We start from the raw sequence: 71,136 nt of genomic DNA on the forward strand, positions 1-71,136 counted from the left end.
AGTACATTTCTTTTTATGCCCCCTTCGAAGAAGGGAGGGCATATTGCTTTGCTGCTGTCTGACGGTTGGTCGGTCTGTCGGTCCACTTAGTTTCCGTTCATTTTCTTCGCAACCGTTGCACATACTGAAATGAAATTTTGGTATACAGATAAACCACATAAATATCTAGGTCAAGTTCTGTTTTGGGTACGATCGCGCCATTTTTGACAGAGTTATGCCCCTTGGACTTAGAAAAATTCCATTTATTTGCAGTTTCCGTTCATTTTCTTCGCAACCGTTGCACATACTGAAATGAAATTTGGTATACCGATATATTACATAAATATCTAGGTCAAGTTTTGTTTTGGGTACAATCGCGCCATTTTTGACAGAGTTATGCAACGATCTTTTTCATTAATAAGAATCACATTTCAATAACTTTTTGATATATCTATAACCACTATTGAAATCACAGCAACTAAAATTGAATATGTCTTAAAAGTACTTCGTTTATTAGAATTCCATGAAAAAAAATCTTTCTTTATAGAATCACTCAAAGCGTAGATTACAAGAAAACACTATGAAATCAAATCGAAATGCACTAATATCTTATATTAAAAAGACCAAGAGTACTTAAAAGTACTTCAGTTAAGTATCTAGTGCCTGTCAACTTAATATCTTCTACTACGGACCTCGTGTTAAGGAAGTTTTTCACAACCACTTTCTTCAAAGCTTTCTGAAGAGTTTGTGTGGTAACCAATTTCGTTTTTTCGATACAACTAATTAAAATTGTTTTGATTTCTTTCACCAGTTAGGTTTGTCCTTTGAGTCACTTTGTTGATTAAGACTGCTTTATAGAAGATTTCTGTCGGCATCCATTTTAGTCTGAGTGTTTCTATAAACTGCACTTTTAGAATCGCCGTTTGTCACAGCATATGCATTGCAACTTAAAATTTTTAACATTGGCTAAAGGAAAAGTCATGTAAGCAACTCTTATGCTTTGATTAAAGTTACTTTAATCATGTGTTAATTGCAATTGAAATGGTAATTGGTCAAAGGCACGAGTATTAAAGAATCTTAATAAAGTCAACATTTAAGCTCAATCACCGTATCAAAATAGAAGGACAAAAGTTTTAAATCATATACAAAACGATTAAATCAAACTATATGAAACTTGTTGAATTTATAAGTCTAAAAATAAGTTGAATTTTTAAATTCTAAAAATAATCAGAAAAAAACCATAGATGCAACTTGACATGGACATTTCATTTCCTTATTTCTCTGCTTTATATGTATTATCACAAGTTTATAATTAGTTCTTATGTAGACCTCTATCACGCCTCTTAGTGTGACTTGCATTGGCTCATGTCTCTGCCAGCCAAATGAACGCAATGCCTCTCTCCTTACAAGCTAGAATATGGTTTGCAGATCGATACGCCTTAAAATATAACAGCATAGTCAAGGCATGGTCGACTTACAATGTTAATACATTGTAATTAATACATGCACGTCAATTTTATTTTAAGAAAAGTCGGAGTTTATTAAAGAAAAAAAATATGTGAGTGTTTTTTTTTTCATTATGATGATGTTGTATCTAAAGTAAAAGAAATATTCTAAATTGCATGCACTCTTGAATATTGAAAAAAAAGAGCAAGCATCAAATACAATAAATAAAGTTAATTTCTGTTTCTTCTGACTATGAGAATAATATTGGGGAATTCGTATAAAAGTAAAATGTTAGATTTGATCAGTTAAAGTCACTATTGTTGAATTTGACAATTTAAGTCTTTATTACGCATAATTTCGTCCGGTTAAAATCGATCTTTAGTGTTCATTTTTCTGCTTCTCTTGCTTTGATGAACAGGTGCTTGTAGAAGTGCAGATAAAACACTCATTTGAGGATAACGTACAGCTGTTCAGGTCGGAAATAAACGCGACCACAGACAGGACGTACTTCTGCATAAACTAAAATTACTGTTGTTTTCATACAAAAGTTTTCATTGTGATTACTTTTTCTTTTAAAACGAGAGATAAATCATATCTACTTCATATGTGCTCCTGTACCATTTTGTATAAGGCACTATTTTTTGGCTACTTCTTTCTATATGACTTTGAAGATTTGTGAAAACACTTTGACTTAATCATTTGCCAGTCCACATGTGTGATGAAAATTAAAGAATAAAATGTTGCACTGTAAAAAAAAAAAGGGGGGAATCAAAATCAGATAGCAATGAACAGCGGTAAAAAGAAGTAAGAAAGTCTGAGCACGATGAATACAGTTTGTGACATTGGCATCGAGCTTAAGCCAAACATGTAAGCCAATGATTCCTTCTAATAAGCTAAAAATACCTTATATGTCACAGCCGTGGTGTTACCGACTATCAAAATCTACGTGACTGTCCTTATCGGTTGAGTCTATATACCTGCATATGCTGTTAAAGTCTTCCACTTGAATCGATACGTAAGAGTAATCTCTACGTACGAACAATTTCAAGAACGAGGCAAGCTATTGACAAACGGGTTGATGACACAAAGGATTTCAACAGTCGTTTACTTAAGAAGGCTGGGGTCAACAAATGAATCACCAGATATAACTTATTTTTTAGATATGGTATCTTTTAAAGTTGTCAAGTATCATTTGGCAAAGAATTTTTTTTTAATTAGTTTTAAAATTCGATCATTTCTGTATATCTTCATATGGAGCTCGTCTTCTAAAGGAGATCAATATAGTCTAAAAATGGCCACAACCCCAGCCCCTATAAAGTCAACATTTGGAAAGTTCTATGAACGATACAACGACCCTGACAGTACATAAGTCTAATCATTGAGTCAAATGCTGACTGGTGTGTTTCATACTAATATAAGGTCATTATTTACATACTGAATTCTCTTTTTTCGCTTGCCCGACCATGACAAGGACAATCGGCGGGTGTGACCGAGAATGTTACTCCTCCATGGCACATGATTAAACCTCTGATGTTTTAAAAGCTCCGTGTTTGCTCTGCTCTTTATTTTAATAATTTTGCAGTTTGATTTTAATACTATATTGGTTTGAATATATTTTAATTTATTGAATGAAATATGGAGGCAAAACAGAGTAGTGTTGCTCAAAATACTGAAGTAATACGGCGGATGTGACCTTTGACAGGGGATGTTTACTTCCCCGTGGTGCCTGATCCCATCACTAATGTGTTTAGAGATCCATTTTTGTTTTGCTCCCGATTACAATTGTTTAGATGGACTTTTGTGCTTGATTACTGTACGTTGTCATTTCACTGACAAAATTAGAATTACCAGCTTACATTTGTAATTAAAATCAAAGTTTAAAATGTTACACATTTAACATAAAATATCAAATTTCTTAAACAGTTTCAAATGTACAGAGGTAAAAGGGAATACAAGAAGGTTTTAGCACGATTAGTGCAGTTTGTGACCTTGTCATGGGCACCGAGCTTTAATTTGAATGTGTAGACCCAAAGTATCTCTATTATGAGAACCATCGAGATTGGTCTTCGTAATCAATGTTTTCATGTGTATATTAAGGCCTCAAGTTATTGTTTCTGATTTTAACATTGGATTTGGAAGAATAGAGGAAATCATTTCCCAGATATTGTAAAAGTGAAACTTTGAACTTAATCCTTTTTCCCAATTTTGCAATTCAAACTTGTCACCTTTATTTTTCATTTGACTGTATCTTGTCATAATGCCATGTTCGGGTAACAGTTCATGGAGGGGTAATATGACTACGTTTAGCAAACAGCATCAAACTGGGTAATATACTGTTCAATCTGCAGGTTTGTTTGCCTGAAGAAGCACCTAACATGCTGACACACATGTTTTCTATAATCCGATAAGGCCAAAATAAAAAATACCTTTGTTTCTTATGTACGACTCAATTAAATCGCACCGACTGAAAAGATTTTTTAAATAAGAAGATTTAATTTTTTTTTTTGTTAACTAAGTTTCATAAAATACAATTTTCAAAATCAGTTTTTAGCAGAACGGCCGACATTGTTCTACTGTGATTTGTTGAAGAAAATGGCGCCAAGATGTGATTACTGAGAAAAAGTTATTAATAAAACAACGGCGACGTCTCAATCTTATGACTTTAGCTAACTAGAATTCTTCACTCTTGAAACAATTTGATAATAAAATTTACCACGACAAATTAAGAGTGTTTCGGAGGTGTCTTGGCCTCTCCATGTGAGTGAATAAATTTTCGAAAGGGTCGGTAAACAACAAACAAACCTTTCTGTTGAATCTAAAGTACGTAATACATGGTACATGTAAGTCCCGCCTAATGAACACATCATTCAATTTCACTGCTTTTTATTTAATTCACCAGATATAACTTATTTTTTAGATTTGAGTTTTGATCTAATAACCAGTTCAACTATGTTCCTATGTTTACTATATGCCATTACGGAACCATAGGAGTTGTTGTAAATATACATATTCATCCTGATAAATATAATTTAGATTTTCTCTCTTTAATGCCTTTATTTATGGGTTAAACTTCGTGACTATGACATTGTATATACATGTACCATTTTTATCATTTGTAGATTCGGTTTAAGTCAATTAAATATTGTTTAAATACTCTTTACAAATAGTTTTGAAATCATGATTCAGCTTCCTGAGACGCCCAGTGTATTTTTATTTACTTACGCCCTCAAAGATTGGTTGTTTCTTTGCTTTTAATCCCTTCGAGATTTGTTTGGACGACATTTGAACATTTCCCCATTGCTCCAAATTTAGACGTACTCAGCACTTTTATGCCATTAAGCATTTTTGAGCCAGCAACTTTTGCGAGACTGGACATAAGTTTTATGGTTCCTTTTGAAAGACTGTTTTCAACGTTCCTTATTGGTAATTGGACCTGCGACTTAAAATTAGACACTTACTTCTTAACTCTAAAGCAAAATGCTCTAGAAACACTGCAATTCTGATGGCCCTCAAAAAGTACATTGATTGTGTATAAGCACTGGGGGCTGATGGAAGGTTTGAAAAAATATACTCGGATGTCCGGTCTTTGCGTATTTGAGAATCTTGTCTGTATCTATTCAATCTATATAAATGTACTCTGGCGTGAGATATCTCACAAGTTCAAATATAAATAACAGTTGTAAATTAATTAATCATCAACTTTCCTTTAACATGTTTAAACAGCATATGTTTGATACCTAGCATTTTGTTCCCAAATCGCTTTCTTTTGTACTTTTCTTACTTAAAGTTTTTTCAATTAAATCTTAGAAGGTATTTTCAAAACTGCTGTCATAAAATAAAATTGTTTACCTACCTACCGACCCACGTTGAAAATTCAAGGTCAGGATAGGGGAAACAAAGATATTTTTAATTCCGGCCTCAGTATTTTTCTTATGTACACTCTAAATGAGATGAAAAATAATTTCCTACTTGTAAAATGAGTTTTGGCACGTCGTGGCATATGATCATATTTTGGCCGACAAGCTGACTTGTGACTATTTGGACTGTTAGGATAAAATAGACTAATTGACGACATTTATCATCTCAGGACTTTGTACAAGCAAGCTCTGGATGTTTTAAAACAGTTTCAAAACAATACATTATATGATTGACTACAAAAAATATATGTATATGAACAAACAGAAAAGACATATTTATACCAATGTTAGACAATAAACTAAATGTAATCTAGAAATACTTGATTTCAAGCAGCAGTAAATATATACTAGTATATTGTACGGTGTAAAAGGTTTGTTGTCAGAAATCTTTTAGAATGAAAATCAACTTCACAATCGATCCCACATTTGTTTTCTAGATTGATTGATTGTATGTTGTTTAACGTCCCTCCCGAAAATATTTCACCCATGTGGAGAGCTGCAAATTTTGTTCTATACTCGGCACTGAGGGCCAGTGAGCAGGGAGGGGTCTTTTTCGTGCCAGCATCTACTGCGACACGGGACCTCGGTTTATATGGTCTCATCCGAAGGACCGGTCTCCACGTCCCACAGTGAGATTCGAACCCGCGACGTAAGGATTTACTCCTTAATTCGCGATTCTAGAGCAGGCACTCTAATCAATGCGTCACGCGGGCTATCATTTATTCTCTTGAGGAGAACAACTATTTCATTTATAATGAGATCATTATATATATGGATATAAATATCTTAGATTGAAGTTATTTCATATTTTGTAATACTAGTAACTAAAATTGATGCTTGCTTTAAAACCTGCACTAATTCGGATTCAAAGCTTACATGGAAACCACTAGAGGGTGCAGAAGTAGGACATGTTCCCAAATTTCCATTCTGGTAGAATTTCATCATATTTGAGATACTTTTCTCTTCGGAAAACATATCTAGCACAAGCTTGCCTATCTGAGATTTTTACACATAACTGCATCTGATACTAGTTGATTAAATATATAAAATCGGTAGATAGGCATGCCTGTGCTCTATGTTTTTATGCCGTAAAGTCAATGAAAATTTGTATAAAAATGAGAAAATTTGAGAATTAACCTTTTTTCTCACCTCTATGTGACTTCTGCGTATTTCCAAACTTAAAACCAATGCTCATTTTGTGGGAATGACAACAGATTTCTATGGATAAACTGTTGCATCATTCTGTAGGACACCCAAAATCAGTGGCCAATAACGGGCCTTGCCCTATCTTGTCCTTTGTTATATACTCGGCACTATACTCGGCACTGAGGGCCATTGAGCAGGGAGGTGTCTTTTTCGTGCCAGTACCTACTGCGACACGGGACCTCGGTTTATAACCCGCGACGTAAGGATCAACTCCTTACTTCGCGACTCTAGAGCAGACACTCTAACCACTGCACCACGCGGGCGACTGTGCATCAAAGGAAGTAAGTAATAATCTTAAGATGTATTCATTTTATAGTTTGTTTTAATTTGGATCTCTCGATCAATATACATAACTCTATAATCATTACTAAAAGCAAATCAAATAATTTCATTTGTCTCTAAATCGTCAAAAATAAATTAAGTAAATGATTTCATTTGTCTCTCTAACATTAATCGATCGTGATTATTTTGGACTACCCTTACAAGTGTATGATTCTGTCGAGGACAACACGCGTACGTCATATATTGTCCCTTTCGTTTATATAGTATTCGCATTCTTTTTCATAAGATGTTTTGTAATTAGAAAAGTCTATCTGTTCTTCCTGCTGGGACTTTTCTATTTTTTTCAGTCGAACTCCAGAAAATGAAAAAGGAAATGTCTTATGTAGTACATAAATGTAAGTCTTCCATCATGCTGCTTCTCTCCACTTTCCGTCTTAGTCTATGTAGTACAAACGACTTCCGTCCTTTTGTCACGTGGTTAGGAAAGAAAGGCGGGATAAACCAAATGAACCCTATATATTTAAGTGAAATGGTTGACAACTCTTTAAAACACATCGAGTTTGACTACAAGTCTTAACCATGAATGCGCTTAGCAACAGCGCGGGAATATTTAATTATACGAACATGGACTCGGGATCGGAAGGCAATAGTTCTTTGCAGCCAAACTTTATCTCCAATGGAAGCTTTAGCAATACCGAAAGTGATCTTCTTCACATAGAAACACTGGAACAAGCCTCGGCCTATCTCTGGATATGTGTTTCTCCCATATTTCTTTTTGTAGGAATATTTGGAAACATTTTAAACTTGTTCGTTTTGCGGAGAATGCGATTTGAGAAAAATCCCACCTTAATTCTGCTTGTTCTCCTCAGTGTTACAGACATGACCGTTCTTTTAGTAGGTCTGCCCAGATATTGGGCCCGGGAGGCCTTTAACTTTGACCTGCGAACAGTTTCTCAATTTAGCTGCAAGTTCAGTTTGTTTCTTATATACACTTCTATGCAGTTGTCCTCATGGATTCTTGTGATGGTGTCAATTATTCGCATGATCAAAACCGTGTTACCCTTACATTTTCCCAAAAATAAAATGAGAGTGACTCGTAGAAACACGCTGGTGGCATTTGCTATAGTAGTTGTAGTACTTTGTATTGTCAACTTTCATCTCTTCATTACCAATGGCGTCTTGACAGAGGACGGGGACTCCTCGTGTACTTCTCTTACAGAGGACTACCTTTATTTCGACGAATATGTTTTCGTTTACATTGACTTTCTCGTTCTTTCAGTTTTTCCCGCAATAATTATCATCATCTGCAATATTTTTATTTATTTTGTTCTGAAAAATTTGAAACAAAGACGCTCATCGACATCTTCCATGGAGAAAACTACAACAGATTCCGTCTCGAGAGTTACACGTATGCTTTTTGTCACGAGTACATACTTTGTCATAGCTACTGCTCCAATATCTGTCCATTTCATTGTTGATTCTTATGTGCGACCCGAGGCGGATGAACTGACTGAAGCAAAACTGGACTTATCTTTCACAGTTCTTTATTTATTCGAATTTTCTCATTTCGTCATCAATTTCTACTGTTATACAGTCACCAACAAAAGATTTAGAAGAACCTTACACAACCTGAAGGATGATGTGAGAAATAGGTAGGCACAATGGCGATTAGAAGTGTATATAAATTATGTAATACAATGTATTTTATTTAAAAAATAAGTGACACTCTTAGTCTAGGAACACATTGACTTTTGAGATACTTTGGGTAAAATAGCGGTACTTTGTATCGTAACTCAATTATTCGGTGTCTGTTGCTATCAGGCATTTCATGTCATTTTTGAAGTACACTTATCTAATTCATATTTTTGCTCTGTTTTCTCACAGTTTTACTCTTAAAAGTACTTAAAAAGTGTCCTTTTTGTATTTTTTAAGTAGAAAAATTAATAGCTATAAAACAAACGTTATCAATGAATATGAGATATAATAGAAAATTATATTATGAAAATGCATTTATTATTACTCTGAAACCAAATTGAGTTTTACAATTTAGAGAGTTTGTTTCTTTTCTTTTAGAATTTTCCGACAGAGCCGAGTGCCGTCTGACTCGTATGATGTGAACAGCACCATGGATTCAAACAAAAAGTGCTCAGGCAGTGCGGTATCTAAGTCAACGTAGTCTACATTCCTAACTTTCCCGCCAATAAACGAAACGGGAAGTCCGTCTACTTTGAAACCGGAGAAACTCTTAGCTCGCGAAGAATTTGACATTGGACATTTTTATAGGTTTAGTTCAAAATGTTCCTTGAACTTCTGGAAAACGTGTTAATCGAAGACAAATTTACAGAGGCATTCTTTGTTACCATTTGTTGTATGTATTATAAAGTATGGATCTTGGACAAGTACACTAAATATCTTAAAATATCTTGTACGCTTTTTAATTTGAAGCCCTATAAATAAAAAGTTTTCTTGGAAAGGAAGGTGATAATTTGATTTAGATATTACGAATTACTTTCAATGTCATACAAATTCAAGTGCATACTTAATTTTTTCGAGGGGATGCAGAATTTGATTCATGCAATAATTTAGCTTATTTTTGGGGTTAATCGACATTTTTTTCAAAAGTCAAAAGATTCTTAGGTATTGTACTCCTTATTAACGCAGCTTTTAGGTGTTATCTTAAGATTGCACAAGTTCCTTGTTGTAATAATGCCCTTGTAAACCAGACATTTGGAACAAAGAAGGGTTAACAGGACACAAAGCCACAACCCGGAAACATCCGGGACCTGTTTCCTTCATTATTCATTATATAGAGAACAAACAAGGTCAAATCATTAGTAGTTAATGTACAATTGTACATGGCTAAGTCTTTATAACAGATTTTTACCGTATTTATGCATATTCAATGTCTCGAATCCATCCAAGTTAATTTGATCAAAACTGAAAGAACAAAGTGTTCTCCGACTTTCAATAATAATGTAAATCAAAAATTTGTGCATACCTGTAAATGGCTTTTATTTATGTGATGTTACAACGCATTGTTGTTTTTTTTTTCTTTTTTTATTTGAAATAATTTTGCCAATAAAATTATTGTGCTTTGCTTCTGACTTATTTGCTATGTTACGCCGTTGTCCCCGGCCGCAACGGAGGTAGGTGAATTAATAACGCAATCGTGTGTTTAAGTTAGTGCTGTGCTTAACGATAGTGACGTAGTTTGCATCAGGGGCCCGTTTTAAAAAAGAACTTACGACTAAGACCAAAAAATTTAGATGATTGTTAAGTTTTGCAAAATTGATAATTCTCTTTAAAATGATTTGTGTAAAAATATCTTACCACATTTCTTTTAGAAAGATTTAAAAAAAAATTGTAATGTTTTTCAAAAAGTTATATGAAGAATTCAATTTTGTCTTAAGTCGTAAGTCCCTTAGTAAAACGGGCCCCTGGATCGATGTCGAATGCTCTTTTGACTTTGCATGGGAAGCTCCGTTTTGCGGTGCCCTTCATGCGCGGATCTAGAGGAGGGGGTCGGGGGGTCAGGACCCCCCTGGAATTTACACAGTAAAAAATGTATATACTAAAGCAAGAAAAAAGTTACCATGGACCCCCCTTGGAAAACGCTGACCCCCCTGGTAAACGCGAATAGGTGTGAAATTGGTATGAAAAGTGAAAGATTTGAGGCAATAGAAGTCATAGCCTACCCCCCCCCCCTCCCACACACACACACACACACCCTCACACGCACACGACATAGTTTTTTTATGTCTGGGCGAGTTTATATTTTTTTTTTTTTTTTTTTTTTTTTGCTTGTCAAGAAATTTCTGGTTTGGATTTTTTTTTGACTAGGGTGGACACCCCCTGGAAAAAAATTTCTGGATACGTGCCTGCCCTTGTTGCAGCCTGGGGGACAGGGCTGCTCTATACATATAAGTTTTAAGTTTAGGTTGTATGGAATTGAGGTGGGAGAAGTTATTCAGAATTAAAGTTTCACTATACATTAAAAAGATTATACATCTCACAGAATGTTCTTATACGGAATCTTTCCCTTTATAAAATGTTTTTACTTCCATGAAGTACATCTTTAAAGATGTTTTTCAAATATAAAGTTACTTATCATTTAATATCAATAAAAACAAACAAGAAGTTTCTTTTTTAGAACATTAAATTTTACTTATCGCATTTTAAAAGACTTATGTTACACATATCTTTATCAATCAAATCGAAGCGGTTTCAAGTTCCATTGTTTACTCCATTTATTTCCCGGGCGGCAATTTAATTGTTACAATTTTTTTTCTAGTTTTAACAAGTTATGGGGTAAAGTTACAGCTACATTATTACTTCTTGTAATTTTTTCAATTTCAATGTCTAAAGATTTGTCTTTGAACACATTTCCTGGTTGGGGTAAATGACATATTCGGTGCCAAAAAAAAAATCTCATCAAAGACTACCTTACCGTTTTTATCAAACTGTTTATATTATTTTATGCAGATGATACTGTTATCATGTTGTAAATTTTGAATTTACTAGGGGGAGGTAAATGCAAAATTTACAACAAATTTTGCATTTACCTCCCCCTAGTAAATTCAAAATTTACAACATGATACTGTAACTGTATTTTGTCTGAAACTGCAAGTGATTTACAACATGCATTAATAAATTACTGTATTTACGTACTTGATTTAAAAAAGATATAATAGGTTTTTCTTGTACGTAAATCTGAAACTTTAAATATATATTTGAAGATGGGTAGTCATCTTACAAAATAGATCTGCACAGGAAAATTAATTTTCTAGCAATTGATAAACCATCATTCTTTATGGAATCATATCCCGGGCCAGTATAATGAATGCTATTTTTATAAAGAGCTTTTTCTCGGGCGATATAAACATTTGTTATACCTTTTAAGATCTGTTCCTATACAAATCTGTACAAAAAAAGTATAATATTTCTAATGTTTTGCTGAGCGGGCGTAAAAAAATCGATGTTGGACCGCTGAGTGTGAAATGAGATAAAGCTCCGCCCATTCTGTTATATAAGCGGTCCAATATCTCATCGACCGGTCCAACATCTCACTCAGTGGTCCAACATCGATTTTTTATACCCGCTCAGCAAACATTAGAAATGTTAGACTTTTTCGTATAGATTTGTATAGGCACAAATTTTCAAAGGTTTAACAAAATATGTTCTTGCCTCTGACTGTGTACTGAAAATATTTGTACATTTGTATTTTGTATCATATCTGGGTGTTTGGGCTTTAATCATGTGTTTAATAATTACCTGTAAATATATATCTCGATAGAAGTTCAAAAATAATATTTTTTCCTTTAAAAAGTCGTTTAAAAAGACATCCATAAGTAATCACAAGCTTAGTACAAAACAATTAAATAAGACGGTGACACAAGTAGCTACAAGAGGTCCAATCTCGATCTTGTGATCACGTTTCAACAAGTGCCACTTGTGTCACATTATTAACCCGCGTGTTCTGACCAGTTTTATAACATAAATAATGCGGAAATTTAACAGTGAAGATGGGTCTATTTGAACTTTTGTTTTCAAATAAAAAACTGAAACTACAAGATATTACTTCGTGGTACAATAAACGTACAAGAGCCGTCTTACTTTTTGACTTGCACTTTAATGTTTTCACAATGTACGTGCTGGTTCTGTGGTACACATTGGATCAATTCTGTCATTCAAATGAAATTCAATGCGAGTATATTTGGGATATGATGTAAATTAAAATTAGAAACTTGTATTTCGAATCCCCTCCCACTCCTCGAGACGCGGTAGCTGATTCAGAACATCTAATTTTGATTAATTAGATTAGATGTGAATAAAGTGTAGACACTAAAAAAATTCTAGAAAACTTTCACAAAATTTAAAATCACATATTGTTTTTTTTACAAAATAAATTTTAATTCAAAGCTTATACAACCGCAATGGAGAGAACGATCATAGACATTTGTACCTGCTGTTAAATCCATTTCATTAATTTTAATGAATATATTTTAAACCAACCGGAATGGTCAGGCTTCTTGGCATCATTGACCCTTATCACCTCCATGTGAAGTTGATTCGATACGCAAGAGCTTGCATTTTTTTAAAACAGGACAAGCTGTTGACTACCAGGTTGATGAAATAAGGTTATCAACAAAGTCAGGCATTTGCAAATTCTAAATTGGACATAATAACCTTGTCAGGAAATTCAATCTTATATTCAGTTGAATGCCGACTGATGCTTTTTATGGTAAGTTAGGCTATTGCGTACACACTAAATTATCTATAGACTTCTTCCATTTGCCTGCAGCTGAGCATGACAAGAAGTACTCGGCAGGTGACAGCCCGAAAAGGGATGCTTACTATTCCGTGGTATCTGATTCCACCGGTGATGTTTCTAAAGGTCTGTGCTTGGTCTTCTGAATAAACTTCGAATTCCAACAGTATCAGAAATCTTTTGTGGGCTTTTAAAATAATTCCGTTAACTATTGTATTTTTGTGTAGATGTCCTTGCATTTGAACAAACTTACAAAGGACACTTTGTGTCAAATTGGTTGAAATTGGTCTTGAACCCTATGGAAAAGATTAAAAAAAAACGTTTCAAGTACTAGTATACAAACAACATTACATGTAAATGAATGACGTTGAAAACTCGTACTGTACTGGTTTGCTAAGGTGTTGCCACAAGTAAATAAAAGTTTGCCATGTGCAGATTTACACTAGATCTATCTTCTGATCTAAAATCTAAATTTTAAATATACAGACGAATTTTTACACATGAGATCAAATGAGAATCCAGCTTTGTAAGAATTCGCAGATTTATAAAACATTAAAACATGCAGTACTTTATATGCAGTTATTTCCCTGGGAAATGGCTTGTCCAAATTCGTCTAAGTCAAGCACCAACTGGTACATCTTTCTATAAAAAGCTGTTTGTGCTTTGTAAAACCGCATACCACGTCTTTATTTCCTTCTTTGACAAAAATTTAAAAAAAATACTCCGTTGTCCTTTTGAAATGATGTTCCGGAAGCACTCGAACTGAGAGCAAATGAAGACCTCTTTGAAATTTAGCTCACGCGGCCCAGTCTTTCCTGATCGAAAGTTGTCCGACGCCCTTCTCCCCGATCTCTGTAATTTTTTTTTTTTTACATTTCCAGACAACACCAGTCCAATTCTAACCAAATTTGCCAAAAAGCATTTTTCGCTCCGTAGATTAAATTTTGTTCAACTAATGAGCTACGCTTTCTTAAGATGAGAAAAGAAACCCATATCCATGACCTTTGGGACTAAAATTGGACTTCATGCTCAGTAGGTTCAAGTAGGCATATCTATACAATTATTCATATTGACATCATAAGTAATTATGGTGGCATATTTCTGCCCCCTACATGCAAGATAAATTATGTTAACATGTAACATAATTATGTAGACATGCAACATAATTATGTCAACAAGCAAGTTAATTATGTTGACATGCAAGTTACCAATCTTATCAGAAAATATAATTTAAATATGGGCAAATTTACTTACTAACGCCTGTATCAAGTTATTTTTCTATCAAATATGTATTATATGGTGGCATATTTCTGCCCCCCCCCCCCTTACATGCAAGATAAATTATGTTAACATGCAACATAATTATGTAGACATTCAACATATTTATGTCAACATGCAAGTTAAGTATGTTGACATGCAAGTTTCCAATCTTTTAAACAAAATAAAATTTACTTACTAACGTCTGTTATTATGTAGACATGCAACTGATTTATGTCAACATGCAAGATAATTATGTTAACATGCAAGATATGTAAGTTGATTTGCAACTTATTATCTTGCATGTTGACATAAAATATCTTGTATGTAAAAACATAACTCGCATGTTAACATAACTAAGTCGCATGTTGACATAAATAAGTAGCATGTCAACATAATTATCTTGCATGTGAACATAAATATCTTGCATGTGAACATAAATATCTTGCATGTTAACATAATTTACTTGCATGTTGACATGGTTATCTTGCATGTTGACATAAATAAGTAGCATGTCAACATAATTATCTTGCATGTGAACATAAATATCTTGCATGTGAACATAAATATCTTGCATGTTAACATAATTTACTTGCATGTTGACATGGTTATCTTGCATGTTGACATAAATTAGTTGCATGTTGACATAAGTAGCTTGCATGTTGACATAAATAAGTCGCATGTCTACAAAACTATGTTGCATCGTGTATCTTAAATGTCAGATACAGGTGTTAGTAAGTAAATTTGCCCATATTTAAATTATATTTTCTGATAAGATTGGTAACTTGCATGTCAACATAATTAACTTGCTTGTTGACATAATTATGTTGCATGTCTACATAATTATGTTACATATTAACATAATTTATCTTGCATGTAGGGGGCAGAAATAGGCCACCATAATTTTAGATGCAATCTGCAAGATAATTATGTAGACATGCGACTTTTTTATGTCAACATGCAAGATAATTATGTCAACATATTTATGTCAACATGCAAGATAATTATGTCAACATGCGACTTATTTATGTTAACATGCAAGATAATTATGTCAACATGCAAGCTATGTAAGTTGATATGCAAGTTATTATCTTGAATGTTGACATAAATAAGTTGCATGTGAACACAAATATTCTGCATATCTACATAATGTCTCGCATTATGTATCTCGCATGTTAACATAAGTATCTTGCATGTTGACTTAAATAAGTTACATGTCAACATAATTATCTCGCATGTTGACATAAATATCTTGCATGTGTACATAATTACCTCGCATGTTGACATAAATATCTTGCATGTCAAAATAATTTTCTCGCATGTTGACATAAATGAGTCGCATGTTGACATAATTATCTTGCATGTAAACATAAATAAGTCGCATGTTGACATAATTATCTTACATGTTGACATAAATAAGTCGCATGTTGGTATCATTATCTTGCATGTTGCCATAAATAAGTTGCATGTTGACATAAATAATCGCATGTCTACATAATTATGTTGTATCTTGCATCTAAAATGTCAGGTACTGGCGTTAATTTGTAAATTTGCCCATATTTAATTTATATTTTCTTATAAAATTGGTAACTTGCATGTCAACATAACTATCTTGCATGTTGACATGATTATCTAGCATGTTGACATAATTATGTTGCATATTAACATAATTCATCTTGCATGTAGGGGGCAGAAATAGCAACCATAAGTAAGAAAATTTACCCAAATTTAAATGATATTTTCTTATCAGATTGGTAACTTGCATGTCAACATAATTAAGTTGCATGTTGACATGATTATCTAGCATGTTGACATAATTATGTTGCATATTAACATAATTTATCTTGCATGTACGGGGCAGAAATATGCCATTATAAGTTATAAATATAGTAAAAAATCATGTTTTTCAAGGACGGCGTGACTGTAAGTTGTCAATATCGGGCTGCAGGATCGGACGATTTCCTTGTAGTTGTGGTAGAATGTGCAAACGGGGAAATGAGATACTAGTATGCTGTTTTTTTTCATTGCTTCGATGGAATAATTCTTTATTGATAACAGGCGCATAGAAGTTATAATTAAAAGTTAAAAGTCGCTGATAGTTAATCTCAATGGTTGTAATTAGGTTTCAGTTTGTCTTAAAGTTTCATTTATCATTAGATACCGGTATTCATTAAATTATGATTTTATACGAAGTTGTTAAAACTGGTCCTCAAAAGGGTGTGCGTGAGCACAGGGGGTGGTAACATACTATACTTCAGTATTTGATTTTACGTAATCACCATATATAAAAAAAAGAAATATATATTTTGATTTTTTTTTTTTTTTTTGGATTTGTATTTTAGAAAGCAAATAATCATATGAAAATGTTTTTTATCGTGCGCAATTCTCTTTGTTATTTCCATAAATTTATTTATTTGAAAAACAATAGGTGTCGGGTGGGAAGGGTGGGGATGGGATGGGACACTTTAAGAAGGGCGGTAGGGGCTGTAGGGTGTGTTATGGAATAAAATTTCATTAATCCAAAAGAAATATTTTATTTCCAAGGTCGATTCTGTTTGTCGTTTGGCCAAGAGAAAGACCGGTGGATTTTATATACAAAAAATTGCTTATTCAACAAACAAAGGCCTTCAAGAAGCATTTGCATTGGCATCAGTGTGATCAATTTTCACATACGTTATAAAATATCAATCATTGTTACAATTTAGTTACATATAGAAAACGTACAATTCGACATTATGACATATACGTGTATATGAAATAGTCAAAGATAGCGAAGCCTAACAATTGGTATGAAAATCGTCAGTCAAGGATAAAAAAGGTTTGCCAACGAAGTATTTATAATTAACATATAATTTACACAGATTGTTGAAATTCCTGTAACATCAACTTTTTTGTCAGAAGCATGTTTCGGTCGTATTTGGAGATTGCTCGTGAGTATCAGATAAACACCATCAGCAGGTGACAGTATGTTTAGAATAAAAATAAGGAAACTTGACAATTGTCTGACAAAGGCTAAAGTCAATGAAAAAGATGTGACAGGCTCTGTGGTGTCTCTTATTGTGAGTTCGTTCATTTGAGATATGGCATATCGACATATAAATATATCTGAATGTCGAGTTTGAAGTTGATTTCTTCGTGAAATACATAGATAAACGGAAATAAATCAAGCTCAGAAGTCCGCTGGAACCACAGGCCTTCAGATCGCTTTCATAATTGACCGACATGTATAAAAAATATATATATTTAATGTTTTTTTATGTAAAGCGATCTGAAGACCTGTGATTGAAACAATAAGAAGTGGGATCTCAATATTCCTTCTTTTTTTAAAAAATAAATTCTGCTTCAAAGGAATATAAAACAGGCTGGCTTTTGGAGCACAATAGCTTTTTGAGAGGGGGAGGGCATTTGTTTTATTCTATTTTTATCAAGAGATTGAGATCAGTATGAACTGAAATCATAATCTTTTCTTGTTTGCGTGAGTCAGTCGTTTATGCGTAACAATGTCACTTTGAAACACTGAGGTCATTTGAGTACAGAAAAACAAAGATCCAAATGGTAATTTTATATCTATCTATTTTAAATTCTTATTTCATCCCGTACTGAGGTAATGACTATATGTAGAGGTAGTGAAAATTTTGAAAATGTAGCGATAATGATACGCACCCCTGGGGATATGAAGCGTATCTCTCTCTCCTTCTCTATATATATATCCACGAGAGTGGTTTTCTTATATGGCTTAATTTTGATAAAATTCACAAAAAGCATTCAATATAGATTAATGTGGTTTTTCAAAGCAAGCTCAGGGATCTAACCATTGTCAGCAACGCACATGGATTCTCTCCATCATCATTTGCTCAAAACGGTTTTTGCACTGGCGCATATCCAGGAATTGTTACTTACTGGGCGCAAAAAGTAGGCATGGGATTTTGGGGCCTCCTTCAGGCTCCCAGTGGGTCCAGGGCAAAGGCCTGGTGGGAGCCCAGGGGGCAAAGCCCTTGGAAGCTCCTGGATTCGAGATTATGGAGAGTAAAATGAGATCTAATGAGTAGACATATTTACATTTTCTCAATGAAACTATGTCTTATGCTTACTTTGACCATTTTAGGGGGAGGGGCGCAGGGTGCACCCCCCCCTTAAATCCGTCACTGCATCCTCTACAGTCTTGGTTTGCAATGATGCAAGTCATTGCAAGTACAATGAACAGATTTCTATTACTAAAATCTCAGTTAATTTGACACTTAAGATTACTCAAAAGCCAATGTGGTAATTAATCACCCTTAAAAAAAGGATGTGGACTACCGTATAAATCTCAAGGACATGTGTTTACTGTTTTATTAACACTAAGTATGTTTTATTTAAAACCATTTAGACATCTTGACAAAATACCCCCCCCCCTAAACTTAACAGGAAATTCATTTGAGAACTTTGGCAACTTATCAAAGTATCCAGAGAAACAATGTCATATTTAGGTGGTGTTCTCAAGTTCAAGTTTAAAAATAAAGCTCTTGTAAAATTGCACTAAAATGCTGGAAATGTTATTGTATATTCTGCATGATGCATCTAATCTGTAAATACTGATAATGACTACAGCTGGTATAACTGTATTAAATCAGACCAGCCCCCTCAAACAAATGATAAATAATATACAATTTCTGGATCATTTAGACAGAATAATGTTTGGAAAAATGGATTCACTGAAGGTGCAGTGTGCAGATTAATGGTGTCCAGATTAACATGACTCCACTGTAAATATGTAAAACACACTTTCTTACAGGAGCTCAAGTCTCTCACACATACACCGTAAAAATCAAACAAGAATTGACATCAAAGTATGACATTTATTATTGTAATTATAAAACAAATCACATTTTTTTTCAATAACAGTAACATAGATACTATGTTCAACAAAAGACCACATTTTTATATTTACATGTACTCGCATACAAAAGAAATTATACCTTTAATTCAATTCTTCAAAAACAATATTTTTTCTTACTTTTCTTTTTTTTTTTAGATACTTTGGTATGCAGGAAAAGCAACAACCTTATTTTACTTTTTTTATCAATGAAAAAAACTTTGTTCAAAATACAAGGCTGTTTTTGACACCGTTTAATAATTTTGATTGTGATGAAATTTACATGATCAATGAACCATGATTTTGATCACTTAAAAAAAGCTTTGTGGAATGGAAAAACAGAAAAGTTTGTAAAACACCGACAATTTATTTCTATAGCAATAACAAATATTTTGTATCCCATCTTATTTTATAGATCGCCCTCTTCCTTTAATGGTCAACCCATTGATAATTTCTTCAGTAATAATCAGTTTTTTAATCTAAATAACTGATTTAAAATGTTTCAAATAAAACAGTAAAAAATTAAGAGATTCAAAGAAAACATAAATGCAATGAAGTGATAAAAGCAATAAAATTTGACTGACCCTGTGTATTAATTAGGTAACTAAACTAGATGAAAGCATAAAGCTAACAAATAAGCGCAATTACACATAAGTTTAAAAAAATCATATTGCAGGTCTACAGTAATAAATGAACAGGGAAAATTAAAATAATATTGCAAGAAAAAGCATTAACAAAGGAGAAGCAAAGTTGCACTAAAGTTATGAGTTTGAAAAAAGATGGTGGGGAGATGTTTTTTTTTTTCTCTATACATACTTTGGAATTAAAATAAAAATTCAGAATTTTTATATACATGTACACTGTTAGAAATGAAAAAAATGAAGATTTATACAAATTTATAGTAACAAGGTAATGTTGAAAGAATGCTGAAGTTTTAAAAATGATGCCCCTAAAACATATCTGTGAGCAAAACATTAACACATATGAGCAATTTTTTTTAAAGCATTAATGATCTTTTACATTTTTAATGTAAGGCTAATGGACAAATAATTTTGATTTTCTGTTTATAGCATCTTTTTCCTATTTCAATTTAGTTGCTATAAATAAACCATTGAGTAAAACTTAAATAAAATCTGAGTCCATTAGTTAATAAATTTAGAGAATGATCACATTTATCTATAATGCAAACAAGTTACTACAGTAATCTTTCATGCTTCAAAAATAACAACTTTAAAACTGCCATTTTCATAAAATTCAAAATGTTATAGATTGATGTCTTGCATATAATTATCTCCTTTTTTGGCTCTGTAGGTCACCAATTTTTTGTGATAATAATACAGTTTCATAAGTGAGACAAATTTTTCACAAAATCTGTTTACTGCTAAGAAAAATATAGGTTGGAATGAAATTTTTGTGAGTAGACTATCTGGCATAGTTAAGTAAAAATAAGTTTCTCACAGATAAAATGTCATTTACAATATTAAAATCAAAAAAATCATCTGTGGTATATTTTTATACAAATATTCATTACTTTCATAAAAAATCTCTTCAAAACAACCTTTAAAAGTACCTTTCAACATTGTTTTATTCTAATATGACTTTGATCACTTCTAAATATTAGAAGAGAGAGAGAGAGAGAGAGTTTGAAGTTGTAAAAAAACAAGATACCCTGAAAAAATAAATCAATTTATTTCAATCCTTGCTTAGACATAAAGGGTCAGTTTGTACAAGGAGATTTATAGTACATTTCACTCTCAAAACATGTGAAAATGTCAAAAACATCTTGGGCATACATAGATATGATACATAGATCTGCTTTCATCACTCCTTTTTCTTAAAACCCCAAAGCAAGTGTATCTACTATTGATAAGGAAATACAAAAATGTTCATTTTTTTAAGTATTTTTATCAATGGATATCATGTATATCTACTCAAAATCTCTCCAATCATCGTTTGCGTGTGTATTGGGGGGGGATGCATATTTGCACATGCAATATGAAAAAAGAAAATGGAAATAAAATTGTGAAGTATCAATATGAACTTTTGATCATAATATTATTAATATATCTATCACTTAACATATACAGACACAACATAGGAAGATTCTTAACATAAAAACTGAGACAACAATGTTGTCATACACACAGGGAACAACTTGAAGCTAAAACAGCTAGGAGACAAAAACAAGAACTTATTAAATAACAAACAACTTCAATTTAAAAAAAACAGTATCTATAACAGCATATATAATCTCATCTATAACTGTACACAGTGTTAAAAACACAGAGAGAAAAAAAATATTGACTAAAATTCATGATCTGTACGTAAACAGAGCGAGGGCCTGCCCCTTTTTCTTTAACATGACAGATTTCATCTGCTATTGGTTATTTCTCTTCAAATTTATCTCCTTTTGGCACTTTTCTGGATTATTCCTTACACTAACCATTACAATTCAAACATTTCACAAACTCTGAACTTGGAGCACATAGCATCTATTTCACAAAGATGCTTTAATTCAGGAGTCTACAGTGTCTTTCCCAAACAATGCCATAAAATATCACCAAATTTGCCATTTAAAAAACGTTTTTGTTAAACAAAATTATGTACAAAACAAAATATTATCTAATATACGAATAATTTGCACTTTGATAATACAGAATAAGGAACAAAGATTTGATCAAAAACTATTTACACTATGAGTCTCTAACATTAAAATAGCACTTTTACTCCATATTACCCTCAGAGTGGGGAGGTACCGACATTGAATTCACTTCCCCTGAATCACGCATGTCTCCCCCACTAGATGGCTCTGGATTTGGAGTCGTTTCTGATGACCTCTGACCTGCGTCTCCACCAGCTCCAGCCTTTTCTGCTGCTGCTGACTGGGCCATCATTTTCTGACGAACTTCCCTAATCTTCAACTGCAAACAAACCTTGCTGGGGAAAACAGAGGCATGCTCTGCCTGAAAATTGGCTGTATCTTGGGCTAAAAGGGAAAAAAATATACTCATCTACAAGTTATACTAAATTTAACACATCAAAATTCATATAAGTATGTAATACTGCTCTATGTTGTGAAATAAATAAAATAAATTACCAGAGGGAAATAATCCAAATTGTTCAAAGAGCTGCATCACAAGTTGTCTTCTCTGATCAAGGATTCGTCGCAAAGAAGAAAACTGTCCTGCTGGGGAGTTAGGAGTCCTGGGGGAACAAGCAATACTACCCTCCCCAAAATCCTCTGTAATAGAAAAAAATATTTTTAAAAAGACTATTTTTCTCCTTTTATTTATTTTAGTATTATGACATTACATGTACATGTATATTTTATGTATAAGAAAGCCAATATGTTTAGTTGAAAGCAGAATCTCTTCTATTAGAAGCTCCTTATCCCCTTTCTATGAAAAATATACATATCTTCATTTATTATCAACATAATTTAAAAACATACTTGAATAACCATTGTCACACAGAATACAGAGTAGTTTCTATGTGTTAATTTTTTCTTATACCTGCACTTTTTGATAGTGCCATTTGTTCAATATCAAAGTTTTTTCCAAAGAACATGTTGTCTTCAAAACGAGCACTATGGGGGGTATGAGGGGTGTTGGCTTCCGATTCGCTGGACATTTTCTTGTAACTTGGGCTAGGAGAAATTCCCTCCATTTCTGTTTCCCTGGGAGTTAGCTCCCCTGTGGCTGTAATAAAAAGATGATGAAATTTTTATTTCACAGCACAGAATGATGACGTTAAACAGGTTATTGTAGAAGCAGTATTTGGGTACTGACCTAGAAACTGGATACATTTTATGCTCCATCGTAAAAATATTACCAGGTAATTTGGGTGTGTGCTTAAAGTTACATTTTCTTTAAGCATAAAGAATATATTTTCTAAAATTCTAAAATGACAGTGCTTGGAAGATTAAAAGTTGATTTTTGTATTTTGTATTAAATTAGAAATAAAGATACATTCTACACACACTCAGGCACTTCGCATATAAGCTTTATAAAAAAAATCTTTCTTTTATAATATGATGATTTAGGGTGATTTAAAACAAATAATACTTGCTAGGAAATCCATTAATGGCATCTCATGATTGAAAACTATTTGATGTTTGATGCATTACTTTATACTCACAAGCATTGATCTTATGGATTCTTAATTCACAAACTGACCTAAGGACATTATTATCCCTAACATTGAGGCTTTCATAATCAGAACACTAAGTTAATGTAGATATTTTTAAGAGCTCTGACCTAATGATGACATTTTCCTCTTGCGTTGTTTGTAGTTACTGATGATTCCTCGAGGGCTCTGGGGGAGAGGCGAAGACATATCTGTCTCCTCGGGGATAAACTGGGGCAACCGGTCAAACTTCTGCTCAAAGTCAACCACCTGTAGCACTCTGAAATCAACAAATCATAAAGTACAGAAGCGCAAACACCAAGAGCAAAATTTATCAATTATGGAAAATATTCAAATAATATTTTATAGAAGTAAAGATGTTACTACTGATGTGGCGTTTATTTGCTCATTTCTGAGAGCTTAGATTTTAACAATAAACAAGACCTAGCCCTTGTTCTTACTTTTCCATTCCATCCTCACATTTCTTCTTGAACGTGACCTTCTTTGGGCTCTGAGCTGGACTTTGGGAGGGAATAGAGGAACTCTGGGATAATGAAACAGGCAGGGGAGGGGGCTTATGTTTCTAAAATGGACATCATTAGAATAACTAATATTCTACAGAACAGGACATATATTTCTGCAAAATGATAAATGCAAGGAAACTTATTTACAAAGAAAGATAACTATTTTAAAACTCAGATCTTCTCATGATCATTGTTAAACTATCATCTAAATTGACACACCATAAAGATTGAGGGTAATTCTTTTTTAATACAGTGGTCACAGTCACTGAAGTACTCCTGTACTTACTGGTCGTGGGCTGAGGGGGGTCCCAACTGTTGTGGCAGGAGAGGGGGCGGGCATGCTCTGCTCTGGTAGTCCAGCATGTACTGGAGATTTCTGGGTAAAATGGGTGCCTGGTGACTTCTCCTCACTGGAATCAGGTCCAGAACTGCCCTTAGAGGTCTGGAAAGAACCACACAAATTTCAATGTTATACTGTGTAAATTGAAGAACATTTCCCTATAAATTTTATCATATTTCTAAACAAACTGAATTAAATCTAATAACAAGCTAGAAATATGTCCATAGGACATGAATGCCCCGCCGAGGATATATTAGTAAAGCAAATGAAAATTTGTATGTGTATGAAATTTGATCAGTTTGGTTCAGGTAGGGCTTATAGTTACTTGGGAATAAAAATGTAGGTCAGATCCAGCATCCGAAGCAAGTCTGGTAGTGTCCATCCCTAGCTGCATCATCCATGCAAGTTTGGTTCAGGTAGGGATATAGTTACTTGGGAATGAAAATATAGGTCAGATCCAGCATCTGAAGCAAGTCTGGTAGTGTCCATCCCTAGATGCATCATCCATGCAAGTTTGGTTCAGGTAGGGCTTATAGTTACTTGGGAATGAAAATATAGGTCAGATCCAGCATCCAAAGCAAGTCTGGTAGTGTCCATCCCTAGATGCATCATACATGCAAGTTTGGTTCAGGTAGGGCTTATAGTTACTTGGGAATGAAAATATAGGTCAGATCCAGCATCCGAAGCAAGTCTGGTAGTGTCCATCCCTAGATGCATCATCCATGCAAGTTTGGTTCAGGTAGGGCTTCTAGTTACTTGGGAATGAAAATATAGGTCAGATCCAGCATCCGAAGCAAGTCTGGTAGTGTCCATCCCTAGCTGCATCATCCATGCAAGTTTGGTTCAGGTAGGACTTATAGTTACTTGGGAATGAAAATATAGGTCAGATCCAGCATCCAAAGCAAGTCTGGTAGTGTCCATCCCTAGATGCATCATCCATGCAAGTTTGGTTCAGGTAGGGCTTATAGTTACTTGGGAATGAAAATATAGGTCAGATCCAGCATCCGAAGCAAGTCTGGTAGTGTACATCCATAGATGCATCATCCATGCAAGTTTGGTTCAGGCAGGGCTTATAGTTACTTGGGAATAAAAATGTAGGTCAGATCCAGCACCCGAAGCAAGTCTGGTAGTGTCCATCCCTAGATGCATCATCCATGCAAGTTTGGTTCAGGTAGAGCTTATAGTTACTTGGGAATGAAAATATAGGTCAGATCCAGCATCCAAAGCAAGTCTGGTAGTGTACATCCCTAGATGCATCATCCGTGCAAGTTTGGTTTGGGTAGGGCTTATAGTTCCTTGGAAATGGACCTGCTCCAAAAACTTTAACCTGGTCACTCATCTGGAAAATGTAGGTCAGATTCAGCATCCGAAGCAAGTCTGGTAGTGTCCATCCTTATATGCATCATCCATGCAAGTTTGGTCTAAGTAGGGCTTATAGTTCCTTAGGAATGGACCTGCTCCAAAAACTTTAACCTGGTCACTCATCTGGAAAATGTAGGTCAGATCCAGCATCCGAAGCAAGTCTGGTAGTGTTCATCCCTAGATGCATCATCCGTGCAAGTTTGTATCAACATGTGAAGTTTGATAACACCATCTTGAATGGTATGTTTAAAACTGAGCTAAACACTTATTTAAGAAAAGTGAGGTCAAGGTCAAAGGAAAGGTCAAGGTCAAAAAAATGTTGATGTAGTTGCATAGCTCTCATCAATATCTATCAGCATATGAAGTTTGATGAAAATATCTTGGATAGTTTCTTTGAAACTTAGCTTTGAACAGAGCTAAATGCAAAGTGTGACGGAAGGACAGAAGGACGGAAGGACGGAAGACGGACATGACAAACACTATATGCCCCGGCCATATTCATGGCGGGCATGAAAAATATTAAGTTTCTGATTATTCTTATCAGAATGTGGCAAACAGAACTTACTTTTCTTTCCCTGCGTGGAGTTACTGCCCCTGTCTCCACTAGTTCCTTGTATTTTCGCCCCTTGCAGGCCCTCTCCTGGCGAATGTCACCCTCTTCCTTTCTCTCCTCCTCTGCCTTTGAATCTGAAGCTTCGACCATCGCAGAATTATCCAGTACCAGTGGAGACGGCTTCTGGGGCTTGTGCTGCCCAATCATTGCGGGTGGGCTCCTGTATGCAGGCTGTGGGCTAGGGGCTTTTGGGGCAGCAGGGCTGTTAGCAGCAAGGCTTGAGGAATTTCTTATGCCTTATAAAAAATATAGAACTTTTTAATGAAGGATGTTTTTAATTATTTAGTTCTTTTAAGTTTTACTCTAGTGACAAACTTCCTATAATTATTAGAGATATCAAGTTTTTAATTTACATCACTTTTCATTTTACTTTTCAGCATGCAAATTGCAAGTACTCTGTAATCTACCTTGAGAGGTTGGAGTGGATGGAAAACTTTCAGTGGCCACAGGGATATTAGCTATAGTAGCTTTAACCTTCAGAGGCCTTGAGTTCTGATTATTTCCTGACACAAATCCGATGTCACTTTTCTCTGTGGTGGCTATACCTCCTGAAGCCTTAGGGGTAGGGCTTGGTGCTAAAATAGAAAAAATACACTCAGCATGTAATACCCTAAAATCTTGAAAATAAGACGGATTTAATAATAAGCCGGTTTTGAAAATAAGCCCCCCATTTCTTGCATTAAAAATTACTCGAAAATAAGCCAGTTTTGAAAATAAGCCGGTCATGACAATGCCACTTAGGAAAGATGTTAAACGTTTGACGATTTTCTCGTCTTAAAAATCTGGACAAGTGAAAACTTTGACGATATTTATTTATTGTGCAAAATAAAAAGTTATCTTTCTTTAATTCGTTTAACCTTTACCAATTTCTGCATATGACATAGTACGAACGAGTAACGATGTCACAGTAGAACTAAGTCTGTAGCTACTAATAAACTTAAGTAAAAATACAAAATAAAGGGTTGTTTATAAAGTTAATTTTTTTTACCAGTAATCATGTCACGCTGGTTAAAAAAATTACTTGCGGAACCAGCTTAAATGGTGAATTTTTTTCATGAAATTGCTCAGAACAATAAATGCAAAGTGTACAAGCTAATGATGTGTTTGGGGTGGTAATTAAATAAGTAAATGGATAAAAGGAAGTTTTGTTTGTAAAGCATTGAACTGCCAGGTAATACTGCCCTAAGCAAGAAACCTGCTGATCGGCAGGGCTTGGTAGTAATTAAATATTTCAATGTACCGTATAGTTGAGTTGTTTAGATATGTGTTAGTTTGATTAATATATCAAGTAATTCAATTGCAAGCGGATATCTTATATATTATTTTTACTTTTTTAAAACAAGTTTATATTTCATATAAATTCATATGCTGTATACAATGAAATTAACTTTTAAGTTTTACTCTAGTGACAAAATATAAAGTAGACAATCCAAAAGAAAGTACTTTTCAGGAAACGCCAATGAATACAAGAGTGCTCTCTTCTCTTACCAGTTTTTTGCATTGATAATAAGCCGCAATTTGAAAATAAGCCGGTCTGATTATTTTGACACAAATATGTCACTTTTCTCTGTTCTTACCAAAACTTAAAATAAGCCGCGGCTTATTTTCAAGATGTTAGGGTATCTCATCAGAAATCAAAGACACTGAGAATTAAATAAATAAATATACATGAACCAATTCTAGCACATTCAATATTTTGCATATTTTAATAGTTTACCAGAACAAGTAAGTCATGTGATACTTTGTGCACTTGTTCTACATGTACATGTATAAGTTTTTCTTTGCAACTTATTTATTTGTAATTATATTTAGGTAGTGTGTTCATGTAGTGGTTACCTAATAGTTGCAAAATATGATAAAATATGTGACATACTTATATAAGTTCATGATTAGAATTAATACATTGCAATTTATTTAGAATCTTTTATTTATCAAACTTCTACATTTAAAAGATACATGTAAGTAACAAACACAATTTCCTAATTTATTTTTTAGCTATGAGATAAGTGCATTTCTATTATAATTAGTTAATAAATTAATCTATTACCTGAATAGTATACAAATTTTCCTTGATTGGTTGCGATGGTTTGCTGCTGTGGGATGTTCTGTGTAAGACCTGGACTGGCAGCTGGGGACCGCATGGCCTGGGGCTGAATCAGCACCTGTTGTACCCCTCCCTGATTATCTACAACAATTATCATCATTGCAAAATCAAAGACTTCATCTTTCATTGTATTCAAAAAATAAATCATGTGACTTCTGAAATCTGCATATGCTCCAGTATTTTTGCTCTTGCAAAAAAACTATTACATGTGTACAGCTAATTAGAAACATTTCCAATGCCAAAAAACATTGATTTTTCCCAATTTTGAGGCTAAAAATCCTAATTCAATTGCCAAGGAATAGACTGCAATGACATTGCAAATTTTTGCATAAAGTAGACTTTCATCTTTCATTTCTTTCCAATTTAAGTGGAGATTTATGTTGTAATATGACAGGACATTTTTTTGAAACTAGTGTTTGTTGAACAAGCATATCAATTGTTGATATGATATAAAATTTCAAACTGTTCTATTTTGATGCTATTTTTCCCAAATGAATCATTACTCAAAGCAAAGTAATCTCTTACTTGGCTGAATAGATCCTACATAGGTCTGAATGTAAGCTGGGGAGACTGCTGGTGAAGGGGAGGCAACTGATGCTATAGTCACTGACTGAGGAACCATCACCCTGAAAAGTTACAATATACATGTATTTAAAACTGATTTTAAGATCATAGATCTTGGACAGGAAACTGATACTACACTTGCATGTATGTATGGTATGTATTTTATTATTTGTCTTTTGTATGTAACATGGTTGTATGCCAACATGTTTGGTGAATCAATAAAGAAATTGAATTGAAAATTGAAATTGAATTGATAATAATACTGAGATAAGAAGACTCACTTTTGCTGTGTGGGCAGGAACTGGAATCTCTGTTGCTGTTGTCCCATGGTTTGGTACTGAGCCCCAGGGGTCAACACCTGGCTGACAGGGTACTGTTTAGCTTGCTGCATCTGAGTGACTTGCTGTAGCTGGGTGATCTGCCCCTGGCCTGCTACCTGGGTGGGTGTGTGTGGGGTTGGTATGTGGGTGGGGGTCTGAGGGTGGACTTGTAGCTGTGTGATTGTGGCCCCGGGGGTTTGGCCCTGGAGTTGTGTGATGGTTTGTTGCTGTTGTTGGAAGGCTCCCAGCGACACTATAGGCTGAGCCAGGGACACTGTGGGTATCTGATGTGATGTTCCTACAGCTCCTGTAATTTTGAGATGAATGCAGAAATTAAATAAAACAACAAGAGATTCAAATCTCACAATCTAACCTCTTTTGAGAAGTGAATGACTTAACGTGTGAGTAAAACCTTTCTTTCTGGTATAGGCTTGCATGGAGAACATGTGATTCTATACTTTTTATTGTTTTGCTGTCATTACTGGAAAAAAGTTTATGTTTGACTTTAATGCCCCTCAACCACCCAATCACTTTCATGATCATTAATAGTGAATCTCCACTACACGAACATGATGATATGCTTTCTACATTGTTTTCCCCCTTAAAACTCCTGTAAATTTATTAGAAATCCATGTAATGCTGTATACTGGCATAAATATAATGATCAAGTTTTTATGACAACTAATAAAAGGACAATCTTATGTCTAGGTACTTTGACATTAAAAGTATCTAAACTTTGATGATCTTCATGCAAAAGACATGAAACTAAACTACACACAACTAAAACAGAAAAACTGTCAATTAAAATACAAATGATGAGGATTATGTCATGTGCTTTTTTAAGAATGCCACGATAGACAGCTGGTTTCTGTTTACGTACATGTATTACTAACCTGTGGGTAATGGGGAGGCCTGGTTAACTATCTGATACTGGGTCACAGTCACTATTACTTACCTGTGGATAATAGGGAGGCCTGGTTAACTATCTGATACTGGGTCACAGTCACTATTACTTACCTGTGGATAATAGGGAGGCCTGGTTAACTATCTGATACTGGGTCACAGTCACTATTACTTACCTGTGGGTAATAGGGAGGCCTGGTTAACTATCTGATACTGGGTCACAGTCACTATTACTTACCTGTGGGTAATGGGGAGGGCTGGTTGACTATTTGATACTGGGTCACAGTCACTATTACTTACCTGTGGGTAATGGGGAGGGCTGGTTTACTATCTGATAAGGGGTCACAGTCACTATTACTTACCTGTGGGTAATGGGGAGGGCTGGTTAACTATCTGATACTGGGTCACAGTCACGGGTAGGGCCTGCTGTTTGGTGGCATTCAGCACAATCTGTTGTTGCTGCTGCTGGGGTTGGAGAAGATTGGCTTGACCCTAAAGAAAACAAAAAGGGAATGACTTTATCCAAGATTTCCTGCGACTTACTTGTATTATCATAAATCAAGGAAATTTAATATACTTACTGATTAATTCTTAAGCTTAAATTTAACTCAATATTTTTAATATAAAAAAAGTTCCTCAATATTTCAGAATGGAAGTGGTAGGAAAAAATTAACTTGGAGACAGAAAGAATTAAATGGAGGAAAGAATAAAATGAAAGTGATTTTTAATGCATGATTATCGGTAACCATTATGGAAGATTAAGGGGCATTATTTTTTGGTCTGTTCATCTATTAATCTTTCGATCTGTTATTATATGTTTGTCTGCAAACTTTAAAAATGCTGGAAACTTTTGAATGGTTGATGATAGGGCTTTCAAATTTCACTTGCATATTACTTGTCAGAGGACTTTTTTTGGTACCAAGATATTTTACCTCTTGACCTTGAAGTTTGACCTTCTTTGCAAAAAATTACTACCCATAAATTCTGACTATAAATTTTGAATGGCTTTGGTACTGAAATTTTTAAAATCCTAACCTTGACCTTTGATTTGACCTACTTTTGAAACCTTGATCATGGCATTATAACTTTTGAACAATAGGTTTCAGGAGTTTCATACAACACAAGTGCATTTTTGTGACAAGACCTTTCTTTAAGTACAGGGGTGTGCAATTAGCATCGCCCGACGCCCGGGGCTACCACTTTTTGGGGTCGGACTAGTGATTTTCTGCATGGAGGTAGCCCATCGGGCTAGTAAAAATTATAACTACACACGCAATACATGAAAAGCACAACCTGAATTTTCACTTGTTTTTGCTATCAAATTCCCATGTGAAAATTTTTCTGATAACATGCTCCTACTCTCAATAAATCTCCATTATCTTATCTGTTTTGCAGCACTTTGACTTATTTATTTGAATTTCCTCTATTCTTTCGTTTATGGTAAATACATGCAGATATCTCATTGAATTATTTACGATCACTCAATCAACTGAAAGATAAGTGTTTTATGACTCACATAAAATATATTTATAGTGTATTTAATGATTTAAGATGAAAACAAAATGAATTAAATTTCATTCTAAATGAGCTAATGCAATGTTCAGAAAAAGGGAAGATAATTTATCTAAATTCATTTTAATCTTCTTTCATTATAATTTATACATGATTTAATTTCATAGTGAGAATTAAACTTTAATTTTAAAAAGAATGACCTCAGTACCCTGACTTTTTCAACAATTAATAATTTTTGCCCCTATATTTGGGCTAGTAACTTTTCACTTGGGGCTAGTAACTTTATAGCTGCCACTAACCCGTGGGCTAGTTACTAATTTTTCTAATTGCACATCCCTGAAGTATCCACACTTATGACCTTGACCTTTGATGTACATTTGAAAAACTTTACCTTGCCTTTTATATTTCACAGGTATATATCCTGACACATTCTTTTTTCGCGTATCAACATTTTGAACTCTTGACCTTGACATTTGATCTACATTTGAAAACTTTACCTCGGCCTTGAGCTATCATCTGGGGCATCATTGTTTCATTAACAGATCTTATTCATTTATAAACCCATGAAATAAAAATTAATAAGCTACATTATCTTGTGAACTTGGCAACTCTTATACTGATACTTTAGACAAATTTTAGATTGGATTATTTTCATTTAAATAAATACAGACAACCAATCTTAAACTTCTGAAAAAAGATTGACTGATTCTTTAAGAGACATCCAAACAGCCTCTGACAGGTGTAAGCCCTGGTTTGTACCTGGAATTTGACTGGGCTTATCTTGATTCCGGACCCAGCTGGAGCCAGCTGGATCTTTTGTCCAGTATGAACTGGCTGAGGAGAGGGCTGTAATGGATAATGTTGCTGGTGCATCTGAGGTGGTAGTGGAGAATGTAAGGGAGCCTGTGATTGGTTACCACCAAAGGACAACTAAAGGTCAAAATGAAAAGATGTAAGCTGATAGGATGAACATGATGAGGCATCACAGCGACTTGAAATTACACTGCAATGGTGCTAACTTTCACCTTGTAAAAGCCTGATGAAATTCAAATGAAATACTATTGAACATGTGCTTAAATCATTTATTTACATGGGGGAATTCTTTAATAAAATAGTTCAGATTTATGAGAGAAAATAATGTCATAAATAAACTTTGAATATTCTTAAATATTGTTCAATGGAACAAGTTGGTACAAAGTAGTTCACTTTTGGAGTTTCAGTGAATGATAAGCAGATGTTCAACAGTCACAGGTATTCTGACATGAAAAACTACTCGAGATTTGAAAATTTGCATCTGATGATAGTTAAAGAGAAAAATGGTTTAGACTAGATTCTACATGAAATTTATGAATGCAAAGAAATTGTTATTAAGAGAGAAACTGAAAAATTAAGTCAAAATTATGTTTTTAGGTTTTGAGAGGGTGATCAAATTTACCTGTTGAACTTGTCCACCAGGAAGGGCCATTTGCAGAAGATTTTGGACTTTGCCCCCATTAGGAGTCTCCAGTCTCACTGAGGGAAGAATGTACTGAATCTGTGTTGGCTGAAGTCCTGGCTGGGAATTCACAGCATTCAGCACTGAAGGAGTAGCTGCTGTCTGATTGGTGGACTTCAGTTGCACCAGATTTGTATAAATAGTAGTAGGAGTTTGTGAAGGTTGTGACTGTTGGTTTTGAGGTGGGACAATATTCCTCAGTGTTGTGATGTACCCTCCAGAGACCTGATTGGTTTGAATTGTGGACACTGATGTGGTTATGGCTTTTGTAACAGCCACAGGGCTTCCAATATTTTGGGTATTCAAAATAGTGTACTGAGAAGCTGGAATGTTTTGCAGGACAATTGTGCTCATTCCTTTAACACCATTGTTGGGACCGGTCTGAATTTGCTGAATGTTTGGAACTCCTGCCTTTAGAGTTGTTGGTGTGGCAATATGTGCCTGCTGCATTGAAACAATGGGTTTAGAAGCAATGGGCACAGGTGTGGTAATTGGTTTGCCCATAGTTGAGAAAGTGGACATCACCATGTTGTTCTGTACCATATTTGTAGCTATGGTCTGATTGGGAGCAATCAGTTGAACATTGCTTGATGTGACTGGTTTGGTCTGATACTGTAAGGGTGGGGTTACAGCAGGCTGTATGGGCACTTGCTGAGAATTGTTCCTCTGCTTGGACTTTGTCACTTTGTTGATAACCTGGCCTTTGGAATTCTGCTTCCCAAGCACTGTTTCAGTCGTTGTGGACACAATAAGCTGTTGGTTTTGAGTTGTCATCGTAATGTTGTGGATCTTCATATTGCCCACTTTGATTGGAGGTTGCTGACAGAGCCTTGGAGTGCCGTCATGCTTGGCATGAGATCCCTCTAAAACACTTCCTGTAGAGGCCATTCTTGAATGGGCGTTTTTTGCTCTGAAGACAGCACCTAAATATATCAGAAATGCACCATGAATATTTTCTGCAAAGTCAAATAAATAGTCATTCTAATGCTTCTAACGTAAACATTAAAGGAATCACCATTAAAATTAAAGTTCAAAATAAAGATTTGTTAATCTCTCTACATCTTCCTTCACACGAACCTTTAGGCTGGAAACCAGAGCCCACACTAGATGGTCTTGGAATGTGTTCAGCCAAGTCAAGCCCTGCCCCAGGAATTGATGACTGAACAATCTTGGGCTGACCCTCAGGCAGCTTCTTGATTGGGGTGGGTCTAAAAACAAGAAACAAAATATGCATCTTAATCTATACTGTTATTTGGCAGAACAAAATTTAACACAGCTTTAATTTATGATACACTCATATACTATTTGTACATAAAATAAGACATGAAAAGCTGCAAAAAATTTCGCAAAGAGAAAATAATAAACTCAATCAAGGATTCCTCTCTAGAATGGTTCACCTACCTGAATGCTATATCAGCTGGCTGATTGGAGGGGGAGAATCGTTGCTGTGGGAAGGCCTTGTTAATTTTGTTCTCAGTAGGAACGTCCTCCTCTGTCTGGGAGTCTGTCTCGCTGTCAGACACATGCTCATGACAAATTAGGCTTTTACCTTCAGCGTCACTCTTATCACCTGCATATGAAACATGAGAAACCATTAAATAGGTATGTGTATGTGTAACTCAAAAATATACATTCCAGCATACATTTAACTCTTCTTAATATTTTGAACACAATTGACATTGATTTATTTGAATGAATTCACAGTTCTAACTTTCAGCCATGCTGCATTATACAATGCATATAATAATAGGTCTGATGATTCCAGGGAATGATACATTACCTTTATCTTCATCAATAACCATTTTCTCATCGTCACTTCCATCCCCATCTCCCCCTAAGTCTCTGGACCCTGCCGCTATTCTGGACTGAGCTTCCTCTATACTGGACACTGAGTGATGTCGCTGTATGTCCACTGGGGGCTGGGCCAGAGGGGAGGATTTAGCCAATGGGGAGGAGTGATGACTCAGGGATGACCGTGGGGTTTCGTGGGGGGAGGGCATTGATAATGGAGATTTCTGAAGACCCAGGCCATTTGTTAATTGTCTTCTTAATGCCTGTAAAATTTAAACATTGTAAGAGAAAGATGTTCAAGTTTTTAAACACAAGAAGTCTTAAAAAGCTTTATGTTTTACAAAGATTATAAAAGTACATTTAGTATGAAAGTTTCATGCCAGGTATTTGACATAATGACATCATTGATTTTTCTTCAGCCTTAAGGTCCCATACTTTAAATGAAAATAAAAGAATAATCTTAGAACTTTATATATATTTCAGTACCTCTGTAAATCCTCTTTGGTCCTCGTTTGGGTTGATATTCATCCCCGGTGGCATGAAGGCTGACCCCTCCCCATCTCGTGGGACGGCTGACAAACTCTGAGATCTTCCCCCTCTTATGTTTTCAAACAAGGATTCTCGATTCAAAAATACACTGTCTTCATTGTCCATTGTAGTATCTAATGTAAAGAATTAAAATATCATTTTTATTGTTATGCATTATGACATAAAAGCTTTTTCTACTATATGTAAATTTTCATTCAATACTTAATGTAAGCATATTAAACTAAAATTACTGTGAGCATTGAGCTCCCACTTGAGTATAATTGCTAAGTCCATTTTTTTCTATGAGAAACATCAAATATATGGCTGATCCAAAGAAAATGGGTGAGCTCTGAAACTATGTAAATAAAGTTGTGAAAATCTCGGTATTCCGATAGCGAAACATTGACACTGCCATTATTTCTGTAACCCATTAGAGTGTCAATGTTTTGCTATCTGAAACATAAATATCTGTCCAATTAAAATATAAAATAGGAGTTCACAATGGCACTTCATAATAAATATTCTTTGAAAGCATCAATAAATTTTTTACTCTGTGGATATAGAAGGAAACGCAGTTAAAAGATGGTACCCACCTCCTTCCTCCCCAAGTGTTATAGATGTATGGAAGGACCTATGGACGTAATTATGGACACCCCATCACAATATACCCTAGGCCTCCTTTTAAACAGGGGAGGTACAATGATCAGGCAAGATTTCCACCTAACTTGCATAAGATTTTCAAAGAATTCAAGTATTTTCACTATGTAATCTATAGAGCCCCCCCTTACACCAGAATATTACCTTCATCATAATTATGCACTTAGTTAGTTTATTTAATACCCAGGAGCAGAGAAGAAGATTTTATTAGAGCCCCACCCTGTGTCCTCCAATATGTCGTCAGTAGAACTAAGACGCTGACTACTTGTCCGCTGTTTTAACTTGTCAGCAATTGTTCCAGATTTCTTCCTGTCCCTGGAACACCATTTCCAGTCTGGATGAGCCTTGAAATGGGCCTCTTTAACCTGAAATTGTGTTTATATGTTATTGAATTGATTGAAATTGTATGTTACATGTATTTAAATATTTCATTTATATGCAAATTATGCAGACATACATCCAGGATGTCTTGAATACCCAGAATATCTATTATCTTACATGGTGGTCTCAAGTATTTTTTTTTCAATATCATATATATTGGATATATAAGCTTAAGAAAGGTGATGACTACAATCTTAATGTGAATCCCTTTTCCTACCTGATTAGCCAAATCGTTGTACTTTTGTTTTTCTACTGGTCCCAGAGCGTACCACCACTCCCCTAGGATCTTACTGACTGTCCTGTTGTCCTGGTTAGGGTGTCGCTGGTGGACCAAGTGTCGATGTCTCTTACTGAATATCATAAAGGCATTCATAGGTCTCCTGATGTGGTCTTTATCTTTTGACTAAAATAAGACAAATTTAAAAATGATCAGATTATATGAAGTACTTTCAATTCATGGAATACTAGCTTCTTCTTTCTATAAATGGATTTTTTATTGTTTCTTTATCAAAATTGCCATTGGGAAACTAATCTAAAAAATTCAAAATGTGAGATCTTTCATCACCTCCAACTTAAGGTGGATGATACCTTTTTGGGGCTCTTTTCCTCTTTGTCTTTTAAGGCACTAAGGCTTTGGCTACGTCTTTTTGCGGGGATCTTTTTTGGCTCAGGCTGGGGTTCTTCCTTAGTATCAAAGACATCATCGTCATAATCCTCCTCAATATCATCTTCAATGGGAGCTACAATCAACAAACAGCCGCCTTCTATCATAATGCAAAAATTTTTTTTTCTAATTAAAAAACATTTTTTTATCATATTTTTCAGTTTTTTAAGGAAATACCAACCCTGCTTACTTTTATAAAATGTAATAAACTTTATAAAGTTTTTCTTTGTTAAAGCAATAATTCGTTTGCTGCCTGTGAAAGCTTCCAAGATATTTTATTAAATACAGAAAGCTGGTACTTATAAATTGTCCTTGAATTTCATTAAATAGCTTACATATTAAAATAAATAAAGTACATATTTAATCTAATATTCTATAATAACTATATGTAATTACTGGTGCCCCTGATGGCTTGAACTTTAAAACTTACGTGCATCTGAAGCACTGACTCTTTGCTCCGATTGGCTGGCTTTCTTTGGTGACAATGTGGAGTTGACAGCTTGTGGTTGTTTTTCTATTGGTTGTTCTATGGTTGACGTAGGAACCTGAGCTACTGTCGGTGGTCCTGTGTTAGTGAGAAAAGGAACCAATGCGTGCCACGGAAACACAGGCACAGGCTTATTAGAATTAACTACAAAAGAAAAGGAAAATGCATCATTGATCACGTAACAAACATTTTGTTTATAATAAATTTTATGATAAAAAGCAAATGTGGGCACAAATACCAATATATCAAGTAAATTATTATCATTTACCATAAAAAAATAGCTAACTATGAAAATCCATAAACCAGTGCTGGACTTAAAGTGATATTCTGATAATCCCTTGCAATATTGCAACCTCATTTTATCACATTATTCTTTTACAAACCATGCAGATGATGCTAGTAAATTATTTTGAAAAATGTCTAATTATTAATGCAAACAAGTCTACACTGTGTATTGAAAATGAAAAATTATATTTATTAAACATTTTGTAGATCGCTTCCAATCTGGGTCAATGAATCCTTTGGGCATACACATTATATTGATAAAATTTTTTAGCTTCATTTTTTATTTATTCAAAATGACATTCTACACTGACCTTGACTGTATTTAAAAAAAAATGCTTTATAAATTACAAACTTTAAACAAAAAAGATGGGGATGAATTTCTGATTCAATTGAGGGAGGGGGAGTTATTAATATATGAACTAATATCTTAACATGCTCACCAATCTGCATGTAATTATCTTTTTTGTTATGTTAAAGTCAAAATAATGAATATGCCCATGTCACACCCCATTAAAGTATCAAATTCAAGCTTCTGAATATTTTATTTTTAAAAATCCATAGTCAATTAGTCATACCTTAACTACTACTAAAATTTAAAAAAAAATTGTAATTAGTTGTTAAAGTACTACTCATAACAGAAATAAAGCATCCAGATTAACAAATTTCAGTTGCCTTTGGCTGAACACCATGTATTCAAATTTCCCTCACTGCAAACAACCATTTGGTTTTTTGGTCTCTCACTTCAGTTTATATCACTTCTAAACAATTTTTTTTAGGAAAATAATGCTATGGCATACTATATTAGCGTGTGAGTTTTGTTACTTAATCTCCCCTTAAATATCAGTTGAAAAGCAATATATATGCTGGATTTCGATAAATACTTGGTTTCCATGTCTATTGAAATTTGAAATGTTACTTTGACATAAATGCCAACAGAAAATATTTCTTGCAACAAAAATCAATATTAGAATTAACTTCTTGCTGTTCCAAACCACCTTAGTATTAACGTCAGTCAATTTTTCATCAACAAGAACTAATTTGTAATATTTACAAGTACTTGTACATACATGGCATTTAAGTAAAGAGGTTTTTTTTGTCTATCAACTGCGGTGTCTTTTAAAATCACCTTCTGAACCAATTCTTAAAAAGGAAATTTAGCAAGGTTTAAGGTACAGGAACAAAAATATGTTTCTTAAAATCATCTCCACATATGTTTAACACTAGCTTGGATGCTAGTTTATAGGAGGAAATGTGTCATGGTGACCCATTTAAGAAAGATTTCATTCTTAATCAAGTTTTTTTATTAGCACAAATGTCCTACTGTCAACCCCCCACTCTCTTTGTCTAGAATGATATTCAGAATGGCAATTAGAGAATGCTATCTACTCAGCTTATTTCAAATACCTGTAACTGTGGTCAAGTTTTCTTTAGAAATTTTAAAATATATACCTGGTGCAGAGGTGACTGCTGTGGGTTGTTCATTCTTTCCTCCATTGGCTACAGGCATTATGGGTAATAAGGACTGAGCGGGAATTTGGTGTTGTAGCTGCTGTTGTATGACTGATGGCAGATGATCTGGACTGGACACTGGAGGCACCACTGCTGTCTGGGGTTTAATTGGTGCAGGGGCAGAATTTATCAGACTTTTCAATGTGGACATTGATGATTTTGAAATTCTTGAGGATGGAGTAGTGTTGCGATTGTTGAGCTCCTTATGACGATCGGGATTTGGAGATGGTAGAGCACTCATGGACAAACTGTGTGTCATTTTTCTGGCCTGCAAATCAGGAGTTAAAGGTAGCACAGAAACACTTCCTGTTGGAATCCTCTGCTGTGCATGCAAGATGGCAGAGTCATAAGTCACTGGAGCTTTGCCTGGTTCTTGGCCTGCTTTCACTGGATCTAGTTTAAAATTGCTCGCACTTGCAATTTTCTGATACAATTGTTCCATTTCAGGAGTATTGTACATGTGTGCATGAGATGTTGGAGGGAATCTGGGTGTGATTGGGGATACATGTTCTGATGAGGAGCTCCCCGACTTTGATGTACCTGAGCTCCAGCTACGAGTTGGAGAGGTCATGAAGCCCTGTGTCTGGGGATGAGGAGAAATAGGTGCAAATGATAAGGGATTACCCCTTGGTCCCATAGTACTTGGTGATTGCACAGGGTGTGGAGAAATAGGATGATTACTAGGGGTTGGTGAAAATGCTGGAGTTGTGGATCTTGAATTTCCTAAAGACACCAACATATTAGCTGCTTCTGTTTCATCAAATCTCTGAGGATGTTCTGGATCAAAGTCAGTGACACTACTCTCTCTGGTTGAACTTTCAGACCACTCCATATGGCCATCTTTAAACTCCCCCTTCCTAAATTGCTGCATGTTTCCTCTCATGCTCTTTTGTCCCTTCATAGACAAATGTCTAGAACAATAACCACGTCTCTGAGATTCTTTCGTACAACCCTCTTTAGAACACAATCTTCTCCACTGCTTTCCATTGAATTTCTTTCGAATCCCATTAGGAGTTGATACCACATCACCCTTTTTATACTTCTGCGTAGAACTTGGAGATCTAGGGGTACTGGATCTGCTGCTTTCACAAGACTGCACACTCCTGCTCCTTGAAAATTCCCTCTTTTTTGGAGGAGGACGGTTTCCCCCACTCCCTCCCTGGGACCGACACCCAGACCCAGGAGTAGCACTGCCAGATCTAGGGGTGCTTAGACCTGAATCAAAATCAAATTCTTCACTCTTCATTTCATCTTCAGAGGAATCCCCCCTTTCTATACTGGTGCTTTGTGGCAATGAAGGGGACCTTTCCAACCTGCCTTGCAATGGAGGACTTATCTCCATTTGTGGATTATAATGATGATGAGTTATAGGATGATGTGGCATTTGTAACTGAAGAGGATATCCCATGCTAGGAACAGGAGTGACTGGTTCTTGCTGTTCTGGTAGATTCTCAAGGTCTTCATACCATGGTGGCTGAATAAGTCGGAGCACTGCACGAGACACCCACTGAGGTTCCCTAAATTTGTCCTCATGGTGACCTTGTATCTTGACAAAATATGAAACAGGTTGTGACTTTTTGTCTATTATAACCCCTTCATAATAAAAATTTTCTTCAGGAATGATCCTCACACACACTCTGCTACCAACATTGGTCATCATAGCCATGGGACTATGGTCACTTATAATATCAAACTGTGTGCGCTGATCCAGAACATCATTAAAATATACAGTATTTTTGTCACTATCAAAAAGTACACCTATGTGTCTGTTTTGTTTGATGTCGCTGATCTGTCCAGGCTGGTAGAGGCCGTCACGTTTGGCTAGAACTCTCTGATTTATCCATTCACTCAAATCAATGGAATGTCTCTTAGATGGAGGGGAAGGCTCCCTCTCTATTTCATTCCCTTTTCGTTTTTTGGGAGGAATAGCTATCAACTTTTCATGAGTCTCCATCTCCTGTAAATCAGTCGATTTTTTCAGAGAGGAGCGGGATTCTGGTCTGGATCCACCACTTGATTGTAAGTCACCGCTTTGGTGGGTAGATTGTAGAGGAGGGGGTAGGCCCTGAGTTTCCACTTTCTGCCCCTCAGTAGAAGAAGAGTTGACCTCTGGATTGCTGGGTCCTTCTTTTGGAGGCTGTTCTTCTTCCTCTAATTTGGAGGATTCTGGTGGATATTTCTTCCCTCTACCTGTTCGTCCTGCATTATGATTGTTAAAAAAAATAGAACAAAAATTATGTCCTTCCCAATTTATGCTTGACATGCTTCAGATAAATCTACCTACAGTATATATACCTCTGTCAGTATCATTTATTAATGTAGTTACTATAAAACATGGCGTTAACCTCTGGATACTGTGATGTCACTGAATGTGGAAGGATAATTTTTCTTTTTCCTTTTTTAAACACAATTTTTTTTCAAGTAAAATGGATGATGAGAATTAAAATTACCTCTTCAAAGATTTTCAGGTATATATAGCTCATGTAGCCATGAAGATTAAAAATAAAAATATAATGACCTTTCATTTCATGATTTTTTCCTGGTGTTAAATTCTTTGCTGGATTTTATCATTTATATAATCTTAACATATTTAAATGTCAGATGACAGAAATATCTTTCATCAAATCAGCATCTTGTGAACATACCTCTGCCTGCTTTCTGTTTCTTTGCAGACTCTGATGGCTGTTTGTCCTCAGTGCCTTCTTGTGTGTCTGTCTGTAGGTTTATTATGTTCTCACTTGTATCAGATTTAGGAGAGGCATTTGGCTCTAAGAGGCCTCCCTTTCTTTTTGTCTGTCTGGTACCTATATGAAAAATGGACTAGAAATTTGGAAATACAAATTTTACAAACCAATTGCAGATTTATTATCACTTCTTATTGCATTTTTTCTTTCAAACTGCAAGAGTTTGAAGAAGAAATTCCCTTCTCCAAATACGCTGTATGTCATAGAAAATTAAAATACATCATCTCTATGTCAAAAAAAAAAACCTTGATATCTTCTCTCTATTTTACAAATCTACAGAAGATGAAATGCTTTGAAATAAAAAATCAGCTCCGTCTTTCATTAGGTAACATTCTACTTTACAAATTGTATATTATATGAATTATCAGCATTCATAATAGTTCCTCACATAAGTCCTTTCTCAAAATACTTCCTGTTTTGCCACAGAGTATTATCAGTCCAAATGGGGAAAATTCTGTGGCAGGTTAATATACATACCACCCCCCTTTTTATGTGGAACTCTCTATTCTTTCTATATAAGGCTTGCTTAACAACATCCCATCCCTTCTACTTGGAAATTATGTTTTTTTTTCCCCCCAATAAGTGTGCAACATGTCAACTTGCTTCACCCTTCTCTTGAGTTCTGTACCCCCCCACACCTTTTCTCATTACTTGGACACGTAGCTTTTTGAATCCCCCCCTCCCTTTAACCTGTACACTAGACTGCCTGACGTTTTACCTGGAGCTTTCTGATCTTTCTGTGACACAGGGCTGTTTGATTGTCCTCTTTTCTGTCTGGAGTCCCCTCGTCTACTCATGTTTTCTCACATCAATCTGACAAATGTTTAAGAAATATGCTTATAAAATAAGAAATGGCTCTGGGCTGATTTGTGATACATGTAATGATAGTTTCACCTGGAAAGCAAAATTCGGACAATATCCATTTGCAACCATAACATTCCTACCACAACTCTTATTTTGAAGAACATTTTAGATCAATGAATGTTAATTTAGTAAGCACTAAAAGGATGTCAGAAACCAAAAATTACATATCATTGAAATGGTGACCATCTCAACCCCCATCCCCCTCTCATTTTGTAAGAATCAAGAATGAAATAAACATCACAGAGATGAGGCCACAAAGAGGAAAATGTATGCATATGGCAAGGATTTGAAACAGAAGTCTGCTATAACCATGACCTTGAACCTATCAAACTGGTTCAAGGTAACTTGCATACCCATAAGCAACAAGCACTTCATGGGTAATTGTATATGAGTCAGACTGGGATAAGGAGAGAGAAGATGACCTCAACATATTAAAGATCACTACACAGCCTCCTCCAGAAAAGTAGGATTGAGCTGCTGGGCAGGGGCGGAGGTATGCTCTGGACAAGGATTTAAACATTTAAAGATGATTTTGACCTTGATCTACAATCCAGAAAATTTGTTCAAGATCAAAGTGACTCACTACTCACAGGCATTCTATTGGTGAAGTTTGAACCAGGAAGGATCAAGGAGAATGAAAATATGCTAAAGAGAAGGATTTTACACAAAAAGATTTTCTAACCTTGACCTTTGATTTAAAATAATGTTTCAAAGTCATTGCCCACCCTCTTGCCATGGGCATCATGTGTTAAGCTTGAGCCCAACTGGACAAGGGGAAAGTAAATAAGTTTTTCAATTGCAGATATTGAGAGAAATATTAAATCTGTAAAAAATAAAAACAGGCACAATTTAGATAATTCAAAAAGCTACTTAGGTTTTGCATACCCCAAACAACAGTCACAGAATCCGAGTCTGAAAATGAGGAATCCTCATACACAACAACCTGTGTAAAGCCAGGAGATCTGTGTCCTACAGAGATGGGTATAACTCCTAACAGCTCGAAGATTGTGAGGCAGGTTTTATGTCAGTCATGCTATTTTTATAGCTCACTGCGCACAATCATATCTTCCTCTGTTAAAATCAAATTGATGGGATTCTTGATCATGATTTAGTGTCTGTCTTTTTATTTTCACTCTCAGACTAGAATTGAATTGTGCAAACTTAGGTAAAATTAAAACTGAATTGTGTGTATTCATTTAACTCTACTTGATCAGAAACTAATTCAACTTCAAGCAGAAGATGAATTCTATCAAATTTTCTTTTTAGGTCGAGAAATAAAGCTGCAAAACACTTACTGGTACTTAAAATTTCAGAGGATTAATATGAATTGAAAATAATAAGGTAGATTTTTAATAGAAAATGATTGGGGTACATTCATATGGTTTTCTAACTTTTATTAAATTAAATTCTTAAACTAGGAAAAACAGTAAAGCATTGTAAAGTTTGGTTTCAGTCTCATTTTCACAAAGCCTCTAATGGTCCTGACCTAGATTCACTAAATCCACAGATTCTGTGAGTCTATATTTGGTATGTTATATAGCTTTTATGACATGGACTTCCAAAAATCTGAGTCTCAATATACAGATATATGGAAAATGACATGAGTTTCTCACATGGGTTTACAGAATCTCACTTATCTGTGAATCCATACAGGGAAACTTGCACAGCTTTCCAACATTTTTGTAAAATTATTTGTTCTAATTTAAATAATTTGACCAATATCCTGTGTCTTGTCCACATCTTAACCACTTTTTTGCATGGCTTTCCATACAAAAAAAAATCACAGATGATGGCTGAATCTGTCTATCACTCTGTACCATGTCAAAGCTGTGTGGACTGTGTTGAGAGGGAATAGTGGCACTCATTCAAATCAAAGTCAAGTTGATATACAGCTCAAATTTAAGAAAGACTGATAATTTTCTTTGGAGGAAAGTTTCTGACCATTATTCCATTGGCTGAATGTCATTATGTGTGTCATGGCTGTGTGAATATTTAAGAGTCAATGCTAACACTAACTTGAGGTCCTGTGAACAATGAGCTCACTTAATGAAACCCCTCGCCTCCCATATGAATATAATGACAGTGTCCATGTTTTGCTATGGGAAACCCAAAATATGTGTCAGATCAAAAAATAAAATAGGAGGTACACAATGGCATTATGTAATAAAGATTCTGTGAAAGTCTTATCAAATTTCATTCAGTGGTATGAGAGGAGTTGCGGATAAGATATGGGTACCCCAAAGCGTAGCAGACGGACAGACATACAGATGGCTGACAGACAGCTCGATTACTATGTACCCTCTCGCTTTTTCAAACAGGGGGTATAATGACAGTCGCTGTCAAATCTATATGTAAAAGGCAGACATATACAAACAGGTCACATCATCATGATCATTGGATATATCCTGTTTCTAATTTTATTGTCTATATAAGTACTTTTATAAAATATGCACCCCAGTATTCAATCAGCCATGATTTAAATACCTCGATCCGCCTACGTACGTGAAAGGGGTTACCTGGTTCTGTCGGGGGTTTGTGTTCATCGATCTTATAAAAACACTAATACCAAAACTGACATATATATGTTAAATATCCAGATTCGAAATATAAGGAGCCATAATTGGTGGCTATTGTTTCATCCGTAGAAATTGTTAAATTACATTTACCTTCTAAAATCAATGAAACTTCCTTTACAAAAATATGTCATTCTTTCCCATTTTGACCTCCATTGCGCACTTCGTTTTACCTCCACCTCAAGAAAAATTTACTCCCATTTACGATACACTGAGAAAGGAGAAAATATTTCACCTTTTCATTTCTTCAAAAGTATAAATTCATACAGCACCCGCGGACAATGGCGGAATATAGGCCGCATACCAAGGTTTATGTCGGCGTAGAGCGGCGTAGTAGTAAACTGGCAGGGGCGATTTGTACGCTAAGCTTACAACGGCCAGCTGATGCAGGGCCGCGATTTACAACAATGGCTCATAAAAACCAACAAATGGAAGTAAAAATACCCCGTAAATTAGTTTTATTTGGATAAACAATGAATCTATATAGCATGATCAGACATTAAATTATCTCAAACAAAAAATCACTTCGATGCATCTTACCTTAAACCCGAATTTAATCATTTTATGGTTCACCATTCGTCGCCCATCTTGCAACTAAAAAAGGTGAATGAGCAAATACCTTTTCATAAAACGACTTTTGATTGGCGATTTCATTGTCACGTGCTCCGATTTCACAGTTATGTCTAACGGGATTGGTTGATCCTGGCTTACTACAAAGATTCCAGTAATATTCAATCGCCCAGAAAATCTCCCTACCCTCAATGAAGCATCATCGTCATTTTGCTTGTCAGATCTCTTAAAAGCAACTTATGCACATTACAGTAAATAATAAGCATTCACGTTCTTTTACTAATGCCATTGTTGCATGCAGGGACACTTTATGTTGTTGAAAAGTATATGGAAGCACATTGTCGGCCTTCGACGGAACATTATAGCCACGCCTTTTTCTCTTCGACAAGGTTTTCAGCCAATGAAATGCAAGCTGAGGTGTACCAACGTAAACGTTACTACTATTTGTATGCAGTTACTATGTGACCTAATTTCTAATATGCCAGATCGGGGCCTATATAATTTTCTTGCAGCCGCAAGCACCCATCATATTGCGTCGGTTACTTATTTTAGACATGGAAAGATGTTTTAAAACTTATGTATAGATGTGCTATATTATCTCGAAGTTTTTTTATAATCAGAAAAAAAACGAAATCGTATGTCTAAATCATATCTTCAGCTACCAGGGACACATGTGCAGCTACACATGTATTATTTTTTAAAATTAAAACTGTGTATTTTACACATTTCTTTTTTGATAAATGTTCATACTAGAATATAAAAAATAAGCTATTTGGAAAAGTTTAGTAATTAATTTTATAACACAAATGGGACAATTAAATAATTGCCAATCTGATTAAAATCAGATCTTTGTTCCGCTTTGAAGTTCTGATGGTCGCTGTACAGATTGAAATAAGTTGCATAATATTAATACATTTACACTTAGCACGATTTATTGTTTTTAAAAAAATATAGAATTATCCTACCTACCTGTAAAAATAGTCATTGTTGTATCCGTAGGTACATATAGGATATGAGATCCGATTTCCACTCTTTTCTATCTATGGGTATTTTTCCCCACCTTTGTCCAAGTGAGTTTCATCATACTTTCATAATAATTTAAAGAGAAATAAATTCTTAAATTTCGTAAATTGCCTGTCCATATATGAGAAACTTGGGGGTGCAGGGGTAACAACCATGCCGGAAAAGTACTTTGTATAATAATGTTCAGATTTCAAATACATGTATTTCAGAATGTGAAAGTCGTTATTAATCAGTTAATTAATAGGTGCAGATCTATGGCATTATGGTTTTATATATTTGACTTTGACCATACCGCTACAGATCCCGTAATGCAAAAAGGTGCAATTTACGGCAATATTTTTTGCGCACTTTTGGGGACAACTTCTTCACTTTCTAGCATTGGTCAATCAGCTACCTTTCATTCCCTAATTCTAGATACCTTCTGCAGCCAACGTGTATATTTTATCCACCTCCCAACCATTTATAATGTTTCTTCAGGCAATAAACTCGATTGATGTGAATTTCCAGCAATCTAGCATATAATTTTAATCAAGCAAGTTTATCACTTGTAAAGACGACTATATAAAGGGTTGGGGGATGGATAAAATATATAGATTAGTTAAATAATGTGCCTAGAATTAGGGAGTGAAAGGTTGTTAATTGACTGATGCAGGAAAGTGGAGAAATTCTCCCCAACAGTGCGAGAATTTCTATATTTCTAGCAGCAGATAGATTTGCAGCTATCAGTTAATATAAGAAAGGATCATGAGCAATCAATATATTTTTCTCAAAGACCCAACTTTTAGACCTAATATCGACCCCCCCCCCCAAAAAAAAAACATTTGAAGGAAAGTGGTTTGGATTAATCGTTTTAATTTTTTAAAGTCAATTAAAAATTTCTGATTTGGATTTTTTTTTAATAAATTGGATATTCATCTACGTTCCCAGATAAAACAACTGGATCCGCACAAAATGCGTCAAATCGCAAAACTGTCGCTGGGTTTATTTTAGAGTTATCTTTCTTTGTACTGTAAAATGTCACATGGTTTAAGGTCATGACCTCGTTATAGCAACGAAAGACGCTACGTCAGAGTATTGTTTACATTTTGCAAAGATGTCGGTGACGGAGACAGACCCCCCTTTTCGTGCTATGGTAAGAGCTAGCGGTCTAGGCGAAGTTTGGACCCACAGCACAGAAGCCAGTAAATTCAACCAATTTGGCTGGAGATGTACAAATAAAGAAAACTCGTACTCAAACGACACTTTAATCGGAAACTGGAATGAGCAAAGATTCGATATCGATATAGAAAAACAGGCTAAACGGAACCCAGGCCAGGTATGTATAATTTAATTTACCCATAGCTCTTTTCAAATAATATATTTAACATCTTCTATGGGACGTTTTAAAACCCCCCCCCCCCCCCCGGCTGCATGCACAGTTCGAAGTGATCGGTCATTCATAATCATATTATATCAGTAAATTAGGCCTAGTATATGAATATCTATGGCACGCCAAATTCACAAAAATGAGATAAACCTAGTTTCACAATTGATAAACTAGGTTTATCGACTGTAAACTATAGTTTACAAACCGTAAACTATAGTTAACGATTCGTTAAGTATAGTTTTCATCTGTAAAACTGTATTTAACGGTTGTTAACTATAGTTTACGAATGATAATCTAAGTTAATCTGTCTGTAATAAGCGTTAACAATAGATTTTGTTGATAAACATAGATTCACGTTTGTAAACTATAGTTTACAATCGTAAACTATAGTTAAGAGTTGTTAATCATAGTTTCACAAATTGTGAAACTATATTTATCAGATCGTTAACTACAGTTAACGGTTTGTAAACTATAGTTTACAAATCGTGAAACTGTATTTATCAGATAATCTATGTTTTGCAATCGCAAATAATTGTTTTCGGTGTTAAGTATAGTTTACGGTTGTGAAACATAGGTTATCGCGTTAACAATGGTTTACAGATGTGAAATATAGATTAACGTTGTTAACTATAGTTTACGATTTGTAAACTATAGTTTACCACCGATAAACCTAGTTAATTGATTGTGAAACTATGATTATCTCATTTTTGTGAATTTGGCGTGCCATAAATATCGTTTACATAAGTTTACAGACGCTGAAAGTGTGGAATACTCAGCTCACAGACTTTTGCGGGAGATACTAGTAAATCAAGGGGGGGGGGTCTGATAAGATAAACATACGTGTATTTGACTTTGAAATTGTACAATCAAAGGCGTCGGAACCGGGGGGGCTAGGGGGGCTTAGCACCCCCACTTTTTTTCCAAATATATACTTAGTATAGACATTGAACATATCTTCGTAAGTTAAGCCCCCCCACTTTCCACAGATACGTCTTAGTATAGGTTAAAATTGGTAAAAGTGTTAATGTTTGGAAGAAAATTTTTGGTATAGGAGTTAACCTTGCCCCCCCCCCCCCCCCCCCCCCCCCCACGAAATAGGATTTTCGTGTTTGGGAAATAGACATTTCCTTTTTTTTTTTTTTTTTTTTTTTTTTGCATCAGGTTTTTTTTGGAGGTACAAAAATTTTTTTCTTACACTTAGCCCCCCACTTTCAATTTGCTTCCGACGCCAATGACAATAAAATGCTTAGGCCTAAAAACTATTGAATTTCGTGTGATTTGTTTGGGGTAAAGGTATACATGTAACATCCCAACTGTTTTTGTATTTTACAATGTACATGTACATGTATATATCATTGCATTAATTTTTTTCAGAATGAACATTACTTCGAATCAAGTTATGGTGTCAGCTATAATAAATCACCACCGTATGAAGTTCCTAAAGAGTTAATTCATTTGAAAGGTATCGATTACAGTAAACTTATATTCAGAGTTGAGATTGGAGATTTTGCTCAGATAGCTTAATATGAATTGTAACAATGTTTGTGCTGTATATGCTATTTTATTAAAGCCAAGTCCCTCAGGTAATATACTAGTATACTGGCCTCTAGTAATAGTTCATTTCTATTATTTGAGCAAGATTTCCCCCAGTGTTTCTTAATTTGAAGTTTTGATCAAAAGAGTTTTAAGTTATTTAATTTGCTATATTAACCAAAATCCTTTTTAATAATAATACAGAAAAACCAAGCGTAAAATTTTGGTCAGAAAAATGAAATATCTACATGTATGGCCTACATCATTATATCTAATTATTGTATAAGACAACCATGAATTTTTTTCAGCATCAGTTCAGAAGAGCTTCTAAAAAAATCAATAATATCTTTTACAGCAGTGATGAATTTTAATAATTTTTTCTCTCGCTGAAATAAAGAAAAGTACCTTTCCATAACCAAATTTTTCGCCACACAGACATAAATTGATTGATTTAATTTATATTTTATAGATTGTTTAATTTTTCAGATAAATTATATGTTTGAAGCCTATTCAATCAGAGTCTGACTCTATTTAATTTACAGAGAGACATTCTCATGCATTTCCTGGTCATCAACCTGAGATAGACAATCCTAAACTGAAGTCTGTCTATAACAGCTGGGAAACTACTACCCGCGCCGCCTACGTAGATCCTAAGATCCGCCGACAGCCCCTGAAAGATCCAACCAGCTAGTCAATGTTATCCATTAGAATAGAAGTCATATTTCATTTTCAAATATTGATTAAATTTAAAAAGTACACATCACGAAAGATAAAATATATTGAGATATGCAGTGTTGTGAAAGAAGATTTTCCTTACTCTTCACCTTTCTTTATAGAAAATATATATTTTGTAATTATTTTCATCTATATTTTATGAGAATATTTATATATTTTTCATTTTTCATTACAGTATTACTCCAGTATTATATAACTGTGCTCAGAGCCTGTGTCTGCTTCAGTATTATATTTTTTACTTACAAATTCTGCATAATTTCTTGGTGGTTGAATTATACCTGTACCTGTACTTAGCTCTGTAATGTTTTCTGCTCAATTTTGCATTTGCTATAACTTGCTGGATTTATTTCATATGAAATGCATATAATAGGTTTATGTAGCATATCTTTTTTTTACATTTCTATTTATTTGTTATAAGACAGAATAAAATTTTGGAAAAATATATTTTGACTCTTATTTGAAAAAGACAACGAGATGCATGTACTGAACCTTCCTTCTGCTTGCAATAGGTTTAATAACTCTGATCTAACCTGGAACGAGGTCGAGGTAAACATTACTTTGAAGTATACATTGTAATTCAAACTGTTTGAAAGGTGAAATCACCAATCAGTTTATTATATTGATGATAGTACAAGAAATATCTCCATTCACAAATAGTGGAGTATTCCGGGGAAGAGAAACTTCTATATAGTTCAGGAAGACCATCTTTTAAGCCTAATGATGTTTTGGACTTTGAGGTCAAGCTACGATAACTGCATCTGAAACTTTCTATCTTTTTCGTCCATCCCGTTTCTTTTTCAGACCAGAGATCTACAGATCTGCAGCAAAAGATACGAAACATTTTTTTGACTAAATGTACTGAGATCACTGAATGATACCCTCGCCTCCTATATGAGTATAATAGCCGTGTCCATGTTTTACTTTTGGAGTGTCCTTGTTTTGCTATGGGAAACTCGAAATATGTATCCATCAAAAGGTAAAATAGGATGTCACTATGTAACAAAGATTCTGTGAAAGTCTCATTGAATTTACCAAAGCGTGACAAACGGACGGACAGACAGACGGACAGTCGGACATCCAGATCACTATATATCCTCCCACTTTTTAAGTCGGGATGTAAATTTACAGAGAGGCTACATTATCAAGTAGATGTTGCATTCATTAATGTTCCCGATATATTTACGACCATTCAAAAAATACATTTGATTGATCATGAATTATTTTATTGCAAATATAAATGAAAACACAAAAGGAGTTATACAAAAGACATTTTAAGACATTTTAAAGAAAGCACATGCATAATTTTTGCAATGTATCATGCTAAACATATAGAGAAAATATTTCCTCAAAAGTATTGTGAGATTACATGATTAATAACATTAAATATAGCCAGTCAAACTTCAAGTATTCTTTTGATATAAACAATGAAAATTGATGTGCGAGGGTGTATGTATGTGCTCCGCATTCTCACTGCCTTAAAGGCTTCGATCTTTGTCTCGTAAAAAGTTTAAATTAATTTGTACCGAGTATTTAAAACAAAATATTTACATACATCTCAGAAATTACATAAATTTGTTTTTGCACAAAATAACTTTACAACCTTAATTATATTGAGTATTGATTAATGTCAACTCGTCAAAATTCCTCCTCGGAGTCGTGTTCGTATAGATTTCCTTGTTCTCGTAACGAGTCATACACCGCGTCCTTGTGTCTTACTATGGGCGGAGTGTCGACCGTGGTGTCCCTATACACCCCAGCATTTCTCTTCGACTTCAAGAACACCTCCATATCTCGCCGATATTCCTCGTTTCTTGCTCTTGAAATAATAATTTATATCTGTGGAATCAAGGGATATAGTAAAAGGTAATCACTGTTTTTTTTTCTGTTTTTTTTTAAATGTTATAAAGTGCTCTTTCAGATTTTAGTCAACTATTATGAACATTCTTTCGCATACCGTGTTCAATTTACATTTTAAACAATGAAATAGAATACAGTACATTTACTTTTGTGGGAATTATGATGCGCATTAAGATCACAAAATAGACATCCTTCATTTTATCATTCCACGTTAAATGTCGTGATTCATTGGTTGAATACCTTTGTCTAGTTTTACTATTACGAGATCTTGACTATACCTATGTCGTCGGTAAGTTATCCATGCAGCCAGAATCAGAGCAGCTGAGAACAGCAGTCCGAAAATCAAACCAACAATGCCACCTAATAAAAAGAACAATCCAATATACATTGTAAGTATTATTTAGAGTACGAGTTTCTTACTGTATCAGAGATACAGGGCGGGGCTTGAGGCGAGAGCGATAGCTCGAGCCGGGCCCCGCCCTGTATCTCTGATACAGTAAGAAACGAGTATTCTAAATGACTTGTGACATGACCTTTCCAAGGACCTCACTAATTTACATGCGTATTTGGGTGTATACCTCCCAACCAATCAGATGATTTTGCAGAAAGTTGATTTAGTATCCCATTTTAAGCATTCTCAACTGAAATGCCGAGTGAGATGGACGTGCAGGTATCTATCATTTTAAAATTATTTAAGGGATGCATAAATTAATCTGTTTTCCAAAAATTTTATTTGGATTTGATTGCGCAGGTTTTTTTTTCTCTGTGCAGCTCTCGCTGACATTTTTTTTTTATTAGTTTAAGCTACGATTTAATGCAAAACATTTTGATATATGAGAATCATGTGGGAATATTTTTGAAACAAAAATGCTTCGGGAGATCGTAGATTCTGAGAGAAATGTCCGACAATGTCCTCCACCGGTCGTCATATACAAAATTGAAATAAGCAGATGAAAGGAAAAGGGGGGGGGGTATTTTATCTTCACGTTTTCATTAAAATGTAGAGTAACCAAACGGGGATACAGCACTCACTGCTGCCCCCATCCTAACTTTGAGTTTTTTTTCTTTTTCGCTTTCTTAAATTTTTTTTTTTCTAAACTTGTATACATACGGTTTTTATTTCAACAACAAGTAACAAATTGACGCACATAGGTGTTGGTTGATTATAAGTCTACCCCCATGGAATACGATTTTCCGTTTTTTTTTTTTGGGGGGGGGGTAATAATTTGTGAACTGCCCCACTCCTTTTTAAAATGTTGAATCCAATAATACCTTTACGTTGTAAAATTTTATTTTTAATTCACCTCAATTTTTGAGTAAATACTAAGAGTTCTATGGCGAATTGAACGATTGGTATGTCTGTACATACGGATACAGCTTTCCGTCATCGCTAAAAATAAACCGTACTGTATCGTTGATATTTTGAGACAGTACAGTTTCTGCTCATTTGCATAAGAAACGCCCACAAAAAGTGTTCTGTATCGCAGTTACAGTATGCTTGACTTCAAAGGAAAACTCGCCGGGTCATGTCACAAATAATTATAATAATTTAATTTTGCTGAAAGTGAAACGTCTTCTCATAAAAGGAGGGGGAGGGTCGTTCATAACCCGAGTCCAAGTCCTTTATTTTAAAAGAATGTGATTTTATATTTGAAAATAAATAGAGCCTTTTGCTGAACCTGTCCATGGAAAGCTAAGCAGAGAGAGAAAGAAAGAAGAGAGAGAGAGAGAGTTCACCTATTTCATGTTCTACAAAAGTTTCGAACTTATTTTCAGATCCCCCTCCATCGGTAAGAGTTTGATTTGAGATTTTCTCTGTTGTTGGAACAATACTGGTGGTGTCAGGGGGATTTCCTATAAAATAAATGTACACAACTTTTATTCATTAGAAGTATTTTTAAAATACAACAAGCAAATTCAAGGAATTGTGGTCCCCCGCTTTCGGTGTCTTTGTGGGTGAGATGCCATTTTTTATGGCATATTTTGTCAAATATGAACGCCCTAAATTACGTCATTTAGAAATTATCATCGAAGTTTATTTCTTTGAAAAATAAAGTCAATCGTGAAGGTCAAGGGGCCAGAATTCATACATAGCAAGATAATGCACATGTCAAAAGTATGAAAATACTATCTCTTCTCAATCTAAACTTATAAGGAACAAGATGTGTTTGTGAAAAACTGATGCCCCCATATGGCAACATAGTGAAAATTAAACTTTTCTTAAATGCAAATTAAATATATAGACCTAAAGTAGGGTCTTCTCACAAGAAAAACGATTGTGCCGTATGAAAGCCCTAGCACCATCTGTTCAAAAATTATTATGAGGGATAAGTGTTTGAAAGGTAGTCAAACTCCAAGGTCAAAAGTCAAAGTTGTTGCTTTCTTAAGAAAGGTCTTGTTGCAAGTATTACATATGTGAGATATGAAAGTCGTAACCCTTACCGTTCAAAAGTTATGGCCAAGATTAAGGGTTTTAAAAAGAAGGTCAAACTCCAAGGTTAAGGTCAAAGTGTCAAAGATCTTGAAATCAAGTCAAAGGCCTTCTCACAAGGATTACATACGTGAAGTATGAAAGCCCTAGCCCTTACCGTTCAAAAGAAATGGTAAAGGTTAAAGTTTTTCCATAAGTACAGAAATCTCAGAAGGTCAAGGTCAAGAGGTCAAAGTTTTTGGTATCCTTTGAAAGGTCTAGCCACAAGGATTACACATGTGAAGCACCCTGCAGGAGAGTCTTTCACAAACTTACGAAAAAACTTTTATATTTCACATATGTATTTTTTGTGGCAAGACCTTTCATTGGATACCAACAACTTTGACCTTGACCTTGGAAATTTCCGTACTTATGAAAAAACTTTAGCCTTGATCATAACTTTTGAACGGTAAGGGCTAGGGCTTCCATTGGATACCAAGAACTTTGACCCTTTGACCTTGATCTTGGAGTTTGACCTACTTTTCAAAAACTTTGATCTTGGTCACTACTTTTGAACGGTAGATACTAGGACTTTCATATTCCACATGTGTATTTTTTGTGGCAAGACCTTTCATTGGATACCAATACCTTTGACCTTTTGACCTTGACCTTGGAGATTTCCGTACTTATGAAAAAACTTTAACCTTGACCATGACTTTTGAATGGTAAGGACTGGGGCTTTTATACTTCACATATGTAATCCTTGTGAGAAGACCTTTCATTGGATACCAGGAACTTTGACCCTTTGACCTTCACCTTGGAGATTGACCTATTTTTCAAAAACTTTTACCTTGGTCATAACTATTGAACTGTTCGGGTTAGGGTTTTCATCCTTCACATGCTGTAAATGTTACCTATATGTTAAAAATATCTTTTTTGAACCCTCACCATAACTTTTGAACCATGAGAGATAGAGATTTCATATTTGGTATGCAAACTCCACTAATCAAGTTCTTTCAGATGACATCAAGGTCAATGACCTTGTGACCTTGACTGTGACCTATTTCCTAAAATAGCTTTCTCGAACTTTGTTGCCGCCGAGCGCATAGTGTTTCACAAACACATCTTGTCTTGTTATTAAATGAAAAATAAGTAACATCAGGTTCCTGTGCTTTTAAGTCATCATTTCGTAAGTTCTGTGGTCTATACAATGACCTTGTCAGTAAGTACAATTTATCATAATTCATGAAGTCAATATATGTTGACTGACGTTTTTCTGATTGGTAGTCCATTATTGTCCCCCGCTTGAAAAGTGGGGGATATTAATTTGGGTTTGTCCGTCCGTCCGTCCGTTCGTCTTACTCTCTGTCTGTAACGCTTTCGTTTCCACACGATATCTCGAGAACCCTTTGAGCTTTTGCAATGAAATTTAGCATAGCAACTCCCTATGGACTAAAGAAGACCCCTATTGATTTTGAGGTCAAAAGGTCAAAGGTCAAGGTCATAAATAAGCAAATTCTGTCTGTTAAAAAAGTTTCGTTTCCACACGATATCTCTAGAACCATTTGAGCTATCGCAATGGAATTTTACATAACAACACCCTGTGGCCTAAAGAAGACCCCTATTGATTTTGAGGTCAAAAGGTCAAAGTTCAAGGTCGTAAATTTATACATTCTGTCTGTGTGTAACACTATCATTTCCGGGCGATATTTCAAGAAGATTTTGAGCTTATGCAATGTAATTTTATACCAAAACTCCCTAGGACGTCTCTCGCCCCTCTCAAAGTGCCCCGCCCCGTTTGTTTTATTAGTATTTATAGTATTACATGTCGCTATTTTTAGCGCAGGGGCATGAGGAGAGTTATTGCGTATAAAACAGGTTCTCGGCGGACTTTATGTTCTTATTACATCTATTATAACTGTTTAATAAAGGCTAAATAAATCAAACACCATGGATTGTGTAAAATTTTGAGAATACCGAACATGAAAACATGAATATATACATGTATGTGACTTCAGTTCTGCATATACTTCACTCCGTGTAAAGCGACGCCATGTAAAGCAACTCCGTGGTCTAACGTCACAGTACCCATTATTGCCGAAAAATACCACATTTTTGTTTGTCACATCCAAAATATAAGTTTATTTGAAATAATTTCTATATGTATCTCTGCAATGTTCATTCAATTAACATGAGATATATTTTTCATTTGAAACAAGTCCATCTCGACTTACTTTTGGGCTAAAAATAAACCCCGTCCATGGCCTTCGATAAACAGGAAGTAGAGTACCCATTATTGCCGCTTATATCTTTTCCTCGTAATTCGCCAACTAATCGCAAATTAAACCAATTATTTTTAAATTCATGACACGCACGTTAGTGGTTATGTCTCTCGCTTCAAATGTGAGAGGTCCCGGGATCGAATCTCGGTCGAACCTTTTTTTTTTTTTTTGAATACTTTTTTTTTTTACTAAAATGATAGTATTCAGCATGTGAAATGAAAAATTTATGAGGTTATAAAATCATCATTACAGTGTGATAAATATTCCATATAAAAAAATCTTCTATACACATAATAAAGAATAAGCAATCAAATCTTTATATGCATATTGACATACATGTATTTTATTTCCTTCAGTATTCATGTATACATTTAATAATTCTACAAATTCAGTCAGGGGGAGCCGACTTTTTCCCTAAGCGGGGGACACGAATTCTCTGAATTAGCTTGTTTATACACTGAATTGACGGCGGATATTCCGGTATTTCCCTATCATGACAAGGAGCACAAGGCGGGTGTGACAGATCGGTAGGGGATGCTCATTCCTCCATGGCACCTGATCCCAGCTCTGATGTTTTGGAGGTCCTTGTTTGCTCTGCTCCAATTTTGTATTGTTTTATGGGATTTTGAGCATGAATACTGTTCGTTACATATCTCCGTATATTTCTTTCAAATCACCAGATAAATCAAATTAAACTGAAATCCGAAATACCACGTACAGCACTAATCGCAAAGTCTGCTTAGCAGGGTTCTTATTTAATCATTCTCACAGTAAATGTACACATGTCACTTACCTTGAATATTTGATACATGGGTTGATGAAAAAATAGTTATGTTGTGGATAGCAAAGATAAAAAAATAGGACAAAGAGATGAAAGTTATTTTTGTTAATGCCAGTCATTTACGCAAATAAATAATGAATTCATGGGAGGGGGGTGTATAATTTATGAACTATACTTGGATCATTGAAAATAGCAAATAAGGAATCCGTTTAAAATCGTTAAGAACAAGTGTTTTTTTTTCGCGTTGACTTCTTCAAAAGAAGTACATATGTACATTATTGTATAATCAAGAACCGAGTTCAAACACTGTATATACGCGTATAAGAATGACATTAATTTTATATGCATGATGAAGTATGGGTATTTTCCTTCCTCAGAGAGAGAGAGAGAGAGAGAGAGATGTCTCCCAATATATAATATACCAGGGTAATTGTAAACCCAGAATGGCCTAGATATGGAGAACCATGGGCGAAGGTATGGAAAAGGGGGAGGGGGTTTATAAATTAACAATAATTGTTTGGGTTTCTCATGTCAGAATAGCAGTTACATTGTGAGACATCTGAAAAATCATAATTATACATGTATAAACCTGCATCTAAGGTGTACCTTGAGGGAAAAAATGTATCTTAATGTAATTATAGTTTAAAAAAAAAAATGCACGGGAAGAATGTAAGTGATTCTGCAAACTTACCTTTTCCAAAGAACATTACTATAAGTGTAGTAGGCACATAACAAGGAGATTGAATCATTCAGGTAGATTCAGTCCAATAAAATAATGTGTACCTACACATAATCAAAGTTCACAGATTACATAGCTAGCTTCCACTTATCATGATATGGTTTCATATCATGTATGACACATTCTTTATAAATAACTGAAATGTGTTTGTATTCAATTACTTATGTCATTTACTTATTCATTTGCTACTCATTTTCTACTTATCTACGTGACAAAATATATCCAAAAGGGGGGCGTCAGCCATACCGGTATATAGTTAGTGCATAGTTTGCAAGCGAGGTGGATCTAGGTTTTCTTGTTAATTAGAAAACTGGGGACGTATATCGAGTTTGAGAATAAATTGATGAGAAAATAAGAAGAAGGGTTGTGGGATTCGACGTCATGTAACAATGTAATAAACGTTAAAAAAAAAACCCTACCCCATCCTAACCCCAAATCCCGGTTCTATACATATCGAAAAGGTTTCACGTTTCTTCTTTTTTTCTACACTTCAAACATTTTAATAGTTTCTAAACAACTTTAAATTGATTCTTCCGTGAATGAATTACATTTTTAGCTCACCTGAGCCGAAGGCTCAAGTGAGCTTTTCTGATCACATTTTGTCCGGCGTCCGTCCGTCCGTCTAGCTGTCCGTCTGTCTGTCTAAACGTAAACTTTTCACATTTTACTTCTTCTGAAGAAGTTGGCCAATTTCAACCAAACTTGCCACAAAGCATCCTTGGGTGAAAAAAGTTTATTCAAATGAAGGGCCACGCCCTCATTCAAGGGGAGATAATTGAGAATTAGTGAAAATTTGGTGGTATGATTTGAAAATCTTCTTCTCAAGAACCACTGTGCCAGGAAAGATGAAACGTATGGGGAAACATCCTCAGGTAGTGTAGATTCAAATCTGTTCAAATCATGTCCCCCGGGGGTAGGGCGGAGCCACAATGGCCGACCAAAGTTTTTCATAGAAATATATAGGAAAATTCTTTAAAAATCTTCTTCTCAAGAATGACAAAGCCATAATTTCACATTTATAAGAAGCATGCTCAGGTAGTGTAGATTCAAGTTTCTTCAAATCATGACCCCCAGGGGTTGGGCGGGGCCAAAATGGCCGACCAAAGTTTTACATAGAAATATATAGGAAAATTCTTTTAAACATCTTCTTCTCAAGAATGACAAAGCCATAATTCATCATATTTATATGGAAGCATGCTCAGGTAGTGTAGATTCAAATTTGTTCAAATCATGACCCCACGGGGTAGGGCGGGGCCAAAATGACCGACCAAAGTTTTTAAAGATATATATAGGAAAATTTTTTAAAAATCATTTTCTAAAAAATAGCAAATCCATGATTAGTCATGGGACTACTTTGGGATGTAAACTTTACAATAAAAAGCCATTTTCTACCTTTTCCTACCCTTAGTGCTCATGTGAGCGATGTGGCCCATGGGCCTCTTGTTATCTTAAAATGCTACAAAATTTATGGCAGGACGTTGATGAATTATAGTGACTGACATAGACCCTACACGTTCTATAACGCGTTGGGTTAAAGGTAAGAGGTAGCCAGGAAATTATTTTTGAAAAGTTGTCTAAAAAAGATAAGGAGACCAAACAATTTAAAAAATAAATACATTACCGTCCAAACCAACAAAATTTTAAGGGACTGTGGATGGGCAGAGGTCCTCTCTCTTTTCGACCCCCCCCCCTCCCACCCCCCACCCCCCCCCCCCAAAAAAGAGACACGGAATGTGACATTAATTAAGATCAAAAGACTCTTCTTGGAACAAAAGTTGGGGATATTTTTTCCCTGAAAGAAACGGAGCAGTCCTTTCTGTGCCCCGACACTAACCTTTTTAAAAAACTCATACTCTACAGTCTCTTGAAAGGTGTTACGTAACATTTCAATGACTGGCACTGATATGTTTTTTTGTTGTTTGTTTGTTGTTGTTTTTTTTCTCTCTTCTTTTTTGAATGATTGTACTAGTAGCTTTCTTAAATGCAACTCAAACTCGTAAGTCAAAAGATAAACCATAACAGTATCTACAGAAAGGACTTGTCACAAGGAATTAGACAACCTTAGCACCAATCATTCTAAAGTTCAAGGTTTTAAATTGGGTCAATTTCCAAGGTCATTGTCTAATTGTAAAAATAATGGTGTCAATGGAAGGTATTGTCAAAAGAAACGCAAATATAAAATACGAAAACCCTAGCACTAACTGTTCAAAAGGTACGACAAAAGTGATGAAAAGCATTATATTGATATTAAAGTTCTTCAAAAATAGGTCAAATTTCAAGGTCAACTTGGTCAAAATTATTGGTACAAAAGAGAAGGTCTTTTCACAAGAGACATATGTGTAACATAAAATTATGAATCAAAAACCAAGGCGCTAATCATTCAAAAGTTATAGTCAAAAATTGAAAGTTGTTAAAAACTAGCCTATAGTCAAGGTCAAATTGTTAGCATATTTGATACCTAAGAGGTGTTCTTGCAACAAAAAATACACATGTGGAATAAGACAATCATAGTACAAACTGTTCAAAAGTTATTGCCAAGGTTAAAAAAGTTTTTTTTTAATTGTTGAATTCCAGGATCAGGGTCAAGGGTAAAAATATTTGATTGACAATATCTATGTTGTTTTTGGAGACCAGTTCTTCCAACAATCTATAGGAATCATAGGCGTCAAAACCGGGGGGGGTTAGGGGGGGCTTACTCCTTCCCCCCCCTTTTTTTTGCAAGGATGTGCATAATATAGGCATGGAAAATTGGGTTTGTCTATTTTTTGTTGCTTTAGCCCCCCCCCCCTTTTTTAATTAGCCCCCCCCCATCCCACTTTCAATTTGCTTCCGATGCTTACGGGAATTCTCAAAGATACTAATTTCGCTCCGTTATTAGCAGATCTATTTTTGTATTCAAATGAAGCAGATTTTGTCTAAAATCTTATGCGCGAAAAACAGAAAACACGTGCCGTGGCCTTCAACTCGACATTAAGTTATATCGACGACGTACTGTCACATGTGTCAATTTACAATGGTAATTTCTATTCTTATGTGGATATATCCCAGTGAACTTGAGATAAAGATACCACAGATTCTGACACGTGCATCTGTTTCATATTTGGATATATTACTTGAAAAATATGTTGATGGCAATCTAACAAGCTACTAGAACATATATATGATAAATGTGATGACTTGAACTTTTCAATAATCAACTTCCCTTACTTATGCATCGATATACCTTCATCACCTGCATACGGAGTTTATATCTCTCAGTTGATTCGATACGTGAGAGTATGATCTACGTATGCATAGGAGTCGGAAACGGGAGGGGGGGGGGGGGGCAATGGTAGACATAATATAGACATTGAGATTGGGGCGTAGGTTTAGCCCCGCACCCCCACTTTCAACAGGTACGTTGCAGTTTAGTCAAAGAATGGTAAATGGTAGTGTTTGGGGTTAAAATTGGTACAGAAACCCCCAACCCCAACCTTCCACGGAAATAAGATTTTCAGAATTTAACAATGGTCAAATATTTCTTTTCTTTTTTTTTCTTTGCAAGTTTTTTTCTGGTTTGATTTTTTCCTCTTTGAATTACCCCCCTCCCCTCCAATTTGCTTCCGATGCCATTTGTTTGTACAATTTCTAAATGAGGTCAATTATTGACAAACAAGTTGATGAAACAAAAATATCAACAGTCTCGTTAAATTCATCAATGTTTCGTAAGTTGTATGGTCGATACAACGATACAACGATCTTGTCAGCAAATAAAATTTATCATTGTATCAAATGCTGACTGACGTTTTCATACTAATTGTTAGTCCATTATATACATACTGAATTGACGACAGATTTTCCCTTATTTCCCGATCATGACGAGGAGCACACGGTGGGTGTGACCAGTCGACAGGGGATGCTGACTCATCCATGGTACCTGATCCCACCTCTGATGTTTTGGAGGTTCTTGTTTGCTCTGCTACAATTTTGTTTTGATGTACGGACTTTTGAGCTTAAATACTGTTCATTATCTCATATATTTCATTGTATAGAAGGAGTCTTAAGTACCAAAAATATCAAGTTTAAGCATGAAAACCCTGGCGCCAACCGTTCAAAAATTATGATCATGTTCAAAATTTAGTAAAAATTTGCAATACTGGGTCAAACTGCAAGGTCAATGTCACGATGTCTTAAATCTTGGTACACAAAGAAAGATCTTGTTGCAAGAAACATACTCATGATAAATTAAATCCATTACTCTAACCAACCAAAAGTTTTTCTTTGCAAAGCTTAAGTTTTTGCGGACAGATAGACAGACGGACGGACATGGCAAAAACTATATGTCCGCGAATCTTCGATTACGGGGGCTTAAAAAGTTACAAACTGAATGTATGATGTCTTTATTATTGTGTAGTGCATGCGTTATAAAAAAGTGATTTCATCAATATTCCCTTATACAATTTTATAGTTGCACTCATCTTTTGAAATAGAATTTTGTGCCAGTCTGTAGTAACCTGGACCTTCAGGATATTGTCGTAAAATATTAAGATTATTTATATGGTTATTTTCTTGCAATTTTTGATGATTATACTTTTTTTTTGCTTAATTTATTCAAATAAAAAGTATATCTACTCTTTGTGAGCTATTTTTCCCCCTTTATGTGTATATTTTGATAGCCAACTTTGGACATTACGATAAACAAATACGACCCGATTGCGGATCAGGAAAGAAAACAAAGAGGATAACATACTCTGATACTCATTACTTGTAAAGATTCGATAGTTTACTTGTGAATGGAACGGTGATGTGTTTGTATTTCAGTGTAAAATGAAACGATGAACGCTCGAACACAAATGCTCGAACTGGTGAGTAGCATGAAGTTATTGAATTCTCTTCCGTTTTTGGCGTAATTTTAGTTCGAAAATGCTCTGCTTTTTGTATCCATACAATATGTGAATGTTGTGTTTTATGAATTAGCTCAATTATCAATGTCTGCAATGAATTTGAAGAGGTTTCTACAGAATTTTAGATTTCAAACCTAATAGTCTGATAGATTTATGAAAATATATGGGAACTCCTCCTCCTAGACCAGCTGTAAGCAAATCCTGGTATTTCTAGGGTCCCTGTTTTACAGCATATTCACAGATTCGTATTCGTTATGTTTCTCAGATCAATCACTGTTTAATTTCTATCTACATCTCTTTTTATATTACAGTCGGTAGAAGGTCGTCAGATTGAAGAGACAGTCAGTGGTGAGTAAAAGGGTTTGTGGTGGATGTAGCTAATTCTTGTTTTTATTATCCCAATGCCAATGAACACAAATTTGTACATATATAATCTCTGTGTCTTTTTTTTTTTCTCTGTCACTCGCTATTCCATTTTTCACATTTTAACAATATCTGAATGTGATGGGGATCAACTGTAGTCTGTAACTATTACATACATGTATATTTCTTCTCTTTTTAACAGGATTTCAACCAATAATAAAATCCATTTATATCAGCAATTTTTTATATGGTTGATGTTATTTTTTCAGGTATATTTCATACGTTGTTGCTTCATCGAACTGTTGGAAAGGTAATCTGATAAATATTCTATCATGTAAATGATGTCAAATTATCAGTATTTTTTTCAGTTTGCTGGTATATTAATAATAAATTAAAGCTGTATTATTTATGCTTGTGTTATCAAAGATTCATTTTTTTTAATTAAAGTTCCATTACAAACAAGAGGGAACTTATTCTATAGGGACGGTTGGGATACAGGATGTAGACTGTGACTTTGTAGATTTTACTTATGTAAGTACATTATGTTTTACCCTGAGTAAAAAAAAAAAAATGATTTTTGAGGTTTACGGTTTTGGTTTTATCAGCACTCCATATTTTTATTTTTTCAAAAGAATTAGAATAAGTGTCAGTTTCAGACCTACTAATTAAAATGCTCTATTTTGATGCTAAACAGTTTACTATTCAATTTATATGCATTGATATTCATAAATGTGGCACTGAAAATTCTAAACAAATTTACGAACTGTCACTTTGTACACTTATTTTGCAGGTGAGAGTGGCATCTCATGGTTTAGATCAGACCATTAAGAAAGACATTGCTTTATTCAGGGACACACTACGCAGCACAGATAATCCTGGATCAGGACAAGTATATAGTTTTTTGCTCCTTGAATAATAAAACACTGCATTCTAAAACAACAGTGTTAAACACATAAAGGCATAAAGTATCTGTTCTTAAACAAAACATGCACATTGAAACAAAAGATTAAAGTTATTGTAATTATTGATGCCTTTTAAGGAAAAAGATTGAGAAATATTATTGGACAGGAATGATTGCATCAATGATTAACCATGTCATCCACAATGGCACAATATCTTGCAATATCTAGAAGTAGTACACTGTTCCTGTACATGTTGATCATCTTTTTTCTGATTAATAGATTTCCTTGGAGTTCTACCAGAAGAAGAGAGCCCGGTGGCCATTTCCTGCCGAGTGCATCCCCTGGGAAGTCTGGACTGTAAAACTGGACATTTTAACTCTTAATAATGAAAATGGTAAGATGGAGTTTTTGTAAAGGGATGCATGAGAATGCTAGATTTATATTTGTATAAATCATTTTTAATAGAGGTGTTGTAAAATTTCACAATATTTAAAAGTTTCATAAAAAGATTTCTGACCACATATTTTCGGAATATTTTACATAAATATAAAGATCTTTTAATGAAAAAAATATTTTGTAGAGAGGCAAATTTGCAGGGAAAAACTAGGAGAAATGTTAGGAGAGAAGGTCATGAATATTGCAGACCTAATGAATCGCCATGAATACGTTCCCAAGATGCCAAACCAAGCAGAACTAGATTTGGTATTCGACACAAGTATCTCAGATGTACAACCTTACTTATTCAGGGTAGGTTTAAGAAACATAAAGTACTTTGAGTCATGTTTCCTGGCTTCTCTTATAGTAACACGAATATTCAAAATAAAAACCAGATGTATTTCTTTGAATTTATTATAATAAGAGATTCTGATTGAAAATCGATTGCAACTGAAATCAGATGTGCAGCTAATGCCCCTTAGATACTGTTGTACCAAATGCTAATTCATTATTACATCATCATTTTTTCCTAGTTGTTTTCTTTCCCAGTCAGACATTACCTTGTCTTTTGTAGATATCCCACCAGACCACCGGTCCATCTCAGTCCTCTGTTGGAACGACAATGAGGAAATTCATCAAGGATACATTGGCTTTATGATGCTATGTCTGGGTCCCCTCATCAAGGCTCACAGCTAGTGACTTTTAGCAAGACCTATATAAGCCAGCTTCTCTTCAACAAGTGTCTTTCACATGGAATATGTGTATGGAGTGAATTATTGTAATTATAGAATTGTGTGAATGGGATATGAGCGATATATAGTTTATTGTGTGTGTCATGTGTATGTCATAATTTTGATTAAAAAGGGAGATACGTGTGCAAGTTTGCTTTAAAATTTTCAGAGATTTTTGTTATATGGTTAATAAACTCATTTGTTTATATTTCATGAAAAATCTTCTTTAATTTCATTATAAATGTTTTTTAATGATGAAATCTGCATTGAAAAGTTGTGAAAGTAAAAAATATTAAGAATATAAAATTAATATGAAATCAAGGTCAAATTGGCATTATTTTTAATGACCGCAATATCAGCTCACCTGAGGTAAAAGCTGATCCATTTTGTCCATTTCTTACTCATATACAGAACAATTTCAATTTCTTTTCAAGAACAACTGATCCAATTTCAACCAAACTTTCCACAAAGCATACACGGGTAAAGGGTACTAGTATTCAAGTTTATTCAAATAAAGGGCCGTCTTTTCTTTCAAGGGGAGATACTGTAGAAGTACTTTTTTCCACGTGGTATTAATTCACGCTATGTACGCGGTCTCAAATTTTCCGCGGAAATTTGTCCAAGCTTACTTAATATTTTAATATAAATGTAAGTCATATAGTGACAGTCTAGGAAATCCGCGTAATTTTCTTGGCCACAGAAATTGAGATTCCAAATTTTTACACAGTAATTATATGATTAGTCAGATGAAGTAGCATCCTCAGGTAGATTGAAATTTGTTCAGTATTATAAAAGGGTTTGGCCACAATATATGATCAAATTTTTACATAAGAATATATATTACAAAGAAAATTTTCCTAAGATAGAATAAAGTTATTACCCTTAGGGGTAGAGTGTGTCAACTTTGATTATTGGGAACAGCAGGGCTATGGTGACAGTTGAGCATTTTGGTCCATATGCTTCTTTTTAGTTGTGTATTTTTAATGCATCATGATTTTAAACATCACACCCAGAACTCATTCTGATGTTTGTCTTGGTATAAAGTTGACTACTTATACATGTATAAAATCAACAATTTGCAGGTGATTAATTACCGGGTAATATTTTTGTACATGTACTTTGCCAGTGTTATAATGAAATTTTCTCATACACGTAAGTGTCAATCATTAATTGACAGAAGATATTTGAATATTGGTAAAGCTAGCACATATATTATATACCGGTATTCATTTATATGTATGTTGTGTATTTTTCCACGTGAAATATCGAGGACATTATCACAATAAATTTTTTGTAACACTTAATTCTTTTCATGATTCTTGCATGCAAAAAAAGAAGAAACTTGACCATTTGTTTGGTATTTGTTAAATCATGAAAAAGTAGAAATTGTCTTGGACTCTCATAAATTATATGTACATGTACTTTTTAAATTTCTTGGCAATGGTATCTTCTTTTCTTTTTATTATATGGAGGACTATGTAGACTCTTGCCTAAGAAAAGTTGGACTCCATTATGTTTTTCAAAACCAAAGATTTTGATACCTTGGAGTTAGAATTCTTCAATGCATTTAGGTATTGTAGTTGCATGGAACCTAATTACTAAGTGAACAAATTGGTATCAGATGAGGTTTTTCTAAATAAGCATCTTTCTTTGTCAAACTCTGGTATATCCTCTTTTTCTTTAAAATAGACTTTTGCCGTACAGATAAATTAAGCCTGTGGATCATAAATCCAAAGCTGTTTGTGCATTTCCTCCTTTTGAAGTTCTTAAAAAGACCAGGAGAGGTTGTGCAATAATAAGGTGTCTTTTGTCTGTCTGTCCATCTGTCTGTCTGTAAAACAAAAAATGCTACTTGATCATACAGTTTTGGACTGATTTCAGTATAATTTGACACACAAGTAGATAGCCTGGTCAGTAGACTACATTAAGATATATAATTCTGTGTTGCCATGGCTATTAATAAGAAAATTCTTTGAAATATTTTTAAAATTCTACTCCTCCTACAGTCTTGGTCTGATTTCAATAAATCTTGCCAAGAAAATGACTAGAAATGCAGGTAAACTCATTTATTTTACTTATATCAGCATGACCTTAATTGTTATTTTCATGGTTTTTAAAAAAAAAAAGTGTGTTAAAATCAAGTAAAAGTTTGGCAAAATCAATATTTAAACTGCCCACAAGCAACAAGCTAATTATTATTGAAAATACTTTATGGAACTGGACTTTTGGACGGCACCTGTATATAAATATCGTAATTATATTAACCAATCAAATTACAATATGCCATTCGGCCCTTGTTTGAAGGAAAAAAAGTACAAGGAAGGGAAAAGTTGGAAACTTTTGAAAATTGTGTCAGTGACTCAATTGATACAGGAAACGAGCGAGGAAGGAGATACAACACATGTATTAGGCAAGTACGATTACAGGGTAATCTTAGTATTACACACGCTTGTTTAACGAATTAGCAAATTAATGGTCAATCTGTATTGTCTTTCTTACACTGCAAATCACACTGAATGACTGACGGGCAATAATAATTTAATATTTATTACAACCAGAAACTGCTCTTACAATATATTTTAATATTATCTTTTCTAACAACAACAATAAAAAAGAAAAGACTGTAAAACTTCATAGTTTAAAAACCATTTTCAACCAAAAAAAACCCCATGAATTATTGCAAGGGATAATCCAGAACTGTTTTTTGACTTTATAATTATATTGTCACGCATGCACTTACAATCTTAGCACACAAAACATGTGGGAGTTTGTCATCATGGAAATATTTCTTACAGGCTAAATAAAATTTAGGCACTTCCCGGGGTTTAAATTGGAATGCCAAGTTGTTTAGTTTTAAAGCGAGACAGTTGACACCTTGGCATAATCAAAATATTGTAGGACAGATGATATTTTTGTAAGATCAATGTTTATCTGAAAGGAGTTGTGTGATTTCATAGACCGAATTTTAATACATGTATCTGCATTACTTAAAAAAAGTACATATGTAACTATTGTCTGATAATGTTGATTGATAATTAATTAAATTGTTGTAGCTTTCTTTGTAAAACTTAGAATGGACATATATTTTATTGACAAAAAGTCAAAAGGATCAGAACTTGAGATCTCCAGATGAATCATTTTCTTTCCCCTACATGAGTAGGTAGCTATAAAAAAAAGAGTTATCATGAGTAATGCAGGTCAGCTCATACACAATAGAAAATCATACTGGTGTGCAACACCTGTCAGGTGTAATCAGTATTTGAGATAAGATCTATTTATCACTTTTACTGCAGCATGAACAGATATAAGATAGTATTGTGTATTGATATATTGATATTTTATATATTTCATTACATACATCTGTATATAGACCTGAATATTTTAACATTTCCGAAAATTTCAAGAAACTTATAGTTTGAACAGAAAAAAATCCTGACTATACTAGGTTTGTTCCAGCTCCCTGTAAATCCAGAATTGAAATATTTCAAATTAAAGAAGAAGGGGGTCTGTGATTCCTGCAATAACAGGGTGCTAAGGGGCATACCAGAGGGACAATGTCATTAAAGGTGGGAAACTTCACAGGCCCACAGGTCTTAGGAACAAACTAGCTAGCCCAAAAATTTGCTATAGTATGACTTGACCCAATACTTGGTCTCAGAGGCCTGAACAGAGGCCCCCTCCTCTTAACCAACACATATCTCTTCACCTTCACAGAGACAAAAGTAGTAGAAATCAGCAGTGTATATGTAAATGTAAATGCTAAATATAAGACTTTCAAAATAAAAGATACATTGGTAGCAAGGTCACAATGCTTGCAGATTTCACAAAAGAGTTGGAGGAGATATAGAAATGCAATCATGTGTTTGTTTGTGGGTGAGTAACATAATTTGCAATGGGATTTATGTGACATTGTCAAATGCTGTTTTGATTTATACATGTACTCTTTGAGAGGGGATTCTTTGTCTTGCGGTGCCCTTGATGTTTTAGGTCCTATTGAAATGTGCCTCTGTATACTATGGACTGTCTCTGCAGACATTTTAGAGTAATTCAAAACAGTACCAAAATAGTTATGGTTTGCAGTAGTAGTCAATGGATATAGCCAGTTTGTGTTGTGATGTTACAAAATTATAATGATTTTGTCTTATTGAACATTTTTACATGAATATACTGCATGTAATTTTGAATAAATTTTCACTCCAAGAAAAACCATTTTCAAAACATGAACAACTACTCATTCAATGCAGTACGTTACTTTTCTGAATATGTTGAATCAAGGCAACCATTTTTCAACATGTTCATAGGAGAAACTGGTGGCATCATAACAAGTATCTTCACAAATCCAGTATGACAAGCTTGAGAAAGTCTGCATTCTAGAAATACGGCAGCTGTCAGAAATGACTGTGATGTGCTGTATACTAAGTGTATACTGAGACCCTTAAACAAGATTTAACAGAAAAGAACAAGAGCATCTCTGAGATTTACAAACGTATTATTTTTTTTGTGTAAATACGGTAAATGTTTTTTTTTTACAATAAGTGTTAACTTTTAAATATTTTAAGTAACAATGGTGCGGCAGGCAATACTTGGAAACTTCCATTTCTAGTGAGAACTTGACGTGACTGTATTGTAGGCATCAGATCCAGATAGAGATACAATCTTGATTGTTATCAAAGTTATTTTTCTTACAAAATGAGTGAATTTGTATTTTGTAAGCTATTGGACTATTTGAGGTGTTAAGATTACAGTTTACTAATGCAGGATAGAGAGTAGTTAGTTAAGATTGTATTGCTAAAGCAGTGTGGAACAACATGGACATTGTTATAATGTTTAAAAATAAACATGTAATGAAGGTCCTTAAAGAAATATTTAAATCGAGAGTTAAGCTTTTATATGTATTGATATGCTAAGTATATATCAGAGAAGGAAGTACTTATAGATCTATATGTGATAAGAATAGCTGTTGAAATGAAT

General features: G+C 34.6%; 5 protein-coding genes across 6 annotated transcripts; 3 read left to right on the top strand and 2 right to left on the bottom strand.

Moving 5' to 3' along the window:
* Positions 1 to 7,357: 7,357 nt before the first annotated feature.
* On the top strand, positions 7,358 to 9,927 carry LOC134242505 (neuromedin-U receptor 2-like). The gene is made up of 2 exons (XM_062724591.1): positions 7,358 to 8,482; positions 8,904 to 9,927. The coding sequence occupies exons 1-2, from the start codon at positions 7,410 to 7,412 to the stop codon at positions 9,004 to 9,006; spliced, it is 1,176 nt and encodes a 391-aa protein (XP_062580575.1). The 5' UTR covers positions 7,358 to 7,409; the 3' UTR covers positions 9,007 to 9,927.
* Positions 9,928 to 20,066: 10,139 nt separating this feature from the next.
* On the bottom strand, positions 20,067 to 46,239 carry LOC134242506 (protein capicua homolog). The gene is made up of 26 exons (XM_062724592.1): positions 46,096 to 46,239; positions 42,837 to 42,931; positions 42,020 to 42,178; positions 39,315 to 41,573; positions 37,524 to 37,724; positions 37,018 to 37,169; positions 36,647 to 36,832; positions 36,263 to 36,413; positions 35,350 to 35,525; positions 34,853 to 35,126; positions 34,474 to 34,642; positions 34,150 to 34,280; positions 33,013 to 33,995; positions 32,337 to 32,507; positions 30,428 to 30,557; positions 29,124 to 29,469; positions 28,804 to 28,904; positions 28,222 to 28,359; positions 26,582 to 26,749; positions 26,127 to 26,410; positions 24,146 to 24,301; positions 23,797 to 23,918; positions 23,467 to 23,615; positions 22,723 to 22,908; positions 22,308 to 22,451; positions 20,067 to 22,196 (listed from the first exon to the last, which is right to left on the bottom strand). Exons 2-26 carry the CDS (start codon positions 42,913 to 42,915, stop codon positions 21,934 to 21,936), a joined length of 7,278 nt encoding a protein of 2,425 aa, XP_062580576.1. The 5' UTR covers positions 42,916 to 42,931; positions 46,096 to 46,239; the 3' UTR covers positions 20,067 to 21,933.
* Positions 46,240 to 48,205: 1,966 nt separating this feature from the next.
* Positions 48,206 to 51,224, top strand: LOC134242533 (cilia- and flagella-associated protein 68-like). Its single transcript, XM_062724636.1, has 3 exons — positions 48,206 to 48,463; positions 49,889 to 49,976; positions 50,590 to 51,224. Exons 1-3 carry the CDS (start codon positions 48,242 to 48,244, stop codon positions 50,736 to 50,738), a joined length of 459 nt encoding a protein of 152 aa, XP_062580620.1. The 5' UTR covers positions 48,206 to 48,241; the 3' UTR covers positions 50,739 to 51,224.
* A 912-nt stretch (positions 51,225 to 52,136) lies between these two features.
* LOC134242534 (uncharacterized) lies at positions 52,137 to 58,895 on the bottom strand. Of its 2 annotated transcripts, none has more exons than XM_062724637.1 (4): positions 58,804 to 58,895; positions 54,377 to 54,493; positions 52,918 to 52,999; positions 52,137 to 52,598 (listed from the first exon to the last, which is right to left on the bottom strand). In XM_062724637.1, exons 1-4 carry the CDS (start codon positions 58,859 to 58,861, stop codon positions 52,418 to 52,420), a joined length of 438 nt encoding a protein of 145 aa, XP_062580621.1. In that variant the 5' UTR covers positions 58,862 to 58,895; the 3' UTR covers positions 52,137 to 52,417. The 2 variants fall into 2 exon arrangements, with proteins under 2 accessions (XP_062580621.1, XP_062580623.1); XM_062724639.1 differs by having other exon boundaries at positions 52,516 to 52,618.
* A 4,519-nt stretch (positions 58,896 to 63,414) lies between these two features.
* LOC134242535 (autophagy-related protein 101-like) lies at positions 63,415 to 66,375 on the top strand. The gene is made up of 8 exons (XM_062724640.1): positions 63,415 to 63,695; positions 64,046 to 64,082; positions 64,367 to 64,407; positions 64,545 to 64,628; positions 64,888 to 64,986; positions 65,279 to 65,393; positions 65,580 to 65,746; positions 66,009 to 66,375. The coding sequence occupies exons 1-8, from the start codon at positions 63,666 to 63,668 to the stop codon at positions 66,090 to 66,092; spliced, it is 657 nt and encodes a 218-aa protein (XP_062580624.1). The 5' UTR covers positions 63,415 to 63,665; the 3' UTR covers positions 66,093 to 66,375.
* Positions 66,376 to 71,136: the final 4,761 nt, after the last annotated feature.

The sequence above is a fragment of the Saccostrea cucullata genome, unplaced genomic scaffold, assembly GCF_032062105.1.
Source record: "Saccostrea cucullata isolate Sc308-1 unplaced genomic scaffold, CSIRO_AGI_Scuc_v1 ctg266, whole genome shotgun sequence".
Taxonomy (NCBI): domain Eukaryota; kingdom Metazoa; phylum Mollusca; class Bivalvia; order Ostreida; family Ostreidae; genus Saccostrea; species Saccostrea cuccullata.

Excerpts from the sequence above, each read along its gene's own strand:
- LOC134242506 (XM_062724592.1), bottom strand. The coding sequence starts at position 42,915 with ATGAGTAGACGAGGGGACTCCAGACAGAAAAGAGGACAATCAAACAGC. Across the intron at positions 36,414-36,646 it reads ACAACGATTTGGCTAATCAG|GTTAAAGAGGCCCATTTCAA; the intron begins GTAGGAAAAGGG and ends ACACAATTTCAG. Across the intron at positions 34,281-34,473 it reads CCAGCTGATATAGCATTCAG|ACCCACCCCAATCAAGAAGC; the intron begins GTAGGTGAACCA and ends TCTTGTTTTTAG.
- LOC134242535 (XM_062724640.1), top strand. The coding sequence starts at position 63,666 with ATGAACGCTCGAACACAAATGCTCGAACTG. Across the intron at positions 64,083-64,366 it reads GATTGAAGAGACAGTCAGTG|GTATATTTCATACGTTGTTG; the intron begins GTGAGTAAAAGG and ends TTATTTTTTCAG. Across the intron at positions 64,629-64,887 it reads ACTTTGTAGATTTTACTTAT|GTGAGAGTGGCATCTCATGG; the intron begins GTAAGTACATTA and ends CTTATTTTGCAG.
- LOC134242505 (XM_062724591.1), top strand. The coding sequence starts at position 7,410 with ATGAATGCGCTTAGCAACAGCGCGGGAATATTTAATTATACGAACATG. Across the intron at positions 8,483-8,903 it reads AAGGATGATGTGAGAAATAG|AATTTTCCGACAGAGCCGAG; the intron begins GTAGGCACAATG and ends CTTTTCTTTTAG.
- LOC134242533 (XM_062724636.1), top strand. The coding sequence starts at position 48,242 with ATGTCGGTGACGGAGACAGACCCCCCTTTTCGTGCTATGGTAAGAGCT. Across the intron at positions 48,464-49,888 it reads CTAAACGGAACCCAGGCCAG|AATGAACATTACTTCGAATC; the intron begins GTATGTATAATT and ends AATTTTTTTCAG. Across the intron at positions 49,977-50,589 it reads AGAGTTAATTCATTTGAAAG|AGAGACATTCTCATGCATTT; the intron begins GTATCGATTACA and ends TTTAATTTACAG.
- LOC134242534 (XM_062724637.1), bottom strand. The coding sequence starts at position 58,861 with ATGATTCAATCTCCTTGTTATGTGCCTACTACACTTATAGTAATGTTC. Across the intron at positions 54,494-58,803 it reads AGTAATGTTCTTTGGAAAAG|GAAATCCCCCTGACACCACC; the intron begins GTAAGTTTGCAG and ends TTTATTTTATAG. Across the intron at positions 53,000-54,376 it reads TTTTGTAGAACATGAAATAG|GTGGCATTGTTGGTTTGATT; the intron begins GTGAACTCTCTC and ends TCTTTTTATTAG.